At 35.3% G+C, this 72089-nt stretch overlaps 1 protein-coding gene across 1 annotated transcript; it reads right to left on the reverse strand.

The window, feature by feature from the left end:
• Positions 1 to 7587: 7587 nt before the first annotated feature.
• On the reverse strand, positions 7588 to 40788 carry ZSWIM2 (zinc finger SWIM-type containing 2). Its single transcript, XM_036073831.2, has 9 exons — positions 40123 to 40788; positions 38849 to 38925; positions 36853 to 36893; positions 31086 to 31296; positions 24538 to 24789; positions 21842 to 21926; positions 21015 to 21127; positions 9908 to 10061; positions 7588 to 8995 (listed from the first exon to the last, which is right to left on the reverse strand). Exons 1-9 carry the CDS (start codon positions 40285 to 40287, stop codon positions 8183 to 8185), a joined length of 1911 nt encoding a protein of 636 aa, XP_035929724.2. The 5' UTR covers positions 40288 to 40788; the 3' UTR covers positions 7588 to 8182.
• Positions 40789 to 72089: the final 31301 nt, after the last annotated feature.

The raw sequence follows: 72089 nt of genomic DNA on the forward strand, positions 1-72089 counted from the left end.
ACACTAATAATGAAATGCAGTTATTTTGGTACAACTGTACCAAAAAGAATAAAATACCTAGGAATAAACTTAGCAAAGATGAGACCTGTCCTCTGAAAACTCTAAAACACCAGTGAAAGAAATTAAAGATGACACAAACAAATGGAAAGACATTCCATGCTCTAGGATTGAAAGAATTAATATCAAAATGTCCATACTGGGGCCCCTGGGTGGCTCAGTCAGTTAAGTGTCTGACTCTTGATTTCAGCTCAGGTCATGATCTCAGAATTGGAAGATCAAGCATGCATTGGGATCCATGCTCAGCAGGGAGTTTGCTTCTCTCCTTCTCTCTCCCTCTGCCCTTCCCCCTAGTCATGTGCAAGCTCTCTCTCTCTAAAATAATAAATAAATAAATAAATCTTTAAAAAAATGTCCATACTACCCAAAGCAATCTAAAGAGTCAATGCAATTTCTATCAAATTACCAACACTTTTCACGGAACTAGAACAAATAATCTTACAATTTGCATGAAATCACAAAAGACTCCAAATAGCCAAAGCAATCTTGAGACAGAAAAACAAAGCTGGAGGTATCATAATTAGAGATTTGAAGATATATACAAAGTTGTAGTAATCAAAACAGTAAAATACTGGCACAAAAATAGACATAGATCTGTGGAATAGAATAGAGAGCCCAGAAATAAACCTAAATTTACATGGTCAATCTATGACAAAGAAGGCAAGAAAATGCAATAGGGAAAAGACAGTCTCTTCAACAAACAGGTGTTGGGAAAACTGGATATCTACACGCTAAAGAATAAAACTGGACCACTTTCTTATGCCATATACAAAAATAAATTCAAAATGGATTCAAGACTTAAATGTGAGATGTGAAACCATAAAAACCCCAGGAGAAAATATAGGCAGTAATTTCTTTGACTTTGACCTTAGCAACATTTTTCTAGATATCTCCTCTCTGGCAATGGAAACAAAAGCAAAAATAAAATATTGGGACTACACCAAAATTAAAAGCTTTTGCACAGTGAAGAAAACCATCAACAAAACCAAAAGGCAACCTACCAAATGGGAGAAGATATTTGCAAATAATATAACCAATGAGGGGTTAACATCCAAGATATATAAAGTACTTATCTAACTCAACACCAAAACAAAAACAAAACACCAACAACCCAAAAAACCAACAACGAAATAATTGGAATAATTAAAAAACGGGCAGAAGACCTGAACAGACATTTCTTCAAAGACATACAGACGGTTGACGCACATGAAAAGAGGCTCAACATCGCTAATCATCAGGGAAATGCAAATCAAAACCACAATGAGATATCACTTCACACCTGTCAGAATGGCTAAAATCAAGAAGACAAAAAACAAGTGTTGGTGAAGATGTGGAGGAAAAGGAACCCTCAGGCACTTTTGGTGGGAATGTAAATTGCTATAACCACTGTGGAAAATAATGATCCAATAATTCCACTATTGGGTATTTACCCAAGGAAAATGAAAATACTAACTCGAAAGGATATATGCACCCTTATGTTTACTGCAGCATTATTTGCAATAGCCAAAACATGGAAGCAAATTTAGTGTCCACCAACAGATGAATGGATAAGGAAATGTGGTATATATATACAATGGAACATACACAACCATAAAAAGGGATGAGATCATACCATTTGAGACAACATGGATGGACCTAGAGGGTATTATGATCAATGAAATAAGTCAGATTGAGAAAGACAAATACCATGTGATTCCGCTCATAAATGGAAATCTAAAAAAATGAATAAACAAAAAGCAGAATTAGAACTGTAAATACAGAGAACAAACTGATAGTTGCCAGAAGGAAGATTGGTGGGGGTTGGGTGAAATGGATGAAGAGAAAAGGGAGATATGGGCCTCTAGGTATGGAATGAGTAAGTCACGGGAATAAAAAGCAGAGCATAAGGAATACAGTCCATGATACTGTAATAGCGATGTAATGGGACAGATGGTAGCTATACTTGTGGTGAATGTAGCATCATGTATAAACTTGTCAAATCACTAAGTTGTATACCTGAAACTAACGTAACATTGTGTGTCAACTATGCTAAAAAAAAGAAAAGAAAAAAAAGACAAGAAATAACAAGCATTGGTGAGGATATATAGAAAAGGGAACACTTGTAAACTGTTGGTAGAATTGTAAATTGGTGTAGCCAGTATGGAAGACAGTATGGAGGTTCCTCAAGAATAACATATAGTGACTATACTTGATAACACTGTCTTATATAATTTAAATTTGCTGAAAGAGTAGAACCTAAATATATGTATATCTATATTTTAGGTGGAATCCTTTCACAATGTATACATATATAAAATCATCATGATGAACATATTAAATTACAATTTTATTTAATTATGCCTCAATAAAAGTGAAAAAAGTTCATCTTTAGTACATTGTGTGAAGAACCACTAGGAATTGTGATAGCTAAATTCTCATATAGAACATTAAAGATATATTCTTTCATATTCTTTTGGTCATTTTTTTCTCTAGAAAATATTCTTTTTCATTAAATTATGTAATAGTCTCTCATTAAATTCTGTGACTCTCTGGTTTCTAGGAAATAGGGTACTGTCATTTTGATATCATCCTTTGAAATAATGAAGGCATTTGGGAAGCTAGGGAATACATGTAGATATGATGTATTTCAGATTTAATTTTAAAATACTTTTAACATCATATAAAATACTAATTATTCAGAAGGAATTTGGGTGAATTTTATCCTGGTAACAATATAAAGTAACATATTTTAAAGCTTCCTATTGTCAAAACAATCAATTGAAAGTTAAAAATATTACATTTGAGAATTATCATTATCATATTCTTGTTTTATATTTTTGTACACAATTTCTTAGCCCTCTACAGTCTACAGTAAAATTAGGAACTGGAATTTTTAAAATTATATCTCTGAGAGAAAATTTTTATTTTATTTATTTTTTTTAAAGATTTTATTTATTTATTTGACAGAGAGAGACACAGTAAGAGAGGGAACACAAGCAGGGAGAGTGGGAGAGGGAGAAGCAGTCTTCCCACGGAGCAGGGAGCCGGTTACGGGGCTTGATCCGAGGACCCTGGGATCATGACCTGAGCCAAAGGCAGACGCTTAATGACTGAGCCACCCAGGCGCCCCTGAGAGAAGATTTTTATAAACAAAATAATGTAAATCAGTGCTGGTACCATATTTTAATTTCAAAATCTATGCCATATTTAACATGGTTTCATTATTTTATTTTATTTAGACTTACTTATTTGAGAGAGAGCAAGCTAGCATGCGGAGGGGGTGGGGCAGAAGGAGAGGGAGAGAGAGTTTCAAGCAGACTCCATGCTGAGCTTGGAGCCCCACCTGGGGCTTGACCCCACCACCCTGAGATCATGACCCTAAGATCACCATCTGAGCCAAAACCAGGAATTGGCGCTCAACCTACTGTGCCAGCCAGGTGTCCCTCATATGTTATTTTAAACTATATAATTAGTACTTCAAAATTTATTGAAATAATCAGGATCAAAGTATTTTAATAATTTTGATTTTTCTTCAAAATAACTTATTTTTAAAAATTTTACAACTGAAAACCATGACCATTAGATTCTTATTCTTTCTTCTGTAATGAACATCTAGAATTTTAGCATTTAATATATGTGCTGCTGAAGCAAACACTAGAATTTTAGCATTTCAGAGTCATTAATTATCCATAATAATGAAAAACTAGTAAGGAGGAAACTGCTATTTTTATTTTAAGTAATCAGTGACATAGGTGTGTGAAACTTTGGAAAATTAACTTTAGCATATTTTAGTGGTTTTATAAAGTGTAAAAGGGATCTATTTAATTATTTCTAGCTTGCACATATTTCTTCTAAAGTTTTAGCTTATATAATGTTTTTTTTTTTTTTTTTAAGTAATTTCTACACCCAACGTGGGGCTTGAACTCACAACCCCAAGATCAAGAGTTGCACGCTCTGCTGACTGAGCCAGGCAGGTGCCCTGATGGCATTTTTTGAAAGAGGAATTTTTGTCACTATACCTTAATAGTCTTATCCAGATACTATTGAAATATCACTGAAATATACTTCTGGTCCATTGTTGACATTTTTAAAATAAAAGCAACTACTTAAAATATTGCTACCTTACTCCTTTGTACTGTAAGAATAATATACCAGCATATTACTACTAAATTAAAGTTGCATCTGAAGCACAATTTGATCTTTAGTGTTATATCTTCTAGTCCTTTCTCTCAGGATTTCAAATATTTGAACAAGTATACATGTGACAAATGTGTTTCAGTATGGAACAGATGGTCACAAAACAGTACAATTTATTCACATGCTGAAATCCAACTTTCAAACACTAGAGCCTCTCCAGTGATTTAAGCTTCTATGATATGCCAAATTGTCTTATACAAATCAATGTTTCCTATTCAGACTTGAAAAATGCTCCCTCTGCTCCAAAGAGATCATTCACTCATTCAACCATAATGACATTTTAACTTAAAGAAAATTGGTCATCCTCTTCAAAGAACATGTTAAAAGTAGAACTTGTTTCACAGTAGACATCACTTAGAAAACAGTTCCATCAATTTTTAATCTTCTAATTGCTTTTGGAAATGTTCCTGCAAATGTGTACCTTTGAATATTTCATTATAATGGCTTCTTTGAATAAAAATATTTATTACCATATACACAAGAAACACATTATATATGTAGTAATTAATCATGATAATATTCATGAAGGTGTTTGCTCAGTACAATACTAATTCTACAACTATACTTCACTGTTAAGAAAGATATTCTGCCTTTACAAGCTCCAGAAAACATTCTCTAGCCAGAATCAGAAAAAGATTTATTTAAAATGGGATAATATTCCCTCAATTAAAAGCTGAGAGAGACTCAGAGAAAGAGGCTGAGAAAGAATATCACTGTGTTCTAGTGTCAGACTAGGAGCAAGAAAATGTGAATTTTTGTTTTTGCTTTGGCTTCTCACCTTGGGTGAGACATTAAAACCCTTTAAACTTTATTTTCCTCATTAAAATAAACCCTAGGGGGATACCTGGGTGGCTCAGTAAGTTGAACGCCTGCCTTCGGTTTGGGTCATGATCCTAGGATCCTGGGATTGAGTCCCACATCGGGCTCCTTGCTCAGCAAGGAGCCTGCTTCTCTCTCTGCCTGCCGCTCCCCCTGCTTGTGCACGTGCGCCCTCTCTCTCTGACCAACCAACCAACTAACCAACCAACCAACCCACCCCAGGATCTCCAAAAATTCATTCAGCTCTTCCACTCTGTGATTGTACTGCAGGGCTAGGGGAGATTAAGAGATACAGAAAAGGGTTTGAGCCAACTGCCAGCCTCCTTTCACCCAAGTCTCCCACCATGTCCCCCAACCCTCACCTGGCCCTGGGTTCTGGGTTACTTTTCCCACCAGTGCACAGCCCCACTGCCCAACAGCCTTCTGTTGATTTAGACTCCTGCTGCCTCCTTATATGCCTTTGTTGCCATGACACCTGGCAACACGATTGGGCATCATATATTTGCCACTGAGAAATTGAGTGTAAGGAGCATCCTGTGCTGAAGGTCACATCCACCTGTGAGTCTCTCCACCCGGGGCCACAACCAAGCAGCAACTAAAACTTTGAAATAACTTGTTCACTCTGCCTTAAATTTCCATTTGTTGGTCACTTCTCAAGTGAAGTCCCATCTTCTTTATTCTCACCTTTATCGCTATAATACTTTGTGTTTCCTTTCTTCCCTAATAGCTCACTCCCCTTCCCATCCAAACTCCTGAATTTTTTTTTCTCTGGACTTCTGATTCCACTACCATGAGCTCCCTACACCTGTGATCTTTCCATAAAATGTTTCAGTCCTTCCCACCTTTCCTCCCCTCTTGCCTTAGCCTGTATTCCTTCTAAGGACTTTACTGCAGCCCTGTCAGAAAAGCATATTTATTTTTTCATACTGTCCTTGCATCAGGATCAGGGGGTGGGGTCAATTTCTCTGTACTCCTTGACGTTTTCAGATCATAGCTCCAGACTTTCTTATAAAAATGTCAGTTCCCTTCAGGGTTTACCATTTCTTGATTCCTCTCCTTTTCTACCCCCTCCTCTGTAGACCTTCTAGACACATTCAGCCGAGGATTTTTGGCAATAGATTTACAAACTTTCTTCCTTCCCTAACTTCTCTTATGAGGAAGGATATTAATGTCTATGAGGCTGATTCAGTTATTGCCATTGGTTCTCATTTTCCTTCATGTTTTCATTCTTGCAGGCTTCTCTCTGCCACATCTACCAACCTATGGCCATACTTGGAACCTGCTCCCTTCTGAAATCTCTTCTTCAGGCATTACTTTCTCAGACCCAAACTTCCTATTTTTTTGCAGCATGCCTGCCTAGTACTCCTGTTTGACCAATCTTAGTCTTCCAATTCATTTACTCATTTATCTTGCCTTAGAGTCAGCCTTTTCCTATAATCTCTTCTAATTTGTTCAGATTTTGAGTCTATCTCTTCTTCGATCTCTCCCTTGTTGAGGCCCCAAACTTGCTTGCTTATTTTCCTTTAATTATAACTACCTACCAAAGCTGCAACCATGATGAATTCAAGGCTCCATCTTCTCTACAGTGGCACATAGATTGTGTTGTGCAGCTAAACATCATCCAAATGAGTCAGATTGGTAACATTATATAAATTCATAGCTAGCAAACTTAAAAGGACCTTAAAATTGCCTGAAATGCTATTATGCTTCACCAGTCAGTTCACTTTCCATTTCTCTCAAGAAAATAGTTTCTTTAATCCTTTTCCAATGACCTCAAACATATTTCTTCTTTACTCATTCTTTGCTGATTTAGACTACAATTTCATTACCTCTTGCATCTAAATCTATAATATATACCCCCCTTCTGTTATAGTGGATAAGTCCCTGCATCCTACTATAGGGTATCCTGACACTTATGCTCTAGATCCTTCTGTTATTAACAATTATCACACATACCAGCTGTATCTGTCTGATATCACTTATCATACACACCAGCTATATTTTTAATGACATTTAAATAGGTTCAAGTCTCAGCTTAAAAAAAAAAAACCAAAACAGTGAACAAACATCTTCCAGTTACTTTTGTCTCTTCTTTCATTTATAATCTCTTGTCCTGAGTTATATATATATACTGTTTCCTTGTCCTCACCTGTCATTTTCTCTTCAACCCAATCCAACCTAGACTTGGCTCCCACCACTCCACTAAATTCTCCTAGCTAAAGTCACTAATATTCTCCTTATTGCTAAAGCAAAATTGCATTCTTCAGTCTTGATCTTACCTGACCAACTGCTACTAATTTACTACATTTTCTTGCTTTGTTTTTCTAACACCACATATTTTTTTTTGTTTTGCCTCCCTCCTATGTGGCCACTTGTCTTCATAATTCAGTAGTTCAACCAATATTACAGAACAACCATGTTTGTCAAGCACTGTATGTTATGTGTACAACAGTGAATAAGACAACAAGGTCCTTGCCCCCAAATATATTATATTTTAATGGGGGGGATTAAGTAATTTTATATAGTCTTCAAAAATAGTAGAAATAGTAGAAATTTGTAGTACTTATAAGTTTCTTGAAATCAGTGAAATTATTCTAAATGTGGCATAACTTACAGCATTATAAGTATATTTAATTTATATTTCATGTATAAGAAATACCTTTAAGGAAGTAAAGTAAAAAAGACAACTACCATCTGGATTTTCCTATAGGTTTGTGGTGAATATTAATGCAAGAAAACGCAAAAAATATTCAAGGTCCTGGAAAGAATCCTTCCATGTTACATGTTATCAAGTGGAATGTTTAAAAACAGTGGCTCAAGACAAGGAAAATCTATTTCCTTAATTTAAGTAAAAACAAATAATTTAGTCAGTATGAAATAAAATTTCTAAAAATTATTCATAATTAACAACATCCTGAACATACTCATCAAAACACCTAATGCTTTAAGTCTTATAGAGAATGGGGTCATTTCTTTTAAGAGTAGTTAATCATTCACAGACAAGTAGACAAAATGACAACAAAGAATTCTATATACATTTGTCAGGAGTATACAGTGTTTATGTTCTACAAATAAAACATTTTTATGTTCAATATTCAAATATTTTCTGATGTTAATAAAAAATACATCTTCATAACTGAACTCCTTCCAATATTAAAGATAGCTCAGGATTTTTTGTATTTAAAGGATGAGATTCAGGCTTTCTTGACAGATTACTACATTTTTGTCTAATTTTTCCCATACAATTATTATATCTTTTAGACAAACTAATTTTAGTTGTACCCCAATTGACAATAAGATTTAAATCTTCTGGAAGTAAAGTATTTGATCTCTTCTTGTTTTCTCTTATTCTAGTACCAGAAGTCTTCTTTTGATTGTGGTTAATATGTTTACAGTCTTTGGCCATCTTCTGACTTTGACCAGTGTGGTATTTTTCACTGATACATGGGCTTTCCATTCCAGTGAGACATATAATATTCTTGTGAGCAATAGAAGGAAGAAATGTTTGAGATGACATTTTTCCAAAGGATCCAGTTGGTAAATCTTGAAGATACCTGGGGAAATGTTGGCTAATTTTATATTCATAGATTAATTTTCTTGAGTTTGAATCATCTAACTTGATAGAGAATAGATCATCTATTGTTATATTCTGATAGGTATCTGTTGGACTTTCAGGTGTATTCAACTTTTCAGAATTATGTTGAGGTATGCTAGGTAAAATTCCAACTCTATTTTGTTTTAAGACTAATCCAGTACCAGGAATAAAAAGTTCTGGTTCTTCCTGTTTTGACAGATGAGTGATGTTTGTGTTTGAAATGGATTGATGTGTGTGTCCATTTACTGCCGTATCTTTCCAGATTAAAGGGTTATATATAACTTGTCCATCAATAGGGCATGAATTGCACTTGTAGAATAACCAACTGTCAATACATTTCCTATGAAACTTAAAAAAAAGGTTATAAATTAATCAGAGATATAATTATCTTGTTTATAATGTATACATCTATATAAATTTTTCCCAGTTGCATTATTGTGTTACTATTAAAACTATTTAGCAAGAATGGAAGATAATTATAATTTATCAAGTTTTATGGAAATATTTTGAAGATGAAAATGGAATGGGTTATGGACTGATCTCCATTTTCAACATTAAAATGGAAAGGCTTCTATGGATATCATTTTTGTAATCTTGTTAAATCCCACTACTTATTCAAGCTATTAATTTTACTGTTGCTTTCTAATGAATGAAATTTATTAAATAATAAAAACAGTCATAACCAACTAGAGTTGGAAACGGATCTGATGATGGTAAGGTATAAAATAACAAATCACGTTCTTGGGAAGAAAACAAACAGACTTTTTAAGTAAAGGTGACTCTAAAGCTAAATATTTATTTAAAGTAACTTTATTTCAGAAAAAAACTGGTTACCAACTATATAGTGATTGAACATTAGACTTTAATTCCAGTGAATTCATTTGAAATAATAATTAACTACGTCAAATTAAACATTTCTGTTTCATCCAAAGAATCACAAAAACACATTATTCTATAAGCTTTTTCTTTGTATGGGTAATGAAAGTAGATAAGATAGATAAAATAATCTAACTTGAAGAGCCATTTTATCTTTCCTGGATAGCATATACAGAAATGAGTCCTAATCAATAGAAATCCATCCATAGGGGACAGAGCTGCCTTCGCAATAGTCTCTGCTGCAGCTCTTCTACACATACTGTTCAATATGAACATCTCTGCACATAATACAACTAAAAAGTGAAAGTAGAGACTTAAATTGACGATTCATTTGTAAAAACTGGCCCTATAAAGAAAGTTAAACTAACATGATATGACTTCTACCTTGTGAGTACATGGTAGCAATCTTGTATGTTGACCCAGACGAAATGCCTTCAAACAAAGTCGACACTGATAGCCTGGAGCAAGCAGCTTACTATTCTTTGTAATCAGTGAAAGAGGCAGTGACTTCACCACTTGTTTTGGTGTGTAAACTTGGCTGAATGAGAATGAGCAGAAAGACATTAATGTTTATACGTGATTATAGATCAGGTAGTAATCAGTAGCACAGGTAAATAACCTCCATATAAATAATGTAAATGAATCCAATATTTTTTGAACTGAAGGTAAGAAATCTCATACATTATAAAGTCAAATAAATCAATTATATTGATGCTGAACAAGATGAACCCAATTTCAACATCAACTTCATAAATAACAAAATTTAGTCATTTCAAATAAAAACACTAAACTAAAATTTTTTGATTTGCACTTTTTAATGTCTATGAAATAAGAACAAAATTTTAATGAGAACCATATACTCAAATTATTTCAGTTTAAGCCAACACTTATTCCTTGTGTTTAGAAAAATACAACCTGAATCATGATGCCATCTGGTAGGGTGTAAGGTGCGTGGTAAGCCACATTAAATATTCTAGGCTACTGTGATAAATTGGTAGATGAGAATCTAAGAGGAAACTCATTCTCCCTTGGGGTACATGCTTACTACTTTAGTATTGTTAGACTATGTTAATGTGATTGTAAAAGTACCAACCCCATTTTTGTACCAAAAGTACCAACCAACAAAACTAAGATTAATGTAAATTAACTGCTATGTGATGCCATTAATAACTGAAAAAACAGATAAAACAAATATTAAAAACAAAACTTGGTAAAAGGTTAGACACATTCCTATTATTCAAAAGTCATTCAGAACAAAATTCAAATACAGGACTACCTCGGAGATATTGTGGGCTTGGTTCCAGACCACCACAATAAAGTATCACAATAAAGCAAGTCAAGTGAATTTTTTGGTTTCCTAGTGCAAATAAAAGTTATGTTTACATTATACTGTAGTCTATTAAGTGTGCAATAACATTATGTCTGAAAAAGCAATGTACATACTTTATTTTTTTTTAAAGATTTTATTTATTTGACAGAGAGAGAATACAAGCAGGGGTAGCAGCAGGCAGAGGGAGAGGGAGAAGCAGACTCCCCATGGAGCAGGGAGCCCGATGTGGGGCTCGATCCCAGGACTCTGGGATCATGACCTGAGGCCAAGGCAGTCACTTAACTGACTGAGCCACCCAGGTGCCCCGTAATGTACATACTTTAACTAAAGATGCCTTACTGTTAAAAAATGCTAACATTATTTGAGCTTTCAGTGAGTTGTAATATTTTGCTGGTCTTGCCTCAATGTTAATGACTGCTGACTGATCAGGGTACTGGTTGTTGAAGGCTGGGATGGCTGTAGCAATTTCTTAAAATAAGATAACAATGAAGTTTACCTCATCAGGTAACATTTCCTTTCTGTAGCATGTGATGCTGTTTGATTACATTTTACCCACAGATGAACTTCCTTCAAAATTTGTCAATAGTCTTTTTTTTTTTTAAGATTTATTTACTTATTCCAGAGAGAGAGAGGGAAAGAGAGAGAGTTAGTAAGGTGAGGAGCAGAGGGAGAGAGAGAGAGGGAGAGAGAGAATCTCAAGCAGACTCCCTACTGAGCACAGAGCCCAACACAGGGCTCCATCTCAGGAACCTGAGATCATGACCTGAGCCAAAATCAAGAGTTGAATGCTCCAGCAACTGAGCCACCCACGGATCCCAAAATTTGTCAATACTCTTAAACCCTACAGCTACTTTATCAACTAAGTTTATGTAATATTCTAAATCTTTTGTTGTCATTCCAACAATTTTCACAGCATCTTCACCAGGAGTAGATTCTATCTCAAGATTCTATCACCACTTTCTTTGCTCATTCATAAGAAGCAACTCCTCATCCATTAAAGTTTTATCATGAGATTACAGCAATTCAGTCACATCTTCAGGCTCCACTTCTAATTTTATTTCTCTTGTTATTTCCACCACACCTGCAGTTACTTCCTTCACTGAAATCTTGAACCCCTTAAAGTCATCTGTGAGGATTGGAATCAACTTCTTCACAACTCTAGTTAATGTTAATATTATGACCTCTTCCCATGAATAATGTTCTTAATAGCATCTAGAATGGTGAATTTTTCCCAGAAGGTTTTCAATTTACTTTGCCCAGATCCATCAGAGGAATCACTGTGACAGCTATAGCCTTACAAAATGTATTTCTTTACTTCTGGGGAAGATGGCAGAGTAGGAGTATCCTAGGCTGATCTTATCCCATGTGTACATTTAGATAACACTTACATCAGGTTAAATAACCCAGAAAATGACCTAAAGACTGGCAGAACAGACTTCCAACATCTAAATGAGAGAACAGTCTATACTAAAGAGGGTAAGGAGGGAAGAGATGCAAGTGGGGAGCCAAACGACCTATGAGATTATCTGCAGGAGGAGGGATGCCAACAGTGTGGAGATGGGCGAGGACCAGACCCCAAACTAGGCACTGCAGGCATGGGGGATCTGCACTAGGAAGACAAATCCCCATAACATCTGGCTTTGAAAACAAAAGGGACCTAACTACATGAGTCCTTATAATCAGTAGGGCTTAACAACTGGAACTTTAAAAATCAGTAGGCTTAGTTCTGGGAGAGGCAGAGGGGATAAGAAACTGAGTCTCCACCCTAAAAGGGAGAGCAAAACAAACAGTCGCACTGAGATCAGCATAGAAACAGCAGTTTAAAAAACTGGATATACAGGAAGAAGATGCATTTACTAATCTCTGAGCATGTGCTGGAAAGGCAGGGATCTTTGGGAGACTATTCCAAGAACCAAATAGCTGGTGGACATCATTTCCCTCCCCTACCTCCCAGCTAAATACATAGACATGTGTTGAAACTGGTACAGCATCAACACTCTTCACCTACCTTGCTAACAGCAGCACCCTGCCCCTGTGTTCTCTGGGGATTCACCTCCTCCAACAAGCCCTTGGCAAGAGTTCATCCAAAGAGGGACCACAAGCCTGGCAGGGTATAAGCAGCCCTGATAGGGGATGGCACCACTCCAAAGTGACTCCTGCCCCAGGGAGAGGAGAAAGTAACCATACACACCAGTTTTACTGGGCCCCAGCAGTGGGCTGGGGCAGACCTGTGGTCTGACTGCAGGCCATGCCCAACAACAAAAGCCTCCCAGGAGATAAAAACGGGGAAAATACCGTGCAGTTCAGTGCTATGCAATTCTGGCAAAAGCCTGGTCTCACTCAACTCAAGCCCAAGGAAGCCCCAGACTAGCCCACTAATAATATAGGAACAAACCCTACCCACAACAGACAGACCACTGGACTGAAAACAAGTGCAACTCAGCCACAACATAGGGTACATGCAATCACATAGGAGATAGCCCTGAAGTGCCAGGTTGTGGTGAACATGGGACATCGCACTACAGGGAACCACAGGACCTCTTTTTCATAAGGCCACTACTTTCAATATAGGAGATGTAACTGACTTTCTTAACACTTAGAAACAGACACATAGAGTTAGACAAAATGAGGAGATAAAAGAATATGCCCCAAATGAAAGAACAGAAAATCATAGCAAGAGAGCTAAATGAAATGGAGATTAGTAATATGCCTGATAGATAATTTAAAGTAATGGTCATAAAGATACCACTGGACTTGAGAAAAGAGTGAAGGACTTCAGTGAGAACTGTCAACAAAGAGATAGAAAGCATAAAAAAGAACCAATAGAGATGAAGAGTTCAATAACTGAAATTAAAAATACACTGGAGCGAATAAATTGACTAGAGAAAGCAGAAGAATAGGTCAGTGATCCAGAGGACAGAGTAATAGAAAGCAATCAAGCTGAACAGGAGAAAGAAAAATAATAATAAAAAATGAAAATAGACAAAGGGAACTCAGTGACACCATCAATTGTAATAACATTCACCTTATAGGGATCTCAAAAGGAGAAGAGAGAGAACAAAAGGCAGAAAATTTATTTGAAGAAATAATAGCTGAAAACTTCCTGAATCTGGGGGAGGAAACAGAAAACTAGATCCAGGAGGCACAGAGAATCCCCAACAAAATCAACCGAAGGAGGTCCACATCAAGACACATAGTAATTAAAGTAGCAAAAAGTAGTGATAAAGAGAAATAATTTTAAAAGCAGCAAGAGAAAAGAAAGAATATAAAGGAATCCCCATAAGGCTATGAGCTAATTTTTCAGCAGAAACTTTGCAGGCCAGAGTAAGTGGCATAATATATTCAAAGTGGTAAAAGAAAAAAATCTGCAGCCAAGAATACTCTATCCAGCAAGGTATCATCCAGAATAGGAGAGATAAAGAATTTTCCAGATAAACAAAAGTTAAAAGAATTCATCACCACTAAACTAGACCTATATGAAATGTTAAAGGGGACTCCTTGAGTAGAAAGGAAAGGCCATAAGCAGGAGTAAGAAAAGTAGGAAGCACAAATGCAGTAAATTTAAGTATATCTATAAATATCAGCCAAGGAATTCACAAAATAAAAGGATGCAAATTATGACACTATACCCCTAAAATGTGGAAGGGAGAGAAGTAAAAATTTAGTGCATTGAGAATGGGTTGAAACTTAAGTGACCACCAACTTAATATAGACTGCTATATGCATAAGATGTTATATATAAATTTAATGGTAACCACAAATCAAAAATTGGTAATAGATATGCAAACCATAAAGAGAATCGAATCCAAGTATATCACTAAAAAAAGCCAGCAAACCGTGAGAGGAGAGAGCAAGATTACAAACGAACAGAGAAGAACTACAAAAACAAACATAAAACAAGTTAAAAAATGGCAATACATACCTTCAATAATTACTTTGGACACAATGCTCCAATCAAAAGACATAGGGTGATGGAATGGATAATAAAGCAAGAACTATATGCTGCCTACAAGAGATTCATTTCAGACCTAAAGACACATGCAGATTGAAAGTGAAGGGATGGAAAAGTATTTATCATGCAAATGTAAGTGAAAATAAAGCCAGAATAGTAACACTTATATCAGACAAAATAGACTTTAAAACAAAGACTGTGATAAGAGACAAAGGACACTATATAATCATAAAGGGAAAAATCCAACAAGAATATATAACAATTATAAATATTTATGCACCCAACATGGGAGCAACCAAATGCATAGGGCAGCTAATAACAAACATAAAGGAAATAATTGGTAGTAATACAATAATATTAGGGGACTTTAACACCTCACTTACATCAATGGATAGATCATCCAAACAGAAAATCAACAAGGAAACAGTAGCTTTGAATAACACATTGGGTCAGATGGATCTAACAGATATATTCAGAACATTTCATTCTAAAACAGCAGAACACACATTCTTTCCAAGCACATATGGAACATTCTTCAGAACAGATCACAAATTAGGCCACAAAACAGATCTCAACAAATTAAAAAAGATTGAAGTCTACCGTGCATCTTTTCTGACCACAACACTATGAAACTAGAAATCAACCACAGAAAAAATCTGGAAAAAACACAAATACATGGAGGTTAAATAATATGCTATTAAACAAGGAATCAGTTACCCAAGAAGTCAAAGAGGAAATTAAAAAAATACATGGAGAAAAATGAAAACACAATGGTCCAAAATCTTTGGGATGCAGCAAAAGCTGTTCCAAAAGGGAAGGTTGTAGCAATACAGGCCTACCTCAAGAAACAAGAAACATCTCAAATAAACAACCTAACATTATATCTAAAGAAGCTAGAAAAAGAAGAACAGATAAAATCCCAAACCTGGAGAAGGAAATAAATAATAAAGATCAGAACAGACATGAGCAAAATAGAAGCTAAAGAAACAACAGAACAGATCAATAAACTAGGAGCTCGTTCTTTGAAAAGATCAACAAAATCAATAAACTTAGCTGGACTCATAAAAAAAAAAGACTCTAAATCAGAAATGATAGAGGAGAAATAACAACCAACACCACAGAAATACAAAAAATTATAAGAGAATATTATGAAAAATTGTATGCCAACAAATTGGACAACCTAAGAAGTGGATAAATTTGTAGAAACATATAACATCCCATAACTAAATCAGGAAGAAATAGAAAATTTGAACAGACCAATTGCTAGCAATGAAATTGAATTAGTAATAAAAAAAAAAAACTACACAAAAACAAAAGTCCAGGACAGCATGGCTTCACAGGTGAATTTTACCAAACATTTAAAGAAGAGTTAACATCTATTCTTCTCAAAATATTCCAAAAGATAGAAGAGGAAGGAAAGCTCCCAGATTCATTCTACAAGGCCAGCATTACCATGATACCAAAACCGGACAGTGTCACTACAAAAAAACACTACAGGCCAATATCCCTGATGAATATAGATGCAAAAGTTCTCAACAAAATATTAGCAAACCACATGCAACAATACATTACAAAGATTATTCACCATGCTCAGGTAGGATTTATTCCTGGGATGCAAGAATGGTTTAATATTTGCAAGTCAATCAACATCATATACCACATCAACAAAATGAAGGATAAAAATCATATGATCATTTCAATATATACAGAAAAAGCATTTGACAAAGTATAACATCCATTTATAATAAAAGCTCTCAACAAAGTAGGTTTAGAGGAAACGTATCTCAACATAATAAAGGTCATATATGAAAAACTCACACCTAACATCAAACTCACTGGTGAAAAACTGTGACCTTTTCCCCAGGAACAAGACAAGGATGTTCCCTCTTGGGGCGCCTGGGTTGCTCAGATGGTTACGTGTCTGCCTTTGGCTCAGGTCATGATCTCCGGGTCCTGGGATCGAGCCATGTCAGGCTCCCTGTTCAGCAGGGGAGTCTGCTTCTCCCTCTCCCTCTGCCTCTCTCCCCACTCATGTTCTCTCTCTCTCTTAAATGAAAAATAATAAAAAAGTATGTTCACTCTCATTACTTTTATTCAACAAAGTACTGACAGTCCTAGCTACAGCAATCAAATAAGAAAAACAAATAAAAGGCATCCAAACAGGTAAGGAAGAAATAAAACTTTTGCTATTTGCAGATGACAAGATACTATATGTAGAAAACCCTAGAGTCTCCACCAAAAAACTATTAGAACCAATAAATGAATTCAGTAAGGTCACAGGATACAAAATCATGTAGAAATCTGTTGCATTTCTATACACTAATAATGAAGCAGCAGAAAGAAAATTTAAGAAAAATCCCATTTAAAATTGCACCAAAAATAACAAAATACCTAGGAATAAACTTAATCAGGAGGTGAAAACTATAAAACATTGATGAAAGAAATTGAAGATGACACAACAAATGGAAAGACATTCCATGCTCATGGAAGAACAAATATTGTTAAAATGTCCATACTACCCAAAGCAATCTATAGACTTAATGTATTTTTCTAGATTTTTATAGATATATAAAAATATCAACATCAGTTTTCACAGAATTAGAACAAACAATCCTAAAATTTGAATGGAACCACAAAAGGCCCTGAATAGCCAAAGCAATCTTGAAAAAGAAGCTAGAGGTATCACAATTCCAGATTTCAAGTTGTATTACAAAGCTGTAGTAATCAACACAGTACGGTACTGGCAGAAAATTAGACAATGGAACAGAATAGAAAATCTGGAAATAAACCCACAATTATATGGCCAATTAATCTTCAACAAAGAAGGCAAGAATATGCACTGGAAAAAAGTCTCTTTGATAAATGGTGTCTGGATAACTGGACAGCTATATATATGCAAAAGAATGAAACTGGACCAAACTTTTACACCATATACAAAAGTCAACTCAAAGTGGATTAAAGGCCTAAATGTGAGACCTGAAACCATAAAAATCACAGAAAAGAGCACAGACAGTAATTTCTCAGACATTGGCAGTAACAACATCTTTCTAGATATGTCTCCTCTCTTTTTGAAAAAAAATATTTATTTATTTTAGAGAGAGAGAGAGTGCACAAGTGGGGGGAGGGGGCAGAGGGAGAGAGAGAATCTATAGTGGACTTAGTGCTGAGCATGGAGCCCGATGTGGGGCTCAATTCCATGACTCTGAGATCATGACCTGAGCCAAAATCAAGAGTCCGATGCTTGACCGACTGAGCCACCCAGGTGCCCCTCTAGATATGTGTCTTTGAGGCAAGAGACAAAAAAGCAAAAATAAACTATTAGGATTACATCAAAATAAAAAGCTTCTGCACAGCAAAGTAAACAACCAACAAAACTAAAGACAACCTACTGAATGGAGGAAGAAATTTGCAAATGACATATCTTATAGTTAGTATCGAAAATATGTACAGAACTTTTACAATTCAACATGAATAAAATAATCTAACTAAAAAATGGGCAGGGGGCACCTGGGTGGCTTAGTCGGTTAAGCTTCCAGCTCTTGGTTTTCTGCTCAGGTCATGATCTCAGGGTCATGAGATCCAACTCCGCATCAGGCTCCATGCTCAGTGTGGAGTCCGCTTGGGATTCTTTCCCTCTCCTTTTGCTCCTCCCCCCCTTTCTAAGTAAATAAAATCTTAAAAAAAAAAATTAAAAAAATTAAAAATGGGCAGAAGAAGACATGAATGGACATTTCTCTGAAGAAGACTTACACATGGCCAACAGGCACATGAAAAGATGCTCAACATCACTCATCATCAGAGTAATGCAAATCAAAATCACAATGGGATATCACCTCACACCTGTCAGAATGGCTAAAATGAAAAACACAAGAAATAAGTGTTGGAGAGGATGTGGAGTAAAAGGAACTATCTTGTACTGTTTGTGGGAATGCAAACTGGTGCAGCCCCATTATGGAAGACAGTATGGAGGTTCCTCAAAAAATTAAAAATAGAAATACCCTATGATCCAGTAATCACACTATTAGTTACAGACCCAAAGAATATGAAAGCACTAATTTGAGAGAATATATGCACCCCCATGTTTACTGCAGCATTATTTAAAACAGCCAAATTCTGGAAACAACCCAGTGTCCACTGATAGATGAATGGACAAAGAAAAAGTATACACACACACACACACGCACGTGCACACACACACGCACACACACACACACGCATACTGGAATATTACTCAGCCATAAGAAAGAATGAAATCTTTGTCATTTGCAACAACATGGGATGTAGAGGTTATAATGTTAAGTGAAATAAGCCAGAGAAAAACAAATACCATATGATTTCACTCTTATGTGGAATTTAAGAAACAAAACAAAGAAAAGCAAAGGACAAAGAAAAAAAGGGACAAACCAAAAAACTCTTAACTCTAAAGAACAAAATGGTGGTTACCAGAGGGGAGGTAGGTTGTGGGATGGGTGAAGTAGGTGAAGGGGATTAAGAGTACACTTATCATAATGAGCACTGAATAATGTATAGACTTGTTGAATCACTATATTGTATATCTGACACTAACACAACACTGTATTTAACAGTTAAACTGCATTTAAGTCTTGGAATTAAAATTTTAAAAATTTATTTCTTAAATAATAAGACTTGAAAGTCAAAATTACTCATTAATTCATGGGTTGCCGAATGGATGTTGTGTTAGCAGGCATGAAAACAACATTACAATAGCAATGTCAAAGATCACAGATCACCATAACAAATATAATAACAATCTGAAAAAGTTTGAAATATTGCAAGAATTACCAAAATATGATACAGAGACATGAAGTGAGCAAACGCTGTTGGAAAAATGACACCGAGATACTTGCTTGATATGGGTTATCGCAAACCTCCAGTTTGTAAAAAAAATGCAATATCTGCAAAGTATAATAATGTCAAGTGCAATAAAACAAGGCATGCCTATATTTTGCAGAAAAGTTTATATTTCTTATCACTCTACAGATATACTTCCATCATACTACAACAATTGCTTTTACCTAGGTCATCTAATTGTCGACTAAAAAAACAACTGTGTATTTTTATTACTTAAGGTTGTAACCATACTTTATCTTGAAATTATCTCCTTTTATTTATTCCACTTTCTCTACCTAGAATGCCTTTCTACCCTAATGTTCTTTTGCTTCTACCTATAATATCTTCAAAACCTTTAGTTACACAATTTGTCACTCTAATGGGTTGGTGTGATACCTAGCCAGAACCAGAGGAAATGGAGATGGAGCGCCTTTGCATAGGCTTATTACACACCTGCAAGGTATTTTATGCTCTGCAAGAGCTGTGGTCTACAAAGTGTGTGAAGTGCCCATCGGACATGGGTAAACATCCATTGGGTTGGACAGAAACATGTGTGTGTTTGTGTTAATGAGAACAAGCACAATTTTTATTTGGATAATTCACTGAAATTATTTTTTAAAAATGAATTTTATCTCATCCTTTCAAAATGACCTCTTTTGTATATGTTTTATAGTGTACCCAATATGTTAATAATACACAGCTTATTTAATTTTCTTTAATGAAGAATATGACAAAAAATCTGGAGGTTTACCCACTAATAAACAACCAATCAGTGTTATGACATACAACCAATCTGCTCAGCATTCTTCCTCCATGAGGGTGAAATAGTGGGGGAATGAGGAAGAAAAGACTTCCTTCCCCTGGAGCTCAATCACTTCAAAGCAAATATCAAATCCCCCTGCATTTTTTTAAATAACTTATATCAGTTTTAATTTTACATTTATTTAGACAATCATTTATTTACTGAGGGAACTACGATATCCCTAATAGCTAGTAGAATCTCTGGCGGGATTAATAATAATAGACAACATTATTTGAATATTTGCTGTGTGTATTAACTCATTTTATAGTCACAAAATTCCTATGAGGTTGGCTTTTATAATTATTCACATTTTAAAGATGAAAAAAACATGGCAGAGAGAAGTGAAGTAATTAGCGCAAAAGTCACATGGCCAACTTGTAGTTGTACAAGGATTGGATTCAGGCAGTCTGACTCTAGAGTCTTTCTCTTTGCTTGCATAATAATGTTAACATATGGTTCATATTTACTGAATAAAGGAACTTATAAAACTTAAACTGAAAAATTATTTAAATGTTCCAAGTCATAAAAGAAATGTAAGCTTCACTGAGAATCTCACCCTTGCTTTCCTTGAAAATGTGGCATCTTCTCTTCTATCTCATTTTTAATGTCTACATATTTTGCAATTGCATCTGATCCTTTTTCTAGTGATCTCCATCTTTGATTTCTCTTCTGTAATAGGTAAAAATAGGTGTTACTTTGCAAATCATGGAAATTTTAATTTTGTGGATTAAAATCAGTTGTGTATTAACATGATGTGAATAACAAAGACTCATTTAAAAATACACCTTTTTTAACATTAAAAAATTACAAATTATTAGTGAGTCTAACATACTGTTGCACAGCTACTATAATAACATTACTTTTTAAGGTAAAAACATTAATCAATAATGGTAATTGTGGATGTTTTATCTTATTTTGTGGATGTTTTATCTTGCATAATAAGTAGAAGGTAGCATTATTATTTAGCAACAGGAGACACTTCTAAGTGTACAGTTCAAATGATTGCAACATTTTATTATTGTTGATGTAAGAAATTTTAAAACCATAAGTGGTTGTCAATAAGTTAGATCAATTTGAAACACTGAGTTTTTTTAAGAAATGAATATTCAAGTTTAGTGGCTGTAATTCCTGTACTTAAGATTTATGTATGTTATCACCAGATGTTTGTTATTGTGTTAGTTTTGTAAACTACCAATGTGATAACTGGTTACCTTGTACATTCCTGTGAGAGTTCTCATAAAAATTTGGCCTTAGGTTTTTATTAAAAAACAATCAGCTCTATTACCAAGTGTTATCTATTCTTATTATTCTTAGATTTACTTTACTTAGATTTACAATAGGACAAATACAAACACCATATAAAATTCAAGATGGATATGGTACCTCACGAAATGTAAATGGGTGAGAAAGATGGCAGCAGCTATCAAAACATTCCTGGCATAAGTGGTATTCTATACATTTGGTACACCTAAAAATACAAAAGGCCAAGACATACAAGAAAAAGATTCAATTATTTTGATGGTTTTGGTGAACAATTCCTGCCAAGATTTCCTGGGAACTAGGCAAATAGGACAAAGACCCATATTATCTGATCCGTATTAGCTTCCTACTGCAACTGTAACAAATTATAATAAATTTAGCAGCTTAAACAACACAACTTTATTATTTTATAGTTTTGTAGGATAGAAGTCTGACATGGGTCTCAAGGAACTAAAATCGGTGTCGGCAGGATTGCATTTGTTTCCGGAGGTTCTAGAGGGGATCTGTTGCCATAGTCACATTTCCCTCTGACTCTCTTTTTGCATCCCCTGTCCACTTTTAAGAACCTTTGTGATTACAATGGGTCCAGACAATCAAGAATAATCTCCTTATTTCAAGGTAAAGCATTTAACAATCTTAATTACATCTGCAACCTTAATTTCTCTATGACATGTAACCTAATATATAGGTTCTGAGCATAAGAATGCAGACATATTTGGGAGGACATTATTTTGTCTACCACACATCCCTTTCATGATTTGTTCCCACAATATCTTAGCTTTCATTTATTTCTTTCTCTAAATTCCTATAGGATTTATAGCCTATTAGATATCTATCATTTGATTATCCAGTGTTTTCCAGTTGCTTCATAAAGAATTGTACTTAAGAGAATACTTCTTGAAAACAGGAATTATATTCCCTCTCTTCCCTCACAACATAAATTATTCTCAAAGGACAGTGTAGAGCAGTGGGCAGGGAGCAAAACAGTGGAGAATGCCTGTATTTGGAATAATTCTCCCCAGTGCCAATTTGGCATGCAGATTATTTTGAGCTGAAGTCAATCAAGGCCTAAAGGACTCAGGAAGAGCTTTTTATCTCCCCCTCAACTGCCTAAAGGAATTTAGATAGAGGCCTGGTCCAGAAAGAGAGCTATCACCAAAGATAACTACAAAGAGTATGGGCTAGGTCTGGTAAGCTGGAGGGAGCTCAGCGGGGCCTGTTTGTTCAAATTCCTCTTTGTGTTCCATTGTTTCTTCATGGCATGACAAACATTTGCTCTTCCCATCTTCCCATAGATTGTCTTCTTTCCCTTTGAAGCCCCAGGCCCCTACCCTCTTCTTCTTAGCTGAGGATGGCTTATAAGCCTCAACTGCTAGTCTTTAAACCTCTCATGTCAATGTGAGGCTCCCACATGAACAAATTAAAATTTTTTTTCCTGCTATTAATCTGTCTTATGTCAGTTAAATTAATAGACCAAATAAAAGAACCTAGAAAGGGATAGAAAAATTTTTCCTCCTGTGCAAGAGGTAGTAGGAAGAATCATCCTCAAAGACAGAAAGAGCAGTCAGAAAGCTCAGAGTAATAGAGGAGTGCACTATCATTAACAAAATGCTTAAAAGAAAGATTTGAAATAGTCTACTAAGGCCACACACTAATCATTTGAGGAATAGGCAACAATGAGGACTGAGAATTTTACACCATAGCCAATTCACGTCCTCATCCCCCATAGCTGTTCCTCCCAATCCTCTCTTTCACACGTTATCTTCACTCTTTACTGTTTGGATCCATACCTCTTGAAAACAATGGCTGCTAAAACCAAAGATCAAGTCCTTCCTTTTTCTAGAACTCTATTTAACCAACATTCCTGACACTAGCTGAACACCTGCTAAAACTCTACAAAAATTTTCCCCTTCTTCAATTTACTGGAGACTTCTCAGGCCAGTTATTTTCCAATAAAGACTTTTACTTATAGTGATCCAGTTGATTTTATTCTATGTGACACATAGAGAAAACAGAACTAAAACACTTCAAAGCAGAAAAGTTACCATTTGTTGATGGGAGTGATAAAAAAAGTTTTATGGTTTTATAAGAGGGTTCTAAAAATATATTAATTGGGCTCATCATAATGTATTTCTAGGAAGACTGAAAAAAAGAATCTATTTTCTTAACATACAGTTAAGCTAAAATTTTAGTTAAAACACAAATTTCCCAAGCACAGCAATTAATTGATGTTTTAGTGTGGCAATTCTGGGAAAGTTGGGGATTATTTACAAAAGTAACAAAAACTGTTTTCTCTAACATTTATCTTATTGTTGTTGAGGTATAGGATTAAATAAAAAAAAATATGTACTCATTGCAATTTCGAGTTTGGGAAACTCGATTACATATTCAGTCAATCTAGTCAATATCCCTCTAGCTCAATCCTAGGAGTGTTTGGCAATGATTTCACTGATGGTCCAAAGGAAGTTATAGAAGTTGGGAGGTCTAGAAGTTGAGGGTTCTGAGTTTGGAAACTCATTTAGGCCTGTGTCCTGAGCTCCCAGGATAGGATGCTCCTTCAGACTCTCAATCTAGACTGGAGTACAAAGCCAATATCCTTGTGTAAGTGAAGAAAATAAAACAATCGAATTTTTGAGGTACTGGGCTGACATAAATCACCAGTCTGGAAATCCTAAATAAGCAACCATCACCTAAGGCAAACACACTATATAGAGAAGGAAGAAGTCAGTCTAACTGACCAGTACCCCAATGCTCCAAGTTTCCTAAAGTTAAAAAAAAAAGTTATAATACATGTTTATAATTTTACTGATGACACTTACTTATAACATTTCCCCTCAATTGGAAATTGTTTACAGTTATTACAGGGAATTCCAAGGTGTTTGTCCAGTCGCTCTTTTTCAGCTGCAGTCACAAGTTTGCTAGAGTTTTTGAATTCTTCTAAAATAAGTTTTAATGGTGCAAACTCTTTCCTGCACAGAGGACATTTCAACATGGAAGTGTTTGAAATCATATCCTGATAATTAGCTAGGATCTTCATGCATTTTATATGAATGCTATTGCCACAGCCAAACCTGTTAGAAATAAAATATGAGTTTACCACTTGTATATATCAAAGTTACATATATTTATATAAATAAAACTTCCTGTGCTATCATCTTTATTTCCCATAAAAATAGATTCTGAACTGACTTTCCAGATATAGCTTGATTATACACATAAACACTATCTTATCTACCTGTCTAATCTATCATCTTTAATTTAATACATTAGAATTCTTAACAAATTCTCCCTCATTCCAATGAAATGGTGGTTTAAACAATTTTGCATCATTAGAATATTTTTCTTTTTTTTAAGATTTTATTTTTAAGTAATCTCTACCCAGTGTGGGGCTTAAAACCACAACCCTGAGATCAAGAGTCGCATGTTCCATTGACTGAGCCAGCCAGGTGCCCCAATATTTTTCATTTTAAAAGCGAGAATAAATATAATCTTAACAAAAGGAAAATTATAACAATAATTATTGTTTTTTAAATAAAAAGCATGAGAGCAGGGGTATCACCTCATTTTTCTAGAAATCACACAATATGTGGTTGTACCTGACAAATATCTACTGAGAGAAATAATATTTTGGGAAATAGTAAATAATTTAAAAATATGCAATAGAAGCAGCCATATGAAAAACTACATGGATTAAAATTTTGGCCAATAATCAGGAGTAAGAAAATGAAAAATTCAATAACAAATGGTTGCCCAAATATTCAAGTCCAACTTTACAGGGCCTCAAAGAATAGTATGAATATGACACTCTTAACAAATGTTTGCATATAGGTAAACATTTCAATTACTTAGGTTTAAAGATAGAATTTTGAGACACTGAAAAGAATTTTTATAATATTAAAGTACTACCTTTACTCTCAGAAAATTCTTTGTAACTGGTCTAAGCCATGGCATTTATTCACGTGTATAAAAGAGAAATGTGAAAATTATCCTACTCTAATAACTTAAAGTGGAGAGGGGAAATAAAATGGAGTTAAGTTTTAATTTTCACCCTTTATAATGTAGCCTAGAAATATTTAGAGTAAGAACAGGACCTCTCACAGCAGATATGTTAGGAAACAAAAGGCCAATTAAATATAAACTAAGTAATAGGTAAAGCTTTTTGTTGTTTCTCTATCAACATGTCTCATAACAATCAATTACAAACATATTAAATTACAATTTTTTCATAAGCTTTAAATATCCAAAGAAAAAAACATGTAGAAGCCTGGGAAGATGGCAAAATAGGAGAATCCTGAGCTCACCTTGTCCTGACACAATACTGACATACACACTGACATAATAGCCACATCAGTGCAATTAACTCAGAAACAACCAGAAGACTGACTGGAAGAACAGACTTTTCACAGTTAATCACAGAGCGAGTGCAACATTGAAAAGTGTGAGAGGAGCAGAGATATGGCCAGGAACTACACCCACCGGGAGACTAACCGCAAATGAGAGGGACACCACAAGCATGGAGAAGTGGAAGGATCAGACCCCACACCAGGCACCCAAGGCCCAGGGAACTTGCATTGGGAAGAGGAGTCTCCATAACATTTGGCTTTGAAAACCAAGCCAAGTTAAGTAGGGCTTAACATCACCAGTTTTTATAGTCAGTGGGGCTTAGCTCCAGGAAAGCCAGAGGTTGGAAGGAAACTGAGTCCCCTCCCCACCCTTAAAGAGCCAGCATAACATAACTGAGATGAGATACAGCAAAAAAAGCAGTAGTTTGAAAAACACCTGGGGTATCATGAAGGAGATTTATTTACTAATTTCAGAACATGCCCCAGAGGGGCAAGGATCATTAGGAAACTTCTCCAAGAACTAAAGAGCTAATGGGCACCATTTCTATCCTCCCCCATCCCAGAGGCTAGATAGCTGGATGCTTGCAGGAACCAGCACAAACACTCTCCAACTATTTTGCTCTCACAGTGCTTCCTGCCTCCACATTATGCTGTGGAGCCATGCCAACCAAGTTGTCCCACTTAGCAGGTGTCCCTAGAAAGTAGCTGCTGGCCTAACACACTCTGTAAGCAGTCCTGGCAGGGACCAGCACCACTCCAAAGTGACTCCTACCCTGAGGAGAGGGGAAGATAACTACACACACCAGTGCACCCACAGTCCCTGCAGCCAAACCTTATAGCTGGCAGCTCAGAGATTGCCCTGCCAATCAGTGCAACTGCAGCACTGGCACACAGACTGGGGGCAGGCATGAGGTCTGACTTATGGCCCCATCCACCCATGAAAGCCTCTCAGGGGACAAGGCAGGGAGAGTAGGCTACAGATCAGTGTGATGACAGCCCCAACAGGGATTGGCGGTAGGCATGTGGTCTGGCTTCTGGCTCCATGTACCAATGAAAGCCTCTCAGGTGACAGTACAAGACAGTGCCCTGCAGTTCAGTGTGACTGCAGCTCCAACAGACAGGACGAGGGCAAGCATCCAGTGTGACTATTAATACTGCCCAACTAAAAGCCTAGTGCTTTTAGATGGGTTCAAACCTAAGTGATCAACTTATATATACTTTTAAGAGACTTTTATATGCATAAGATATTATATGTGAACCTAATGGCAAACATACATTAAAAAAACTATAAATGATATAGAAAAAATAAAGAGAAAGGAATCTAAGCATAATATAAAAGGAAGGCATCAAACCACAACAGAAGAGAGCAAGAGAAGAAGAAAGGAATGGAGAAGAACTACAAAAACAACCATAAAACAAGTAACAAAATGCCAATAAGTACATACATATCAATAATTACTTTAAATGCAAATGAAATAAATGTTCCAATCAAAAGATGGTGAGTAAATGGATTAAAAAAAAAAGACTCATCTATATGACACCTTCAAGAGACTCACTTCAGACTTAAAAACACATGCAGACTGAAAACGAAGAGATGGAAAACCACTTACCATGCAAATGAAAGTGAAAAAAAGCCAGGGTACCAATACTTATATTGGACAAAATAGACTTTAAAACAAAGACTGTAGCAAGAAAAAAGAAGGACATTACATAATGATAAAGGGAACAATCCAACAAGAGGATTTAACAACTGTAAATGTTTATGCATTCAACATGGGAGCACTAAATACATAAAGGAACTATTAACAGACTTAAAGGAAGAAATTGACAGTGATACAATAATAGTAAGGGACATTAACACCTCACTTACATCAATGGATAAATCAGCCAGATGGAAAAATCAAAAAGGAAATAGTGGCTTTCAATGACACAATGGGCCAGATGGACCTAACAGATACTCAGAACATTCCATCCAAAAACAATAGAATACAGTTTTTTCAAGTGCACATGGAATAATCTCTAGAATAGGTTGCATATTAGGCCACAAACAAGTCTGAATAAATTAAAAAAGATTGAAATCATATCATGCACGTTTTCTGACCGTAACAATATGAAATTAGAAATCAAACAGAAGAAAAAATCTGGAAAGAACAAAAATAAATGGAGGCTAAATAACATGCTACTAAACAATGAGTGGGTTAATCAAAATATAAAAGAGGAAATAAAAAATGCATGGAGACAAATGAAAATGAAAACACAATGATCCAAAATCTTTGCGACGCAGCAAAAGCTGATCAAAGAGGGAAATTTATAACAATACAGACATACCTCAAGAAGCAAGAAAGATCTCTAACAAACAACCTAACCTTATAGCTAAAGGAGCTAGAAAAAGAACAAATCCCAAAGACAGTAGAAGGAAGGAAATAAGAAAGTTTAAAGCAGAAATAAATGAAATAGAGACAAAAAAACACAAAAAACAAAACAACAACAACAAAAAAACAAAACCTCCTCAAACAATAGATCAATGAAACCAGGAGCCGGTTCTTTGAAAAGATCAATAAAATTGATAAACTTTTCATCAGACTCATCAAGAAAAAGTGAGAGAGGACTCAAATAAATAACATCAGAAATAAAGGGGAAAAAAACCACAACCAATGCCACAGAAATACAAAGAAATATAAGACAATATTATGAAAAATTGTATGCCAAAAGATTGGGCAATGTAGAAGAAATGGATAAACTCCTAGAAACATAACACCTTCCCAAACTGAATCTACTTCCAATAAGAAATAGAAAATTTAGACCAATTACTAGCAAGGAAATTGAATCAGTAATCAAAAAATTCCCAGCAAACATTTAAAGAAGAGTTAATACCTATTGTTCTCAAACTTTTCCAAAAAATAGAAGAGGAAAGAAAGATTCCAAATTAATTCTACAAGGCCAGCATTACTCTGACACCAAAACCAGATAAAGATACTATAAAAAAAGAGAAGTACAGGCCAATCTCTCTGATAAACAGAGATGCAAAAATCCCCATCAAAATATTAGCAAACCAAATCAAACAATACATTAAAAAATGATTCATCACGATCAAGTGAGGTTAATTCCAGGGATAAAAGTGTGGTTCAATATTCATAAATCAATTAACATGATATATCATATTAACAAGAGTTAGGACAAAAAAATCATCTCAATAGATGCAGAAAAAGATTTGACAAAGTACAACATCCATTCATGATAAAAACTCTCAACAAAATAGGTTTAGAGGGAACATTTTTCAACATAATAAAGGCCATATGTGAAAAACCCACCCTAAAATCATACTCAATAGTGAAAAACTAAGAGCTTTTCCTCTAAGATCAAGAACAAGACAAGGATATCCACTCTCACCATTTTTATTCAGCATGGTACTGAAAGTCCTAGCCATAGCAATCAGGCTAAAAATAAATAAATGACATCCAAATTGGTAAGGAAGAAGTAAAACATTCAGTATTTGCAGATGACATAATACTATATAGAGAGAACCTTACAGACTCCATCAAAAAATACTAGAACTAATAAATAAATTCAGTAAGGTCACAGGATACAAAATCAATATATAGAAATCTGTTGCATTTCTCTATACTAATAATGAAGTAGCAGAAAGAGAAATTAAGAAAACAATCCCATTTACAATTGCATCAAAAAGAACAAAATACTTAGGAATAAATTTAACCAAGGAGGTGAAAGACCTGTACTCTGAAAACTATAAAACTTTGATGAAAAATATTGAAGATGACACAACAAATGGAAAGAGTCCACATTCTAGAATTGAAAGAATACTATTAAAATGTCCATACTACACAAAGCAATCTACAGAATCAATGTAATTTCTATCAGAATACAAACATTTTTCACAGAACTGGAACAAATCATCCTAAAATTTGTATGGAACCACAAAAGACCACAAACTGCCAAAGCAAACTTGAGTGAGTAAAACGAAGCTGGAGGTATTACAATTCCAAATTTGAATATATAAACAGACGTGTAGTAATCAAAACAGTATAATACTGGCACAAAAATAGACACACAGATCAATAGAACAGAATAGAGAGCCCCAAAATAAACCCACACATATATGGTTAATTAACCTACAACAAAGGAGGCAAGAATATACAATGAGGAAAAGACAGGTTTTTCAACAAATGGTGCTGGGAAAACTAGACAGCTATAGGCAAAAGAATGAAACTGGACCCCTTTCTACACCATATGCAAAAATCAACTCAAAATGGATTAAAGACCTAGATGTGAAATCTGAAACCATAAAAATCCCCAAAGAAAACATAGATAGTAATTTCTTTGACATCAGCCACAGAACACACACACATACACACACACACAGAGAATGGAATATTACTCAACCATAGAAAAGAACGAGACCTTGCCATTTTCAACAACATAGATTAACCTAAAAGGTATATTCTTAAGTGAAATAAATCAGCAGAGAAAGACAAATACCATATGATTTCATTCATATGTGGAATTTAAGAAACAAAAGAAATGAACAAAGAAAAAAGACAAGCAAAATACCAGACTCTTTTTTCTTTTTTTTAAAAGATATTTATTTATTTATTTATTTATTTATTTATTTTTGAGGGGGAGAGAGAGAGGAGAACAAGTGGGGAGGAGGGGCAGAAGGAGAGGGAGAAACAGATTCTCTGCTGAGCAGGGGACGCCCCAGCCCAACATGGGACTCCATCCAAGGACCCTAGGATCATGACCTGAGCCGAAGGCAGATGCTCAACTGACTGAGCCACCCAGGTGCCCAAAATACCAGACTCAAATACAGAGAAGAAACTGGATGTTGTCAGAGGGTAGATGAGTAGTGGAATGGGTGAAACAGATAAACGGGATTAAGAGTACACTTACCTTGAATACTAAGTATTGTATAGAATTGTTGAATCATTATATTGTACACCTGAAACTAATATAATGCTATATTTTAATTATACTTCAATAAAAAAGAGAAAGAAAAAACATGTCACCTGCAAAACGTGACAGGAAGCTTTTTCTCTAAAAGTACTTCTTGACAAATTGAGCAGATATCATCTGAACCAATTTCCTTCTGTTTAATGTACCCATCTTCTTCTACATGCACAGTTTCATTATTTGTTCCTTGTTGGGGAGTTTGAACTCGATGTATCCCTCGAAGTAAGTCACTGATTTCTCCTTCCACAAGACCTAACTGCAAAGCAGCTAGTGAAAAATCCCAAAGTATTAAAATTCAGTGGCAAAATTGGAGATACAGAAATGTAATAACTTATGCTGAAAGTTATCAGATAAAATATCAGAAAGACAGTTTTGATTCAATTACTACACCTACATTTGCCACTTTTTGTACTTTCTCAGAACCAAAAGGTCAGGAAAGAGTCATTTATAAAAAGAATGGAAGTTACCTTTTTTTCTTGTAACTGAAAAGAGTCAGTGAAAATATTGCATTTTATAAAGATTTTGGATTAATTATATGATAGTGCTCATCCTTGGATTGGTGTTATAATCATGTCTTACATATTGATCTGTTCAACTTGCCCATAAACAAATATTTTATCAACATAGGATCAGAAGAAATGGGCAAAACATAAAGGGGAAACAGGGATATTTGAGTAGTTAGTAAAATTAATATTTGTTAAATGAATAATGAATGAATGGATAAGAGGAGAGCAAGACTCAATTAATTGTGCCTATTCTCCTGTCTTGGTTTTATGTTTGTACAAGAGTGTCTTGGTAGCCACATCCTTCACAGATTTGGTTAGTATTCCTCAGGACAATCTATTACAAACTATGTTGTTTATAACCTTGGGATGTGCATTCTTTGAATTATGAATTTTCTACATCCTGCTGTCTTTATAAGAAATTATTTTCTAATACATATAGTTTTGATCAGGACATCCTAGATTATTTGTTCCCTGGCCCATCCCAGGCTCTTTTCCTTTTCTCTCTCCTTAACATGCCATAATTTAAATGTCATCGGTTATTGGTACCCCTGAATTCTATTCATTTTATACATCCTTTAATACATTTAGTACATTCTTTAATAAATTTAAAAAATATTTGCAAGATAATGAAAAGCTTCATTTTTCTGGAAAGTCTCCCAATTAAACACTAAAAATACTGAAAACATCACTGATACATTTCAATACAGAAAACTCTGTTCCTTGTATGAGGTGGGTGGCAGGTGGAATGTAAGAGGGTAACATACTTTAATTAACCATTACTTTGGAGGATGAGGGGCTATTTGTCACAGAGACAGAGCAACATCTGCTCTCTAAAAAAATGGGGAGGAAAACGAAGAACAAAAATTGTGCTTTTGGGAATAAAGATTTTCTAGGGCAGCGGAATTACTGAAACATAAACGTTCATAAGAGGAACTGGCCATAAACTGTCCTATGTGGTAAAATATGAATTGGAAAATGCAAGGGAGAAACAAACTCTTCTGAGATAATTTGGAAAAATTAATGTATGAGACTATGAAAGAATATTCTTTTATAAAGAAGGCAAGACAGCTAACCTATCAGAAGGCAATGGAAGATGTTCAATTTCATTAACATCAAAGAAAAGTGAGTTGAAATACGATTGAGGCACAGACACAGAATAAATATTGCTATTGAATAAGCAGTGATAAATAAATGAAATGTTGTTTCCCTTATGCTATTTCTTTTTGTATTTATTTAAGTTATATGAAGGCATTTTAGATCTTCTAAGGGTATGTTAGATGTATGGGAGAATGGAAACTATTTTCTTATTTAAGTTTACTAGGAATGAATAGATTATAATGACCCTTGTATCTGGTATTGTTTCATGTTTTGTATGATAGCCTTTTTTCTAAAACTATAGAAATATTATTAATATTTCCAAGTATTTCGGGCGCCTGGGTGGCTCAGTTGGTTAGGCGACTGCCTTCGGCTCAGGTCATGATCCTGGAGTCCCTGGATCGAGTCCCGAATCGGGCTCCCTGCTCAGCAGGGAGCCTGCTTCTCCCTCTGACCCTCCCCCCTCTCATGTGCTCTCTCTCTCTCATTCTCTCTGTCTCAAATAAATAAATAAAAATCTTTAAAAAAAAAAAATTTCAAAGTATTTCTATGTATTTTTAAATTATTTTCTTTGGGGACTTAAGTATTTTGTTCATGTCTTTCATTATATGATTAAGTAATAATATGACCTAATATGAATCCCAAAGCAAAACTAGCAGAAAATTGATACAGTGCTGAAGTTGCAAATCAGCAAAAGTATTTTAAAGACCAATTTGGTAATACATATGGGTGGTAGACATAAAAATATTAATACTTTTACTCTAAAATCCAATTACTGAGACTTTATGCTAAAGAAATAATTGAAAGAAGAGAAAGCTTCATGTACAAAGAATATAACAAGTAGTTTGAAATAAGTTACATGACTAACAATAGAAGAATGTTAACTAAATTATGATATACCGTATCCAGTGGAATAATGTTAGCCATCGATGACTTTAATTACAGAGATTACGCAGCATTGAAAATGCTTATAAAGTAACAGTGTGTGATAAAAGCAGAAGACAGAATTCCCATGGAGTATTAGGCATACATAAATATAAACTCAAAAAGGAAGTAAGAATGCATAAAAGTTTATTTTATCTTTATAGTGGGAATTATAAAAAATTTCCTTAAATGTAGTTCTTATTTGATCTGTAAATATTTAACTAAAAAAGGAACAGACGGCATTAACTAGACAAAAAGAAAAAGAGGAAAGGGAGGAGAAGAGAAGAGCTCAAAAAGTCTACTTTATACTTTGCGTTCTGTCTGCTGTTAGCATTGGAACTTTTAGAATCTCCCTTATAAAAGAAGAGAGGGGAGTTGGATGAACTAAAAGTTTCTCTAATGTCAACATTTATAAAATGAAGAGAGGGATAAGTTTCAACTCTTAGTTATTTGTCCCTCAGCTCTCTATTAAAAAGTAAACTATCAAAAAAAAAAATAGACATTGTAGTTAGAAGGAACTATTAGGTGATAAATGCAGGTTTTGCTGTAAAACATTTGGTGGGTAATAAGAAAAAGAATGTTCGGTGTTCAAAACTGATATCTTTATTATAAAATTCCTGTGTAATCATCTTTGTAAGTCCTCAAAAATAAGTCTCATGTTTTTGATATGCAGCATTAGAGTGTAAATATTTGTTTTCTGATGTGTTTTGGAAGAATCTAGGAATGATATTCAAAATACTCTTCCCTCATTACTAGTAACCATCTCCTCCATTACGTACATACTTTACATAATCTTAATGAATAACTGTTTATAGCTTTCTTTAAATTACTTTAATTTTCATATATGTTTGTTCTAGCTTTCATTTAAATGATAAATTTTAAGATGTGCAAATAGGATTTTCTCAGTGTTGACTAAAACTTCTTTTAAATATAGGAGAGATGCAAGATCTTTTATTTTAGTAGGAAGTATACATTTTTCAAAATTAATGTATAGGATTAAACATTTAAAAATTTCCCTATTGTAGACTGATATTTATAAAAAGAACAAAACATGGTTTCTGTCTTCAAGAAGTACAAATCATAACACAATATTAAGTATTACATTGGTCCATATGAAATTGCTATTTTTGTAAATGAAGAATTCCACAAATGTTAGTATTCACATGTTTTGATTTATAAAAAATACCTAGCAGAGGCTCCTGGCTAATACGCAGTACAATAAATATTTGTTGAGTTCAGTTGTGTAGAGCTGCACTGTCTAATAGAGTAGCCAGCCATTAGCCACATGTGGCCACTGATCACTTGAAATGTGGCTCATGTGACTGAAAACCTAAATTTTTAATTTTGTTTCATTTAAATTTAAGTTGAAAGCTGATAATTGATAGTTACCGAAAAATTTATGAGTATGTTTATAACAATTCGGGTATTACATGAATCTTTTTTCCAACTGATTACTTTTTGAAATCTAAATGCAGAAAAAATATTTCCAATGAAAATATAGTATCTGAGATGAGATGCTCTGTAAGTAGAAAATACACACTAGACTTTGAGGACAGTATAAAAAAATCGCATTATTTTTATATTGATAACATGTTGATGTGAGAATATTTTGATGCATTGGATTAAATTAACATATTAAAATTAATTTTCCCTGTTCCTTTTTACTTTTTGTAATACAGCTACTAGAAAATTACGTATGTGGCTTACGTTATATTTCTATTGGACAACACTAGTATACAAGCTTGTGAAAATGATATGTAGTGAGGAGATCAAATAAGACTTGGAGAGGATGTGAACATTTAACTTTAGGCGGATAAAATGAAGAAATAGAGAAGAAAACAATACGTATAATATCATAGAACCTAATCATTGTGTATGAAGGGATTGGGAGAGAAGATGAAGTAGAGAATTAAGTAACATTTCAGAAAGAACATTTTGTCTACAATGTGAAGGAGGAAGCAACAAAGTGCAGGCACTGAAAAGAAGGAGGCTACAAAGAATACTATTAAGGGCTTGTGAAGGTGGACAAAGGTGAGAATGAGGATGGAGAGATGAGAACACTGTTGAGAAGAAGGCAGGATGTAACGTAAACAGGATTTATAGAATGACTAGAGATATGAGGGAAGAAATTGGAAGAAGAAAAATCAGGGTTTCTAGTTTTGGAGACTAAAGAAGAAGGAAAGCCAATATATGAGGAAAGGAATACAAGATGGGAGCACAAATGGGGAGAAATTTGGTATTTAAAATGCCCGTGGGTCCTCCAAAACTGAGCTGTCCTGAAGGCAGCAGGAATACTGCTCTGTTGATGATGTTGAAATCACTGGTATAGAGGTAACAGCAGACATAGAAAATGCGAGACATTTCTAAGAGAATGTGTAAAATGGGAGAAGAGTACAAAAGAAAAATGCCTGTGAAACAGTAATATTAATTTATTACCTAGTACAACTTTTAAATGTTTATTATAATTGTACTTATATGATAGTTGGGGGGAATTGAACTTGGCTGAGTAAAACCAATACTCTTAGAAGTAAAAAAAAAAAAATTGAAAACTGATTATTACTTTCTTTATGAACATTATAAACATCTACTAATAAATTTTAAAATGTCATTGCAATTCTTAGATGGGTCTATTGCAGGCCAAATAACCACATGACTACAGGAACAATTCCATAATGACAATATCTTTTTTATAAGATCTACAAATCTAAATGACGTATAACAAAATTATTTTTCTTTCTCTTTTAATTTTGAGTACTCCAGAGCTTAAAGTTACACAACTATATGCTTGACTCCAAACACAATTTAAGTACTGAGATAAAAACTATTTTATTCTTAAAAAAATATATTTATAGATTTTAAAATATATTTATGTATATATTGGCATACAAATAAGTCAGTCAGTAGACATTTTTGAATGAAATTATGTGCTATGTCAACTGCCTACTGATGGGATCTAAACAATTACATTTCTTATTTTTCCTGTAATTAAAATAATTTTGAATATAGAAACCACTGTGAATCTTTGCTTAGAGCACATGAGGAAAATTTTGTCTTCAGAATAACTGGCCATTGTTTCATCCCTTTTTAAATTAAATGCCACTGAGTTTGAAATGACATATAAAGTTACATTTTTTTTATTAAGGAAGAAAAATGTTCCAACTGTCTTAAATGAACAAACTGAGCCATAGCTAGTTGTCAGATTGTCTAGGAAAATAATTTTTTAAATTTAGAATATGTCCAAACAAAAAATTACTAAAATTGTTAACTTCAAAATAATAAAAGAAAAAACACAACTTACATTCATGATTCCTTGGAAGCTTGAATTTTTTCAACAAGACCCTAATATTCACAGGCAGAAAACCAAAATAAAACATTTATTTTTGACATAACCTAAAAAGATATATTTTGTTTTAATTTTAAGGTAGGAAGAGCATTATAGAATTTATATTGCTGACAGTGTTATAAATAAACAACACTCTTACCAGTTTTCTGTTACAATAGTAGTTAAATGTTAACTATATTGAAATTATAATAAAAAACTCATACAAAAAACAGTAGTTAAATATATGTTTTAAAGTAAGCACATGTGAAAAAAGTGTGATAAATGAAAATAAAAGACATTTATAATAAAGAGATTTGCTAGAGAGAGTCCATGAATTTCTTCAGGATATACATTTGTTCACAGAGATAGGTTAGTGAAGGAACTGAGGTATTCATAGTACTTCCTTTAAACTTACCTAGAAGTTTCTTACTCCTGAAAATGGAGTAATTTTCTGGAGAGTACTAAATGACTTTTCCTCCATATACCACTTTAATGTATGACAATAAAAATACTTCAAATATAACCAATGAAACTGGAATATGGCTTTTTTAAAAAGTGAGAAATATATACAAAATTCTTGCATAAATATATTAAATATACTTTAGTATATTAAATACTTGAATCATATTTCCATTTAGTTTGGTATATATATATTTTAAAATGAGTTATATTATATAAAAATGAGAATAGAAGGCCTTTGCCCTGGGGAAGCTAGCACTAAAAAAATGAAAAAACCTATTTTAATAAATGTAATTTATTATTTTTAATAATAAAACCAAACTGCAAGTTTTGAAAGGACCATATTTTATATCTTCTATGCTAACTACAGCAAATTTTATTAGCAATGCTGAATAAAAACTGATCAAAACAAAACAACAAAAACTTAGTAAATAAAAGCTTTGGAAATGACAGATATACATTGTTTTTGTTTTGTTTTTTTAACCTATAAAGAAAAGCATTCAAAATGTAAGATACAAACTCTTCTCTCAATTTTTTGTTTGATTTGTTTTACTCTCAAATATCAAACTTTCTATAATAGTATAATTCATGATTTGTTTGTATAAATATAGATGAGTAAAACAAAATGAATTGAAAGAATGAAAAAAATGGAAAGAATTCCAGACTATTTCCAAACACTAAATGGAAAGAGTTTTTTTAATTTCAATTTCTGGGATTCCCCTACAAATAGGTTCTGACATTAGAGGTAAAATTTCAGATTTGTCGGAAGTAATCTTCAGTGGAGTCCTACTACTATCTTGAAAGATTCACAGTAAAACACTTATTGAAAACAAAAATAACACATAGAGGGGAGGGCTGTGGGGGGATGGGTTAGCCTGGTGATGAGTATTAAAGAGGGCACATATTGAATGGAGCACTGGGTGTTATATGCAAACAATGAATCATGGAACACTACATCAAAAACTAATGATGTAATGTATGATGATTAACATAACATAATAAAATAAAAAGAATATATATCATAATAAAAAATTATAATGATTTATTTTGTTATTAAATAATTTGTTGTACTGCATTTACAAAGAAAACAATTCATCCATTAGAAAGCATAAAAATAAAAATGTATTTGGAGATTTATTTTTAACTAACAGCAAATAGAAATCCTGTAGTGAGAACATAATTATCATTAGTGATGTGAATCAGGGAGGTTTTTCTTTTTCTTTAGAGTTAGATTTCACATTTGTATATAATGAGAGCCTAGGAAGTCATTTTTTTCTTATTAAAAACATTAACATTCAAAACTTGTAGAGGTGGTAGTATGTTTCTCAAGTTAAATCTTACTTAATTTTCAGAATGAAATAAAATATCCCAAAATATACTGAAAAACTACAACCATTTTACTTTTATATTCTCCCAACACCAAATTTCTTTAATCTTGTAGTACTCAAATCATGAAAAAGGCAATATACCAAGATGCTCCTTTGTGGCAGATCTTTATTAGAGAGTTACTTACCAGCATATATGCTTACAAAGTTCTCCTCCTTTCAGAAATGTGGAACAGTTACAAACATGAGGATTTCCTAAAAAAACCTTTAAAAGAAAAATGCATACTTAAAAAAAAAACCCTCCAGCTAATTTTTAGAGTTAGAATAAAATTAATTTAATAGATAATAGGATTAAAAGAGATTTCAAGAAGTAATTTAGTTTAGGTGACTCCAAAGGTTGAATATAATCTATTGAGACATCTTAACTCTTGACACCAGTCGCCTCATATTCTTTGTGTTGGTCAACAATTTGCATTATCAGTTAAGACTCTTTTTAGATGACCTACACTCAGGCAGCTGAAAAGAAATCTAATTTTAAAAGCTAAAAGAAAAAATTCTATACATTTCTTACCGAAAATTCATTCTGCCTTGCAGTGGAGCTAAAGATCTTTTGTAAACTAGCTTACCTTGGATTTTCGTTTGTTTTGTACATTTAAATTGGCATATAATTTTACTTGAGAAGACTAATTTTATTCACCACATCTATATTGAATGAAACAATTTATTAACTACAGTAAGTGTTATAAGGGAGAAAGTAAAAAAAAAAAAGAATGTCTTAAATAAGCACAGGCTAGTAGTTTGTATTCAGTACTTAAAATGCAGGACACTAAATTAAAATTTTCCAAATCAACACCTGGGAGGGGGGATGGATGGTGGCTGACTTTTGAGTGGCGAGAGTGGGATATCAAATATAAAGTATCTGTTGTCTTTCAGCAAAATTAGAATTTTTATTAAGACCTTTCCAAGGCATCATCATCTAAACAGTACTTTAAAAGGATCTTCTTGGAGTTTTAGAGTAACTGAAGAGTAAAGAAAAACCGATTTTATTTATTTAGTAAATATTTACGGTATGTAAGTAGGTCATAGGATTTTCATTTCATTTGAGTTACAGGGCTAGTGACTGCTAACACCGGATCTAAGGATGCACGCAATGTAAACCCTAGATTTAAATAAAACGTCTCACATTTTCAAGCCTAAAGATCAAGAAAGGGCCATTATATTACAAGAGTTGGATGCAATTCGGAGTCCTGACTTTCAAAAACGAAACTTTTCTAACAAATACTATTTCCCTCTGCAATCTGCCCATCTTTAGAGTCTGGAACTCGTGCAGGTGGGGTGGGTGTGGCAGAGAGAATCCGCAGGGATTGTGAGGGTGGCTAGACACCAGGCAGGCCCAGGAGGACCAGGCGGGGGGGCGGGGGGGGGCAGGCTGGAGCAGAAGGGAGCTGGGGGCGGTAATTACTCGGAAATCCCTGTTTTCCGGCTCCTCCTCCCTCAGCAGGAAGCCAGTGGGGCCCATCTCTCGTAGGAGGTAGATGCTGCTGCTCATCGCCTGGTCTTGTTGCCAGCTGAGGTGGTCGCTCAAGTGTCTTCGCCTTTCAGAGGCTTTATAGCCTCGGCGAAGCATCCTGCCTGGGTGCGGGCGAAGGCAGCCCCTCTGCGAGACTCTCCCAGGTGCCCGCCGGTCTCCATGACAACCGCGTGCCGGCGGGTTGCCTTGGTGATGGTGGTTGAGCTCCCTGGTGTCCCAGCGTGCCTTGCGCCAAGCTAGAGCTAGCGACGAAAGTGCGAGGGGAGAAGGGTGTCGATTCCACAGCTCTCAGCCGCCTCCACTCCTTCCTGAAGTGACGTTCCTGGCTGAGAAGAGCTAATTTAAAAGCTGGCGGCCAAAGGCATAGCTGTCAGATCTCTCACGTTCCTTTTGCTGGTTCCTCGCAGGCAGGGCTGGTGAATGAATTCGTGTATTAGGACAGTCGCACAACCTGGTTACTGTTTGGGCTCTGCATGCTAAAATTATCCTGTGACGATTCATCATCTTTATCAGAAAGCCCAGAGTGATTGTTTTTGTTCAAAAATATTCCACCAACATTTCCCAAGTGCTCACTATGTACATAATCTGAGCGAGTCGCTGGGGGAAGATCAAAAATGCGAAAGACAGGAATCTAATCCCTAGGAAGCTAGATCCTTAAATCCGGATGTGTGTGTGTGTGGAGGGGTGTGGTTTTAAAGCAAGAGGAGCATCGCTAAATTGCATATTTGGGTAGGGATGGGTGTTGGGGCATAGGGCAGAATCCATTGACTCTGTCCTCTAAATCCACAACGTCTGTTCTAAGGAATAAGATTTTTGAGGTATGCAACATTGATTATAATTCAAATTGTCTATGAGCTTTGTTACCACATGTTAGTGGGAGAGCTGTAATAAAGTTGAGTCAAGTAAAGAAGCATGTTACTAGAATGTTTCTAAGAAATTGAAATCAGGAAATGGATACTTGGTGGCCCAGAAACATAAGCAAAGATGGAGGATACTTGTCCCATTTTATCATTGGTGGAAGCCACAACTAGATTATGTCAAGAGCAGAAAGGAGAAAATGGCAAAGGCCATGCTATGAGAGAAGATGGTGGAAATGGCAGCTTGCACATGTGAGACAGGCAGATAAACATCATTCAATCCTAGGTCTAAGGTTTTAACTTACTAAATTTTATTACTACCTTCCTATTCTGACAAATAACAACTAACATACATACAACCATAATCCCAACTTTGCTGTCAATTTAATGGTATTAGATGCTAAAGTAAAACATTATACATTAGGGAAAAACTTCATATTGAAACCAAAAGAAATTATAAATTGAATTCACTTAGTTTATTTGTTGATACTTATAATTAAAAAAATTCAAAATAAATTACTGACAATCTACACTTTCTATATAACAAGATGAGTTGGGTTCAGAGTGAAGGCATTTTATTCAACTGTCACTCTCTCTCTCTCTCCCTATATATGTATATGTATAATATACACAAAATATATATGTCTCCATATAACATATCTCGCTATATTATGTGAATATGAAGTAATACAGTTATTTAAGAATTGCCTTGAAGAGAACTTTAAGAAATGAACAATAGCAAGTAATTATTAAAAATGTTATGTTTTACTTATTATAATTAGATGATGCTTGCTCCATGTGTAAGTGATAAACATCATTTTCAGAAAGGTTACATGTTTAAGACACAATAGTCTTTATGTAAACTAAATGTAGGTTCATAAATTCCATTTTGGGGAGTGATAAAAGTAGGAATATTCATGCTTTCATGGAAGTTAAAAAGAGACAGCACAGATTGTTAGACAGAACTTCAGTCTAGATGTAAGACATTTGTTTTTATATCTGTCAGTTAAGACTTTAAAATGTTTTTATAGGCAGGTGACTATCCCATATGTTTGCTTCATCTCTTAAGAGTATATGACATGAGTAATATTTGCAAATATTAAATAAAGGAATTAAATTTCTCCCTTAAGTTTGTTGTGTTCCCTTCCAAGTTACATTTTGAAGCATATTGCCCCAGAGATGAGGGAAGTGGTTAGTACTAGAAGTGAGTCATTGATAAGCTTTGAGTTTCATGAATTAAGTTTTAGTCTCTTTAGCAATTCAATTTAGCCATAAAAGACAGGAATTAATAAATTTTATCAATCAATCTTAACTATATAGGTTAAGATAGAAAAAGTTGGGCCTGTAGTATTAGACCTTGGGATTGTGGAAGAGAATGCCCCTGGGGGGGTGGGAAGAAGACTAACAGAAGTCAGTGGAGGAAGTCAGCTGCTAATCTCAACATGGGTATATTCGTGTTGGGGTGAGAGTGGAAGTATGTGGAGGGATGGATTGAAACATTGAGATGGGTTTGGGAAGACTGAGAACACATCTAGGGTAGGTGTGTGGTATCATGATGTTTAGTTCTGGAATAGTGTCAGAAAGGTGCAGGTTGCTGGGAAACTTTAGCTTTTGGCCTAGTGTCCCCTAACACGGAGTGAGCAATATGTGGAGGTGCCAGTTGAAGACAGATAGGTAAATCAACTGCTTGTAATGTCCTGGTTCTGAAGAATTAAAGACATACAATGAATATAGGAGTTTGTGTTTACATCTAAAAGTGGGCACAAAAGGCCGAATACTAGTGTCTAAGGTGATGCAGAACTCAACAATTTCAAGACAATAGAAGCAAATAGAACCAAGGACTCCAGTGGGGAGCTTCAAGATGAGACCTCCTTTAAAAAAAAAAATTAAAGTCAAATAGAGTGAGTCACAACTCAGTGATCACCAACAGGGAATAGTTCAGACTGACCACTGCAGAAGTGACCAGGAAGAATCCAGTGGACATTGTGCAGATTCAAGATCATCTTTTGTCATCAGACATATGGTTATATAAGCTTCGCTTTCCTCATATGCTCATATACCTTTTTGGAGAGAAATAGGGGATGGGTGGAAATCTGAAATGCTAGGCATTTTATCTTTACTAGTGATTAAGGCAGACTTAACATTCCCCTCAACTTGACTAAACTTTAGATGGGTTTCTTCCTGACTATAGGTCCCTGACCTCCATTTTCTTAGAGCATTTATTCTAGAAAACTTTAAATTGTATTTTTTTCTCTGTCCCTTTGAGATGTAAATCATCTTTCTCCCAGGCTCTTGCTAGTTTTACACCGTAGTGTATTTCTGAAGGACCTGGAAACAGCTCTTTGAAGTGGAATCATCAAGAAAGACAGTGCCCCTATCTCCTAGTCTTTGTGGCAGTGTGGAACCTAACTTTGGTGACCACCAATAAGCAGTCACTTTAACAAACCTCCTTCCTAATGTCCTCCAGTACTTTTCCACTAGCTTACTGCGGGCTTCAAAACGCTCCTTTTGTTTCAATGTAGTTGAAGTCAATCTCTCTCTTCCCTACTGCAATCATCCTGAGTAAAGTCTTCCTTGATGGTTTAACCCTGTCCAGGGCAATTTTTCTTTGGTAATAGATACCATTCATCTAAAAAAATATTATCAAATCAGACTAAACTTACAGTTTACTAAAGTTTTTTTCTTCTTCTTGTTATCAAGGGGAGTAGTAGGTAGCAAAGGTGATTGGACCATTTATAGAGAAAACATACTTCAGGTTTTTGCACATCCAAGTGTAATATAAATAAATTTGCAACCTACTGTGAGTGTGATCGGGACTTTTAGTTTAAGATGTCAGACTGAGTAAGATAATGTCAGTTCTCTTCCATCTGAAGAGTCTATGAAAATAATAATAAAAAAAAAGTAAAAAGTTGCAATCTCTGATACTGAAAAGAACTAGAGAGGACAGAGGTAGGTAGACTTCTAAGAATGACCCCAATGACTTTTGCCCTTGTATAATTCCCTCTCCTGTGATTATGTCATGTCACATGACAAAAGAGATTTTGATGATATAATTAAGGTTGCTGTCAGTTGACTCTGAGTTAATTAAATGGGAGATAATTTGGGTCATCCTGATCTAAACATACAACTCCTTTAAAAGCACAGAGTTTTCTCTGGCTGGTGGCAGAAGGAGAGGTCTGAAACGAAGCATAGTTTTCTTGCTGGCATTGAAGATGGAGGAGGCCAGGAATGCTGGGGACCCCTGGAAGAAAAAAGTAGACTCTGGTGGAGAGCCAGAAAGGGAATGGGGGACTTAGACCTATAGCAGTAAGGAACTGGATGTTGCCAGCAACCTGAATAAAGTTGAAATCAGATTCTTCCTTAGAGCTTTCAGATAAGAGTACATCCTGGCTGACACCAGGACTTCAGTCTTGTAATACTCTGACCAGAAAACGCAGCTGGGTCTGCCTCAACTTCTGACCTACTGATCTGTGACCTAATAATGGGTGTTAAGTCACTGTTTGTGGTAATTTTTAAAATATCAATAGAAAATGAGTATATGGGGCCATTGGCAAATGGATACAGGGCCGGTGGCAAATTTCAACAAACTGCTAGAGGAACAAATATGAATGAAAAGTGCTGACTGTCTCAGGGGGAATAAGTGAAGGTATGAACATGAAACAGTTTACTCCTCATTATCTGCCAGCATTGGGTTGGACAAGAGAATCGCTCTGGCTCGTTCTAAGTAATGGAGTAATTTATTATAGGATATAAGTTAGCTTGCAGAATGTTTACTAAGGCCACAGAAATCAAACTTTGATCATATACTAAAGTGAGGCACTCAGGAAAATTGTTCATTCATACCCTGAGATTTTTTTGCAATGGAAATACCTCTAAGTCACTCAAGAAGCCAGGGACCAGACATTAGCACCTCTACTACCGTTGCAGAAAACTTCATAACTGGAATTGCTAGTTGGGCTTCATGCTCTCAAGAGCTTCACTTCTGCCTTTCAGGTCTGGGCAGAAGCTAGTAATGTATTATAATCTAGAGGCCAAAAGAAAAAAAATCTGGGAAATATAGAAAGGTGGTTTTAAAAAAAAACTGGACAGGTAAAAAAATGGCCAAGAGAGGAAGGTAAAAGTAGTTTGGCCAGCCAAAAGGAGGAATCAGGGAATCAGAAAGAGCTTTTTGGTTTTAAAAAAATGATTGTCCAAAAAAAAAAAAAAATTCCCACCACTGAGGGAATTTACCTTCAAGTGGAAAGAGCTTATCAAGTGGTAAATAGGATGAATGAACTATAATTATTACCATACTTAGTTATGTGGTTAATAAATTTCAGAACATTAAAGAATGAGAAAGCCCATTTACAGAATAAAAAAATAGGTACAAAGAGGCAAAAATTAGATAAGCATCAACTTTTTTGTTTGCATTTATATTTAGCTAAGTAGGACTCAGAAGCTTATCTCCCATGCATGATTAATGAGTACGGAACTAGAAGATATATACCAGAAAAATCAGGGTCATTTTAATTTTATGTTTATTATTATTTTTTGTTTAATTTTATGTTTAAATGGTTCTTATTTATCAACACCTGTCCTTTTATGACATAGCTTTTCTGTTTTCTTTATTTAGTTGGTTCATTCCTTGATTGGTTTGAATAATTTCTTGAATACTTTTTGCAGGAAGAGAATGTGAGTTACATGCTTGATGTAATCTTGAATAACCTAAATTGTCTTAAAACTGCGTTCACAGGTGAATGACAATTTGGCTGGCTATAAAATACTTGGATAAAAATCTTTCTCATTTAACCCTAAAAATATTGCTATGTATTTTGCAGGTGATCCATGATATAGAGGGTATAACTCTGAGACCAGTCTAATTTTTTATTCTTTATGTATTTAAACAAATCTTTATAATTAAGACTTCAACCAGGATCATTTCATGAGTTTTCCATTTCCATCTGTCCATGAATTTTCCAGTTATCCTCTTCTTATTGATTTCTAGTTTCATGCCATTGTGTTCAGAGAAGATACTTGTATGATTTCAATCTTTTTGAATTTTCTGAGACTTGTTTTGTGGCCAAACATATCCTAGAAACATGGCTTAATATCATAGAAAACAGGCCTAACATCCTAGAAAATCTTTCATGTGTGCTTGAGAAGAATATGTATTATGCTGTTGTTGGATAGAATGTTCTGTATATGTCAGTTAGGTCCGTTTGGTCTATGGTGTTGTTCAAATCCACTATTTCCTTATTGATTCTCTGAATGAGCTATCCATTGTTGAGTGTGGGGTATTAAAGTCCCCAACTATTATTGTATTATTATTTATTTCTCCTTTTAGTTCTGTTAATTTTTGATTTATATATTCAGGTGTTCTGATGTTGGGTGCATAAATATTTAAAATTGTTATACCTTTTTGATGTATTCACCCATTTATCATTATATAATGACTTTTTTTTTACCACTTTTATTTTTTTTTTTGTTTGTTTTGTTTTTTTTTTTATTTATTTGACAGAGAGAGATACACAGCGAGAGAGAGAACACAAGCAGGGGGAGTGGGAGAGGGAGAAGCAGGCCTCCCGCAGAGCAGGGAGCCCGATGCGGGGCTCGATCCCAGGACTCCGGGATCACGACCTGAGCCGAAGGCAGACGCTTAACGACTGAGCCACCCAGGCGCCACCTTTTTACCACTTTTAAATTGAAGTCTATTTTATCTGGTATAAACATAGCTACCCCTGCTTTTTTTTTTTTTTAATTACCATTTGCCTGAAGTATCTTTTTCCATCCTTCACTCTCAGTCTATATGTCTTTAAGGCTAAAGTGTGTTTATTTTTATTTTTATTTTTATTTTTATTTTTATTAGTAAACACGGGGCTTGATCTCATGACCCTGAGATCAAGACCTGAGCTGAGATCAAGAGTTAGATGCTTAACTGAATGAGCCACCCACCCCTAAAATGAGTTTCGTAAAGGCAGCATATTGTTGGATTTTCTTTTTATCCATTCAGCCATTCTATATCTTCTAATTGAAGAATTTAATTTGCTTTAGAGTATTTATTGATAGGTAAGAACTTACTATTGCCATTTTGTTAATTGTTTTCTGGTTGTTTTGTAGATCTGTTTTTCCCTGTTTCTTATCCTGCTGTCTTTTTTGTGTGTGTTTTGGTTTCTTTTGTTATTAAGTATGTTTGACTTCTTTATCATGTTCTTTTATGTAATTACTACAGGATTTTTTTTCTTGTGGTTGATAGGCTTACAGAACATATCTTAAACTTATAACATCCTATCTTAAAACTGATAACTTCAATAGAATTTGTAAACTTTATACTTTTACTTCTCCTCCCCCTCACATTTTAGGTTATTGCTGTTATAATTTACACGTTTTTATTGTGTAACTAATAACAGATTATTATAGTTATGGTTTGTTTTCTTTTTAAACTAGAGTTGTAAATGAATGATGCATCACTATTATCATATTGTAGAATCTAACTATGATTATATATTTACTATTAGATTATAGATTAATGCTACCTTTTTGAGCTTTTATGATGTTAATTAGAATTCTTTTACTTACCACTTCATGATGTTAATTAGAGTTCTTTTACTTACCACTCAAAGAACTGTCTTCAGCATTTCTTGTAAGGGAGAACCCTCTTTAGCATTTCTTATAAGGCAGTCTGGTGGTAATGAACTCCCTCAGTATTTGTTTGTTTAGGCAAGTATTTATCTCTCAGTTTCTGAAGGACAGCTTTACTAGGTTTAGAATTCTTGGTTCACAGTTATCGTCTTCCAGTATTTTGAATATCTCATCCCATTCTCTCCTGCCCTGAAAAATTTTCTGTTGAGAAATGCACTAGTCTTATGAGGGTTTTTCTTGTATATAGCTTTTCTCTTTTCTCTTGCTGCTCTTAAAATTCTTTCTTTGACTTTTGACAATTTAATTATAATGTGTCTCAGGTTAGCCCTATCTGATTCAACCTATTTGAGGTTTTTTGGGCCTCAGGGATGTGGACGTCCATTTCTCTCTCTAGGTTCAAAAAGTTTTCAGCCATTATTGCTTTAAATATAATTGCTGTCCCTTTCCCACTTCTCCTTCTGGAATTCCAATAATGCAAATATTATTTTTTCATTGTGTCCCATAATTTCCACAGGCTTTCTTCACTTTTTATTCCTTTTTTGCATCTCTGACCATGTAATTTCCAATGTCCTGTCCTCCAGACAGTTCATTCTTTCTTCTTTCTTCTTTCTACTTTTTAAACTCTCTATTGAATTTTTCAGTTCAATTCTTTTTTCAACTATTTTTCAACTATAGGATTTGTTTGATTTTTTTTTTTATGGTTTCTATTTCCTTGTATTTCTCTTTTTGTTCATGCATTGTTTTCCTAAATTCATTTAGTTGTCTGTCTATATTTTTTTGTACACTAAACTTCTTTAGGAGCATTATTCTGAATTTTTCATCTGACAGTTCGTAGATCTCCATTTCTTTCGGGTCAGTTGTTGGAGTTTTATTAGTTTCCTTTGGTGGTGCCACATTTACCTGATTTATTTGTGATCCTTGATTCCTTATGTTAGTATCTCCCTTTGAGTAATCAGGCTCTTCTTCCAAACTTTACAGGTTTTGACAGAGATAGTTCTTCACCAGTCAGCTCAGTTTGGGTTTCTGGGTGTGTTTATTGATAACATCCTTGAGCAGGTGGGGCCTGCTATTATGGTCTGTTTTTGGGTGAGGCAACCGTTTGAGTTCTGAGAAGATGGATGGGATAGGTGTGCCACTGGGTTCAAAGGAGTTGGAAAGGACTGCTGGCTTTGTTCCCTTCCTAAGTGAGGTTGAAGGATGGGCTCTGTGGTTGCCTGGATTCTCTGGTCAGGCTTACTAGATGATCAGGACTGGGTACTATATTCAGTGGTAGACCGGGCTATGAATTATCTTCCCTGCCTGGCAGGGCAGCAGGACAGGACCCAAGGCCTATATAGATCATTGTTTGTGGGTCTGACTTAGGCCAGAGTATGCACTGAATTCCCTGGTTAGGTGAGGCCACTAGTTCTGTTCTGCAGACAGGGGAAACCAGGGGCTGTACATTCTGTTCAAGTGCCACTGTATCTAGTGCTGTTGGATGGACATTGCAGCTTCCTGTGTGCTGGGTGCTCTGGTCAAACAGGCTGAAGGCTGTGTTCAGTATGAGTGTGGCTATAAATTAGATTCCCTGCCCAGGTGCTGTGGGAGAAGCAGCTCTATAGTTAGTAAGGCTCTTTGTTTGTTGTCTTAACTCAAGCTAACCTACACCACAAATTCCCTGACTGAACAGAGCCAATGACATGTTTTGTAAACTATTGGCTCTGCCTACATGCCTCTCAGCTCCAGGAGTTGTCTCCAGCCTTTCTAGTCAGATGGGGCCAGAGACACTTTCCACAGCAGGTAGGGCTATGTCTCAGTTCCTTTGGGAGGAAGGGGGAGGGCTGCTCCAGGCTACTTAATTTCTCAAACAGGCTCTCCAGGTCGGGGGCCCAAGAACTACCCTCAGCCTAGGCCATGAGTTAATCCCCCCACCCCGCCTATGCATAGGATGGAAATGCTCCACACTCAGTACTGGCTTTCCTTGTAGGGGTGATGAGCTCTGCTTGCCTGCCTGCCTCTTGGCTCAAGCATTGCTGGGCTGCACTGCTTCCAGGAATTTTCACCAGCCTTTCTGGGCAGGTGGGGCTGGAAGACACTCTCCACTGAGGGTGGGGCTGTGATTCTGCTTCTTGCGTGGGTGTGGGCAAACTGGGCTCTAGGGCTAGCAAAACTGCCTCTGAATCAGGCAGATCAGTGTGCCCCTAGCTTGGTTCTGCAGATGAGCAATACCTCTGATTGGGATCAGTACTCGGGCAATGCAGATATGAACTCAGTCTGCCAAGATTACAGACTGGTTGTTCCAAGTCCCTCCTCCTTTTTCTGTCACAGTCATATTCCCGTTGGTTGAACAGATTCCCCTGCAATCCCCATGGTGTGAAATCAGAGTAGAAGCTCCCACAGTGCAACCCACAATGCTGGGGGTTGCTGGGTTCTCTTTTCCCACCAGGGGAATGGAGGCTTAGTGGAGACCTCTCTGTGTGGTGCTATGCTGGCCTAAGGGAGGAGCAGTGTGATCAACCGGTAGCTGCTTTTCTAATCCCTCTAATGCAATCTGTCTTTGTCTCTGTGGTGCAGGGGCTGCTTCAGCTTCATCCCCATGTTCCAGGATTCTCTCAATGGTTTCTTGTTCTTGAAGAGTTGTGAGCTTTATTTCTTGTGAGGGGAAATGAAGTCAGGAACAACCTGTCTTGTCATCTTGGTCTGTGAGAGCTTTTCATATTTTCCCTCTTCATCCTAATGCATTTAAAAATTACGTCATTGAATGTTTATTTCACAATGTTTAGAAAATTCTAGTTCATTTGTTATTTCTGCCAATTTTTCATACAGTTTTTCTTTTGTCTCAGCCACTTCTCCTTTGATTGCAGACATCTTATCACCCTTTTTTTAATTTCTTTTTTTTTTATAAAACATGAGAACATGTTTTAGTGAATTTTACCAAGCATTAAAACAGACACTGCTATTTACACTTTCCTTTTTAAAAGCATGTCTTTTGAAAGGTGTGCCTTTTTTATTGTTCTTACAGAATCTTTTCTAAGTTGCCCTCTTCTTTTTATTCATCCTTGATAGAGGTAATTTCTTATAGTCTTAGTATTTGCCTCTAGCAGGGGACACATGGAGTCTTCTTGTTTTGCCTCAATATCTACTTGGATTTGTTAAAATCCTTCTGTTAACATTTTAGGCCAGTTGGGTGGTTTATGGTTCATTGATCCAGGAATAACTAAGGAAGAAGCTAAGACTGTGGTCAATATCACTTGGGCACTTCTCTCTGTGAGGTTTTTTTTCCCTCATGTTTTGTGAAACAATTTGTAGGGGCTTTACCCATTATGGTCTAAGCTCCTTTCTAAGTTTATTCCCCATGGCATCAAAGAACCTTGATATTAAAGAAAGAAACTCCATGTTAATGCAACTAATAATTTATTTTGTGTGTTTTCTTTGTTTCTGGTCTCCTGAAACAGCTGTTCTTGAAATCATTTTGTTCTCCTTACTGTTGCTACAGCTCATGTAGTCAGGGTGAGAGCCATTGATTTTTATAGACTAGTTCTTTGGTTAGCAATGTAGTCTACATGTGTATCTCCCTGGTTCCTCTGGTATAATTCTCTGCAAATAGTGCAGATCAGTGTTCCAGATTTTCTTTTACTGTTTTGCATTTATTTAATCTTTATGCTATAAAGGAGTCAAAAAGTGTCAGATGCCTTTGTTTTAGTTACTAACTGCATCTGGAAGTCTTAAGGCACTACATCTAATGAGAGGTTCTTAGAACACTAAGAAGAAACACTTTTTAAAGGCACACATATGAAAGGTATCACTTTGATCTATGTCATTCTAGAGCGCTTGATGTTTTAGAGACGCAGACTGGCTCCTTATGAGAAGGAACATTTGGATAATTTTAGCTGTCCAAAAATGAAATGGATCTTTTATGTTTGAAGATTCCCATCACAGAAAACAATTAAAGGCATACTGAATTGGCATATTCTAGGAATACCGCAGAAGGTTTTCTTGCAGAAGTGAAAGATTATTCTAAGGATCCTTTAGGGGACATTTTTGCTTTCTTAGAGTCTGTAATTATTAGATTAATGTTGTTTTAAAGCTTATTTGAGCTAGTTGCCTCTCACTGTTCACTTGCTTATAGAAACCATGTCTAATTTAAGATTTATTATACAATTTTCAGTAGCATGCATGAATCTTTCCTATAAATATGAGAATGGAAATATTACCTTAGTTATCATACTAAAAGAAAGTCAACATGAAAATATTTTGAGAATTCTCTAAACATATACCCAACTTTGAATATTTGATGTATAAATATAAGTATCTTATTCATTGGCAAATATTTCTTGTGGACCTCATGGGCTGTATATTACCAGGTTAAATATTTGACATTAGGGTCTATGTAAATAAAAAAATTAAACTAACATTTTTAAAGTGTCTTTTTTTGTCTTAATTGTTTCATTGTTGACTTGGAAAATACATTCAGTCTGTCTCTTCTCTTTACCCTCCAGATGGTAATTTTTCTGATGTCATTTTGGCACTATTCTTAACTGCATAACAGGAACTGAATTCAGCTGATCTATAATTTGAATATATTATTGGAAATTGCCTTTGTAACAAATGACAACACCTGACATTCTCAGAGTAAAGCCATAAGAATTTTATAAATAGAAAAATATTACATTTCTAAGCAAAATGAATGAAATGTGGGGTGTGTGTGTGTGTGTGTTTTCATAGTCAGAAAAAAAAAATGATACTTTGATCTAAACCATGTGGAAAATCTTAATGTAAGACGATGCCCTGGAGGAAATAGTCATGTGAATATTTTCCCATCTTTTGATTCCCAAAAGTTGTTTCCTGAACTCCACTGTGTAGTTCTAGATAACTCTAGGCAATATTAGCATGAATAAGGCAAAAAGAAAAAAAAGGGAAGGCTTTACTGTACATTCACGTCTACCCCCCAGTGATTCTCCTGTCTACAGTATCCAATGAATGGGGGTAGCATGCATCACTGTACCCCTATTTACAGCTATTTGGACAGGAGTGGACACTGCATTCAGCAAGGGTTCATAGACAAGTCTGACTTAGTGGCCTGGTTCATGAAGATGATCTAGGCTTCCCTCTTTGGAAACTGAGCTACTACTCAAAGGGAAGTTTCTGGAGAAGATCGTAATAAGCAGATCTGTAGGGTGCTGCATAGTTACACTAATGGCAGAATACTAGAGTAAAGCTTTGTGGACTCCCGTTGCCAAAGTCTTCAGAGCTATTATGAATCTAAATTACTCTCTAGCCCTAATCTCACCAAGGACCATCCCTGTTATAGTCCCTCCTTCCAGATTATTGTCATTCCCCACTCACTAATGTCAAAGTAGTTAAACAAGGAGGCCATTATACAAACCAAAACCTAAGGCAGAGTCAATCCACTCAAATCTGAGAAAATGAAACTTAAGAACAACCAATCACAGTTAACGAAGCTTTCCCAAATAAAGTAACTACTTAAGCTATAGCCAATCAAATAATTTCCTTGCTTTGCTTCTATGTCTTCTCTATAAAATCTTTTCTCCTAGCTCCCACAGGCAGAGCACTCCTAAGCACCTTTGGTTTCGTGCTGCCTGATTCAAATCAATGTATGCTCAAATAAACTCTTGAAAATTTTGGTGTGCTTCAGTTTATCTTTTAACACTCACTATAATAAATCCTCTTGTTTGAATTAGCTTCAGTGAGTCTCTGCTTTTTTTGTGACCAGATGAGTAACTAAAATCAGGTTCTGCATTAACCTAATGGTTGAGGAGATATAAAAGAAATGATGAGTCTCAGGTATAGAATCAAAATGTCTTAGAAACCAATAGGATTTGGATAATAGAGGGAAGACTTAAAGATGAATCTCAACCCACTGGGATAGGCAACACAGTTGGACTTTTAATAGAGATACATACTAAACAGTTGGATATATCAGTTTGGACGTGTCTTAATGCAATGCCTCCCCCCCATAGCCTTATTTGCTATTAAATTTCTTTTATATTGAATTATTTATAATTAAGAATTTTGACAATGGTTTAACTGGCAAATTGACATAGTAAGAGTACATCAATATAGCATCATACCATTAATAATGTTTAATTCTTTTTTTTTTAGATTTTTATTGATTTATTTGACAGAGAGAGACACAGCGAGAGAGGGAACACAAGCAGGGGGAGTGGGAGAGGGAGAAGCAGGCTTCCCGCGGAGCAGGGAGCCCGATGCGGGGCTCAATCCCAGGACCCTGGGATCATGACCTGAGCCGAAGGCAGACGCTTAACGACTGAGCCACCCAGGCACCACTTAATGTTTAATTCTTTTAAAATAACCTCATTATTGTTATTTTGGCCTTCTGCACTTTGATCATAGAATTGCAATTCATAAAATTTGAATATTTCATTCAATTGATAGTATGTTTCTTATTTTAAGTTAATAAATTATGATGCTTTTTAATGCAGTAGTCCTTTGTCATTTTTTAATTAGTATGAGCTAGTTGCTATAGGACTGAGAAATTATGAGCTAGCAATAAAATTGTGTTTCTGGAGGCACAAACTTGAGGAATCAATCATGAACTTATAATGTCTCCCAGATAATTTGGTTGTGGAGGTGGACAGCGGGACTCTAGATATAATATTTTGGTTCTGTGCATTAAAACAGTTATAAACCCGTATCTGTATTATATTTGGGCTTTTCTTCTTAGTGACCTAAGTGGTAAAAAAAAAAAATCTATTAACTGTACAGATATATAAGTTTGCTGTTTGGTGAATTAAAGATACAAATCTAATTACCTTCCAAAACTCCAGTGGGCTATAGGAAGTGAATATTTTAAAAGACACGAACTCACAAATACAAAAGATGAAAGTGGAGACAACAGCAACATAATTTTGGAAAATGAAATGACCAATGAGTGGCAGACATTGTAGCAAACTGATAAAAGCTGTATACCGAGCTTGTGTTGTAAAAGGTGAGAATTAGTCCAGTTTACTTTGAAGAATTGCAAGAGACTAAGGATTTAGGCTCAACTACCTCTGGCAGTTGGAAGGTGCAGTGGGATGATACTCTAAAATTATAAACAAAAATTTGATTGAAACCTGCTTAGGAGGGAGTTATAGACCCAGTTCTACTTCCTCTTTATGAACACTTAGATAACTCCACCCAGGTAATCAGCAGAGATTTAGTCTCTGGAGGAGGTTACATGAAGGGCTCTACATTGGGGAACCCTGAGCATAATCAAGGATGTTTGCATCATACTGAAAACAGGTATTAAGTAAACATATGAACATTAGAGGCTGAATCCCAGTGCCTTACTCTATCCACAACTAGATCACTGGTTGTCAGGCATTTACTTTTGAAGAAGAAAAAAGGATGAATCTTTTCTAGGGAATCTGCTCAGCCCTAGATAAAAGACCTAAACACAATACAATACAATACAATACAATACAATACAATACAATACGGGCTTCCCGATGACAATGACATGGCCTGGTTAGATCACTTGTAGTGATAGAGTCAACAAGCCCCACTTACATACTCAGAGTTTTGAACTAAGGTTTTCCATCACCCACTCAATAATGAATTGGTAAATATGAACATAAAATAGGAAACCTAAGGGAGGTCTTTAACATAAAAATAGAAATCAAACAGCCAAAAGCAAAAAAACTTTGAGGAAGAAACAGAGACTCTGCAGGGGGAAGAAAACATAAAACATTTCACATAAACTTTTTAGAGAGTTAAGTCTATTGAAATAATAAAAAAGAACAAAAAGCTACAATACAGAAATAGTAAGAAGACAAAAAAGAGCTTTTAGTTATTCAAAATAAGACAGAAGAAAACTCAAGAGGACTATAAGAGCAGAAGAAATCTCTCCCCAAATAAAACAAACACAGTAAAAACACAACAAAACCTAAGTCACAACCACCACCACCACCAAGAAACAGATTGTGTTTAAGTGAGACGATAACCTTAAGACATAGTACAAGAGGTCTAATATCTAATTAAAAGAAGTTCCAGAAATAGATCAAAGAAAGGAGAAGAAAACATTAAAGAAATAATTCCAAAAAATTTTTCTGGAACTGAAAGGCATGAATTAACCAACTGGAAAGGGCTCATCAAATGTAACCAATCTGCTAAGGTAGGTGTAATGGTTGGGCATTGAACCACTCCAAGGGGGCACCCTGTATACATAGGTGGAGTTGTGCAAAGCACATCTGTATGCTTTTATGTGGTGTCCCTGAGTGCCTAGCACTAAGGCTCAGAATTGTGAAATTTCATCATCATTGGGACAGAAGAATTTTCTATATTGTATGTTTGGATAGGCGTGGGGAGAGATAGAGACACTAAAGGATCTGGAATCAGAATTGCTTTTTACTTCTCACCAACACTGAAGCTCTAAGGCATGGAGCAATGTGTTAAAAATTCTAGGAAAAGTGATACCAAACCTAGAGTTCCATCCCTAGCCAAAGTTAGTATGCAGATAGGATAAAAACATTTTCAGACACACAAGGTTTTAAAATACTTACTTTCCATCAAATCTGTCCCTCCTCAGGAAGCTACTGGAGTATGTGCTCTACCAAAATACAGAAGTAAACAAAGAGACACGAGCTACACTACACAGGAAATCTAACAGAAGATATAGGTGAAAGGAATCTTCAGGATAAAAAGAAGAAGAAAAATAGTCCAGACTGGAGCAGTTCAGACAACTCCAGCAGATTTGTTTCTTCAAGAAAATGAAATTGATAGAATGAATATGTGATGTGCCTAAAAGTTTTAAGATATTTTTGGCATGATATTCAGAGTTTCTAGGTGAATGAATCCTAAGGGACAGAAAATTAAGAAATAATCTGTCACAGACCTTTAATATAACCATCTCAGGTTATCTTGGTCACAACTCTTTTTGGTGGCCATTGGGCATTTTTTCCTAACGTGGGTCCAACCTGCCAGCACCTCAGCCAAAGCCTTCCATTCCTCAGGCTGATCTGTTGCTGTTAGGTGTGAGTCCTTTGGGTGACCAACCATCCTGGCTCCCCCAGAACTGAGGCAGGATTTCTGGCAGGTGGGATTTTCAATATTAAACCCGGTAAAACCACAGGCAAACCATTACAACTAGGGCTTGGAAATGCTGGGACTTTAACATCCCTGGGAAGACTAATGGGAGGCCAGAACTGGTGGATAAGTTGCCTCCCTGCCCCCACTCTAGTCCTTCTGAAATACAGACTCTGAAGATGGTCCCGCAAGATGGAGCAATCAGCCGCACCTGGTATCAGATGGAGACTGATTCAGTTATTCACTCCCTCATATACGCTTGCACTATTTTCCTGCCCCTCATATTTTCCTGCCCCTCTCTCCTTCCCTTTATTCCTGTGTCTCTAAGGTTTTCACCCCCCAGTAAAAGACTGGCATGCAAGTTTTACCTTAGGTACTCTTTTCTAGGGAACCCAGGCTTAGGGGCAAACAAATACTTCCTCAACAATTATCAGTTCTAGGAATAAAAATACTGTACAGAAATTTGAAATTTAATCATAGCATTACTCTGATTGGTGTTTACCTACTGATGACATTTTAACACACCGAATAGTGACCTAACTGAAAGCATGATGGAACTGGTTTGGGAAAATGAGAGAATGGGAAGGGTGACCGTGTGTGGTGAGGTAGAGGTGAGAAAAAGTTAAATCCTTAGCTTCCATTGTGGGAAGTAAATGAAAAATTAAGAAGTTGTTTGAAGATAAAAAAAAAAATAGACACAAAAAATCAACCAAAATACTTTAAATTATTTGCTGCGGGGGAAGGAGAATGGGTGTAGAGGGTCCACGGGCCACTTTCGTCTTAACAAGCATCGATTCTTTAAACTATGTTCGTTTAAAGCTCTTATAAAGACTTGCAGCCTCTACTATGCAGACGAGACTTCGCTTCCTCTGCAACCATGTCTGATGAACACGATATGGCTGAGACTGAGAAATTCAATAAATCGTAATTGAGGAAGACAGAAACGCCTTCAAAAGAAACGGCTGAACCAGAGAAGCAAGCAGGCGAATCGTAATGAGGCCGCCAATATGTGCTGTACCTTCCACAAACATCGCCTTCTTACTTTACTTCTGTGAGCTGTTTAACTGTGTGAGATGAGAAGAGCGTAGATCAAGTTAAACGGCTATTGCCCCTTTTCTCATCAAAGAATCTGAACTACTGACCGTAAACACGGAGTCTCCTCTCCCGTCTGCCTGTCTGGGTGGCGGGGAAGGAATAGAATCTGGTGAAGGAAGAAGCTGGGTGGGGATGACCAGTAAAAACTAAATTGGTCCAAGGTGTCAGGCAGGCTCTACAATGTGGTTTAATCAGAGTGCCATTTTTTTTCTTCAGATGATTTTAATTGTTGGAATGCACAGTTTTTAAAATATGCAAATAAAAGTTTAAAATGTGGTTGGTGTGTAAAAAAACGTGGGTCAAAATAAAATATACTCCATGGCTACTTTTAAACAATTTAATTCTCATAGAATTTGGTGAAGTTTTATTACTTGAGATCTAATAGCATCTGATTGCTTTTAAGTAACTTCTTACCAAATTGGCCCCAAAGCTATATTGTCTTTTGTCATATATTTAGAATATGTGTATCGTGTGTATTTGTATTATTTATTCTATAGGTTAAGTTAAGTGTAAAAATCAGAGTGAAGAGCTCAGCAGCACTTGGATCTTGTTTTCATTCCACTAGATGTCAGCATAACACTGTGAATTTGAACGTTGTTGGGTGACCAAGGATTAAATCCTTGCTTGTTCAAACCTATTTTTATTTATCTTTCCAAGGATGATGATGTGACATTTAGATTTAATAATCTCTTGTGTATTATAAGAATTACTGTCTACCCAAATGTTCATTTTTATTGTACCTATTCAAATTAATGTCAGCTGATTAAATTAGTTAAGCTTTGGTGCTAATCTACATCAAGAGAATAGAAAAAGAAAACAATCACACACAGGAATGATAGCAATGAGTATATTTCCTGCATTGTATTTTGGGTTTTCAGTCAGTAAGTTATGAAAGACATTCAGCCAATAGAAAGATCAAAAGTATAACATTTCCCCCTTGTGTTATCTAGTTTATAAATATGCTTTAAAGGATATGAGCAGTAATTGACTAGCTTAGTACCATGTTGACTGATAAGCTTTCTTATTAAGAGAACGTGTTGGGTAATTCATAAGTTAGATATTTTTAACTTATTTTTCCCTCTCTGACTACCCAATGTAGCATCAGAGGCTTTGGCTTTGTGTTGGCATGACCCTGATTTGTTAGAACATAAGCTTCATCTTATATTAAATAGTAAAAACATGAATATTCATGAAAGTTATTTCATATGAGTTCTATTTTCCTTAGTATGCAAAAATTTTTTGCTTAATAGAACTGTTAACATTTTACAATTTTTTTTTTTTTTTTTAAGTACGTTCCACGCCGAGATCAAGAGTCTCATGCTCTACTGACTGAGCCAGCCAGGTGTCCCACAACTGTTAACATTTTAAAAAAAGATTTATTTATTTTAGAGAGAGTGAGCACATGTGAGAGAGCACGAGAGAGATTGAGAGAGAGAGAGAGAGAGCGCATGGGGGGCAGGGGCAGCAGGAGAGAGAATCCCAAGCCGATTCCTCACTGAGTGCAGAGCCCAACCCCAATGGGGGGCTCCATCTCATGACCCTGAGATCACTACTTGAGCTGAAACCAAGAGTCCCATGCTTAACTGACTGCACCACCCAGGCACCCCACAAAAGTTAACATTTTAAAGGAAAAAATGACATGTTGAAGTATTTTTCAAATTACAGTACATAAAAATGTTTTAAGTGTGCCATTTTGAGTAGTTTGTAACGTGGTCAATATTTTAATAAGTTTTTAGCCACAAGCAATAGGGAGATACTCATTGGCAATGTATTTTGACTTTAATGAAGTATTATGAGTCTCTCACTAAGTAATTTTCAGTTATAATCTGAAATTTTTCTTTGAAAATTTTCCTCAAAATTCACAGGAAATTCCACTTGTTCATGCTATTTCTTCATAATAAAAGACTTACTTTCAGTGTCAATTTACTCATGATATTAATTAATCACATAATAAAAAGTCAATACCCAACAATACAAACTATAGAAATTTAGGGATATTAAATTGTTCCATACTGTACAGAAAGAGACCAGAGACATTTTAGGTGAATTGATAATATTAAAGCCCTCCTATTTTTGGCAAAATAATCTCTTTTTTCCAAGTTTTTATTTAAATTCCAGTTAGTTACCATACAATGTAACATTGGTTTCAGGTATAGAATTTAGTGATTCATTACATACATAAAAAACCCAGGGCTCATCACAAGTGCCCTCCTTAATACCTATCACCTATTTAACCCATCCCCCACCCACCTCCTCTCCAGCAACCCTCAGTTTGTTCTCTATAGTTAAGAGTCTGTTTTACGGTTTGCCTCTCTCTTTTTTCCCCCACTATGATCATCTGTTTCAGTTTTTAAATTCCACATATTAATAAAATCTTATGGTATTTGTCTTTCTCTGACTTATTTCACTTAGCATAATACCCTATGGCTCCATCCACGTTGTTGCAAATGGCAAGATTTCATTCTTTTGATGGCTGAGTAACATTTCATTATATACCGCTTCTTCTTTATCCTTTCATTAGTTGATGGACATTTGGGCTCTTTCCATAATTTGGCTATTGTTAATAATGCTGCTATAAACATTGGGGTGCCTGTATCCCTTCAAATCAGTAAATACTTAGTAGTACAATTGCTGGATTGCAGGGTAGCTCTATTTTTAACTTTTTGAGGAAAGGCCATACTGTTTTCCAGAATGGCTGCATCAGTTTGCATTCAAAAAACAGTGTAAGACAGTTCCCTTTTCTCTGCATCCATGACAACACCTGTTGCTTCCTGTGTTGTTAATTTTAGCCACTCTGACAGGTGTGAGGTGATATCTCGTAGTTTGATTTGCATTTCCCTAATGATGAGCGATGCTGAGCACCTTTTCATATGTTTGTTAGCTATTTGGATGTCTTCTTTGGGAACATGTCAATTCATATCTTCTGCCCATTTTTTAACTGGGTTGCTTTTTTGGTGTTGAGTTTTATAAGTTCTTTTTATATTTTGGATACTAATCCTTTATCAGATATGTCATTTGCAAATATCTTCTCCCATTCCATAGGTTGCCTTTTAGTTTTGTTGATTGTTTCCATCACTGTGCAGAAGCTTTTTATCTTGATGAAATCCCGAGAATTTATTTTTGCTTTTGTTTCCCTGCCTCAGGAGACATATCTAGTAAGAAGTTGCTACAGCTGATGTCAAAGAGGTTACTGCCTGGGTTTTCCTATAGGATTTGGATGTTTTCCTATCTCACATTTAGGTCTTTCATCCATTTTGAATTTATTTTTGTGCATTGTGCAAGAAAGTGGTCTAGTTTCATTCTTATGCATGTTGCTCTCCAGTTTTCCCAATATCATTTGTTGAAGACACTATCTTTTTCCATTGGATATTCTTTCCTGCTTTGTCTAAGATTAATTGCTCATATAGTTGTAGGTTCATTTCTGGGTTTTCTATTCTGTTCCATTGATCTAGGTGTCTGTTTTTGTGTCAGTACCATACTGTTTTGATCACTACACCTTTGTAATATGGCTTGAAGTCTGGAATCGTGATGCCTCCAGCTTTGCTTTTCTTTTCCAAGATTGTCTTGGCTATTCGGGGTCTTTTGTGGTTCTATACAAATTTTAAGATTGTTCTAGTTCTGTGAAAAATGCTGGTGGTATTTTGATAGGATTACATTCAATGTGTAGATTGTTTTGGGTAATATAGACATTTTAACAATATTTGTTCTTCCAATCTATGAGCATGGAATATCTTTCCATTTCCTTGTGTCATCTTCAATTTCTTTCATGTTTTATTGTTTTCAGAGTACAGAACTTTTACCTCTTTGGTTAGGTTTATTCATAGGTATCTTATGGTTTGGGTGCAATTGTAAATGGGATTGATTCCTTGAATTCTCTTTCTGCTGCTTCATTATTGGTGCATAGAAACGCAACAGATTTCTGTACATTGGTTTTACATCCTGTGATTTTACTAAATTTGTGTATCAGTTCTAACAATTTTTTGGTGGAGTCTTCCAGGTTTTCAATATAGAGTATCATGTCATCTGTAAATAGTGAAAGTTTGACTTCTTCCTTGCCAATTTCAATGCTTTATTTTTGTTGTCTGATTGTTGTGGCTAGGACTTCCAGTACTATGTTGAGTAAAAGTGGTGAGAGTGGACATTTTGTCTTGTTCCCGACTTTGGGGAAAAGGCTCTCTTTTTTTCCCAATTGAGGATGATGGTTTCTGTGGGTTTTTCACATATAACCTTTATTATGTTGAGGTATGTTCCCTCTAAACCTACTTTGTTGAGGGTTTTTATCATGAATGGATGTTGTATTTTGTCAAATGCTTTTTCTGCATCTATTGAAAGGATCATATGGTTCTTAGCCTTTCTTTTATTAGTGTGGTGTATCATGTTGATTGATTTGCCAATATTGAGCCACCCTTGCCATCTAGGAATAAATCCCACTTGATTGTGTTGAATGATTCTTTTAATGTATTGTTGGATTTGATTTGCTAGTATTTGAGAATTTTTGTGTTCATGTTTATCAGGGATATTGGCCTGTAGTTCTCTTTTTAGTGGAGTCTTTGTCTGGTTTTGGTATCATAGTGATGCTGGCCTCATCAAATGAATTTGGAAGTTTTCCTTCCATTTCTACTTTTTTGGAATAGTTTGAGAAGAATAGGTATTAACTCTTCTTTAAATGTTTAGTAGAGGGGCGCGTGGGTGGCTCAGTTGTTAAGCGTCTGCCTTCCACTCAGGTCGTGATCCAGGGTCCTGGGATTGAGCCCCACGTCTGGCTCCCTGTTCGGCAGGAAGCCTGCTTCTCCTTCTCCCATTCCCCTTGCTTGTGTTCCTGCTCTCACTACTCTCTGTCAAATAAATAAATAAAATCTTTAAAAAAAACACACTATGAATGTAGTAGAATTCTCCTATGAAATCATATGGTCCTGGACTTTTGTTTATTGGGAGATTTTTGATTACTGATTCAATTTCTTTGCTGGTTATTAATCTATTTAAGTTTTCTATTTCTTCCTGTTTCACTTTTGGTAGTTTGTATGGTTCTAGGAATTTATCCATTTCTTCCAAGTTGTACAATTTGTTGGCATATAATTTTTCATAATACTCTCTTATATAATTTTTTGTATTTCTGTGGTATTGATTGTGATTTATCCTCTCTCATTTGTGATTTTATTTATTTGGGTCCTTTTTCTTTTCTTTTTGATAAGTCTGGCTAGGGGTTTATCAATTTTATTAATTTTTTTTCAAAGAATCAGCTCCTGGTTTCATTGATCTGTTTTATTTTTTATTTTTTTGGCAAAATAATCTTAAAAATTTAGATTAAAGAAATTTTATATGTTACAAATCTAAAGTGGAGGATATGTATACATATATACATATGTATATGTATGTGTATATATACACACACACATCTAAAAATACAAGGAACATTCTGTACATTACAGAATGAATGTACATTACATTCTGCTCATTATGTTTAAAATAGTACCTAGAACATAATAGGTGTGTAATAAATGCTTGTTAAAAGGACAAATTAATAGATGTGAATAGAGAAGATACATGTGTAAGAGATTTGATTAATAAGACTTGGTCACTCATGGAAGTAAAGTGTGAAGAATTGAGAAGAACTCTTGGAGTTTTCTAAGGCTTTAGAAGGCTTGGTGGTGGCATTCATTAAAGTTTGAGACTCCAGGAAGAGGCACAAATTTGGCAGGAAGGATAATGAATTCAGATTTTACCATTTTGAGGCAGTGTAGCAGACAGCAAAGTGAAGCTGTCAGACAAGCACTGGCTGTAAAACAGATGCATTTGGTGGAAAAGTTTGAGCTGGAGATACAGAAGTTATGGTGTAGGAGGGGCCAGAGAGGTAAACTAGGTCATCCAGGTGGAGCTGTTCAATGAAAGAAAAAGCAGAAACCTTGCAGAACAATATTTTAGGACCAACAGTATAACAGGGTCTTGGAAAACAGGCTGGAAAAGCAGGAAGAAAGGAGCAGGCCCAGAGAGTAGTGAATTTCAAGAAAAATGGAGTGGTCATTAAGGTCAAATACTGCAAGTAAGTCCAGCCATTTGAGCAATAAAAGAAGTAGATGGATTTGTAAATTAGGAAATTGTCTGTGACTCTTACATGAGCTAGTTCAGTGGAGCTATGTGAATGAATTACTGTCTATACTTACTGTAGGCTGAGAAATAAGTAGGAGGTAAGAAAGTGAAGATAGTGAATACAGACTGTGGACTACATTCTGATGCACTATGGATATTAAAAAAAGGGGAGCAAGAGAACATGTTACTCAGTGTTTGCTAAAGCCAGCTGACTTAAACGTGGGACTTATGGGGCAGTGGATCAGCAATCTTCAAACTGATGTATGCACTCTTGAAGTCCACAAAAACTTTACAAAGTTCATGGGCATAGAATTTTAAGAGATTCAATGTCCACATACTCAACTCCCATACTTACTGTTTCCTAATATTAATCGGCCTGAGAACTTCAGTTAAAACATCATGCATGTCTTTTTTTCCCACTTTCCTTTTGTAATCAAACTTCTCTCATTTTATTTATTTTTTATTTTTTTATTTTTATTTTTTAAAGATTTTATTTATTTATTTGAGAGAGAGAGTGAGAGAGAGAGAGAGCACAAGAGGGGGGAGTGGGAGAGGGAGAAGCAGACTCCCTGCTGAGCAGGTAGCCCAATGCGGGACTCGATCCCGGGACTCCAGGATCATGACCTGAGCCGAAGGCAGTCGCTTAACCAACTGAGCCACCCAGGCGCCCCAAACTTCTCTCATTTTAGAAAACAAAATCATACCTTATATCCAATCTGGTATTCATCATCCCGGGGTGTGAAAGTTCCTGGAACACCAAACAAAAAGAAAATTTGTATTGATGATAAGAAAGAGAATGTCTCTAATGGCTCAAAAACAAATGCTTTTGAAAGTCAAGGCATTTCTAATTCTTTGCTTTCAAAACAATTGAAGAAGTTAATAGATCATTAAAATATACTTTTTGATAATAGATCACCATGTGATTTTTGGCATAAACTTGAAAGAAGTGCAAATAGTTGAGTTATATTGCTAATATCAAAACTTCCATTCCCATCTGTCCTATACCACATTGTTATGCAACCAGTTTTGCTCAGTAAAACAACAAAGACTTAAATCCATGCTTAACACTGCCTTCTGCCATAAATAATATTCATTGTTACATAAACAAAACAAAACAAAACAAAACAATAAAAAAGAATTCCAGCGTGTATAAAGGAAAGCATTGGGAAAGACAAAAGCATTGGCAGTTAAATTGAAGAAGTGTTGAGGTAGGTATCAGATGAAAGGAAAGGTCAGTAAAGGGTGTGAATGTTATGCTAGACTGGATAAACAGTGACAATGGGATTAATGTCCCCAGGTTTGAAGGTTCTAAGTAGAGACTGGCAGAGGCCTCAGGTGGTATGAGTGGTCCAACGAGGCCAACTATCTGTAACTCTAGTTCTTCCTCAGTATCATTCCAATTTTAGTATATGTGTCCAAGCAAGCACTAGTTCTTTCTCAGGATTCATGATATAGAAAGGCATTCAAGTCAATGTTGACTGTGATTGGATGAATCCTGAAGAGAACCCTCTCATCAGATGGTGTAAGGAGATTCAATACATGTAAGAAAACTCAATTCACCACTTAAGAAGTAAGAACTTGACTGTTTTCTTCAGTGCAGTATTCTGAATGCTTGGAACGCTGCCTGGAGTAGTGCTCAAATACTTTCTCTTGAATGAATTGTCAGTGATTAGAGGTAGCCAAGACTTCCAAATCTTAACTTAGTGGAACGAATTTGTGTTGCCAATTTGTAATAAAGCCTATTTGAATTTATATATTATTTGTTCACTCCATATAGACTGGGACAAAAATAGGTTCCAATTATGTATTTATGTTTATATAATTTAGTTTGAAAATTCTCTTCCAAATATATCTCATATCTCTTTCATTACCTAAAATGAGGGATAGAAGTACTACATATTACCAAAAGAAGTATAATTCAAATGATAATATTATTAAATTATATTCTATCTACTATAATTATTTGTTTATGGCATTATGTGTTAGAGAGTATTTGTATGTCTGGATGACAGCAGAGAATAGGCTGAAACTGCAAATCAGAGTTGGTGTCATCAGGTTGAAAATGTCACAGATTTAGCTTTTAATAAGCCAGAATGATTGTGTAAAATAAGACGACTAGCAACAATCTCCTACTGATATTCTTGGGAACATGGGGATGACTTTGAAGTTAAGAACTATTTTTAGATGAAAAGACTTGATATTTTCTGTCAATTAAAATGACTATAATTAACAGCTATGACTAGAGTTATTTAATTGCAAATTATAAAAAATCCAACTTAATTAGTTTTAATGATAAGGGGGAATTTATTGGCCCAGAAAAGTAGGAAGCCCAGAATGCATGTAGCTTTAGCACAGCTGGATGCAGGAGCTTAAATAATATCAAGATCCCCCTGTTTCTTCCTCTCTTGGCTTTCTTAGTGTTGCATTTATTTCTAAGCACATTTTCCCCACTTGGGTGGCCAAGAGAGCATCAATAATCCAAACTTGCTTAGTACTTAGTGCTTTTAAACTCTGAAGGAGAAGATGGATCTTTTTGCTGATAGTTTAAAAAAAAAAAGCTGGGAGAGATTTTGTGGGCCTGATGCAGGCCACGTATCCAGCCATGAAACATTCATGACGGTCAGCACGATGCAATACCCTGAGTGATCAGAGCTGGATTTTTGGTATCCCTGTAGGAAAGGTTGGTGATGAGGTATTCCCTACCTGAACCACACGGATTGAAAATAACGAACAGACTGTTACCAGACAAAATAATATGACATCTAAAATCTTTTTTGCATATTACATTGTACTAATTAACCACATCATAAAAAATGATGCATCAAATAGACTAAACAGCTACAACAAAGAATTAAATATACAGTGGCCTCTAAGATCAATCAGAATTTGAGGTTCCTTATATTTTGTTGTTTCTTGTTTCCTACTGCCAAAGTTAGCTCATCGGCAGCAGTCCCCAGGAAGGAGGAAAGGGGATATAGAAGAAGAAAAAAAAGAGAAAGCAACTTCTGTTTAAGGAAATGATCCAGAAGTAGCACACATCACTTCTGATCATATCCCACTGGTCAGAACATGGTCATATGACCATTGGTGGTGGCAAGGGAAGCTAGTAAATATGACATCAAGCTGTGTAACAGTGTGTTCAGCGGGATTCTTATTACTAAAAGGAAGAAGGTATAAATGTATAATGGGAAAAGTAGTTGTTTCTGCGATGGTTCTTCTTTCAACCTTTACAAACTTGAATAGGGGAAAATTTTAAAATTACTTTTACTATGGAAAGCATTGCTAAAACATGTATTTATATGGGAAAAGAGTAAAGGGAATTTTCACTTTCATAATAAAAGAAAAAGTTTCAGTATAAGTGTTTAGTACATTTTAAAGTCCCTTACAGATGGTGGTACTGCTGAAGGATGCTTTAATTTTTGACATTACTATGGATATTTTAGACATAATATTAACACATATTTTTCATTTATGAAAGAATGGATATTGATGCTCTTAAAATTATAAATATTTTGGTTTTGAACTTTTTTATGTCATTGACTAGTATATCTACATTTTTAGAAAACATGGAATTTACTATCTTGCATTTGTAAGGAATCAAATTGCTGTAATATGTACTATAAAAGAGTAGATTAAAAATTCAAGTCAAATGGAATTGCAAGATTGTATCTCTTTCTAATGCTAAAAGCTTACTGAGCTGGAAAAAGTATAATTTAACATATCACCCACTTGCCAAAAAAAAAAAGAAAAAGATGCCTGGCTTGGATTTCATCCAGGAAGACATCTGTTTGCCTAGAACTAATAATAGTACAACCCTAATGATATGCCAAACAAGTTATTTTAATAGAAATGTTTTGTTTTGAGAGGTTAAGTTTGGTTACTCAGCAGAACTGCTGTGTTTATGAGGGTATTATGTTTGATTCTGCAACTAGGGAACACATATCCCACTGAAGGTAAGCTTGGGAAATTTGGTGGAAGTTGCTATACATTTTACAGCTAACCTAACAGAGTACTCTTGATCTCTAAATGACCTCTCAAGATTAACCACATTAGAAGATTGGAGGCAAGGTGGTAGGAAATCACTATTCAAATTTTAGAATAGATATTGGAGATTGTCCATTGCTTTTAAAAAGCACAAATATTCATTTACATGCCTATTAGCTGTTTCTCAAAATCTACTCAAAATAAAAATCCTGCTTGGTTCATTTTAGTCCCATTCTTTCTTTCTTTTTTTTTTTTAAGGTTTTATTTATTTATTTTGACAGAGAGAGAGACAGTCAGAGAGGGAACACAAGCAGGGTGAGTGGGAGAGGAAGAAGCAGGCTTCCCGCTGAGCAGAGAGCCTGATGTGGGGCTTGATCCCAGGACCCTGGGATCATGACCTGAGCCGAAGGCAGACGCTCAGCGACTGAGCAACCCAGGTGCCCTAGTCCCATTATTTCTTACTCCTAATTTTCCTGCTCTAAAATGTCAAAACATTTAGATAAAATGAAGGGATAGTCAAATGTTTAAATGTTTGGTCTATGTGATTTTAAACATCTAGATTTTTAAAATCATAGAAAAGATTGAATTTCTCAGATTTTATTCATAATTGCTATTGTGTATATTTACTATGTTATAACTTTTTAAAGAACCACTGCCATATGAACCAGGCCAAAAGGGGTAATGTCGTAGGGAAGGTCATTTATAAGCTTTTTAGCCCTGTTGCCTAGTTTTAGTGACTGTTCTGTTCAATTTTAATTGTGCCAATACTGTTTCATTTAAGCACTAGATCAATGGCTAATACACATTTAGAAATATGTTCATCCAATACAATTTTGGTTTTTAATTCAGAGGCATCATCTAAACCAAAAATGGGAAGCTAAAGTGTCTCTTTTAACAACATTAAGAAACAGGCTTAACTACTGTAAAAAAATATTTAGGGGGCACCTGGGTGGTGCAGTTGGTTAAGCACCAACTCTTGGTTTCCACTCAGGTTGTGATCTCAGGGTGGTGAGAGGGAGCCCTGCACTGGGCTCTGCGCTCAGCACGGAGTCTGCTTAAGACTCTCTCTTTCTCTCTCTCTCTGCCCCTCCCCCCCAATAAATAAAGAAATCTTTAAAAAAAGAAAATATTTAATGTTTTATATTTTACTTTCTTGAATAAATTATTGATATACTTGAAGAAGTATAAACAGGCTAAACTAAGGTTTTCTATGTAAGAAATTTCTTTTTTGTAAGATTAACATTTTCTAAAAGTTTTTGTACTGAAATGTAACTGCTAGTATGTGTAATTAATCACATTTTTACATTAACTAGCCATCCTCAAATGTCACACAAAGTTCTGAATGCTGTGCAGAGAGAAAGCAGCCGGAGGAGTATTTTCTGGCAAAGTCCAGCTCCACATGTTGTTGCTGACCATGGGAAACAGATGTGGGCCAAAACAAATGCTAAGATTATTCCAGGAACTTTCTGGCATACCTGGAACTTTTTTCTTAATTAACTAGTCTCTCACTGAAATGATTTTCCAGGTCTAGGCTACTTTTGGGTATGGTTTTAAAATGAATTGATTTAATTCTAGATCTCTATGAAGAGTTTCAGAATATGCCAAGGGTCTCAGGGAGAAATAGTAATGGAGTTGTAATATAGACTGCTAATTGTCTTTGCATGAGAAATCCCTTTTTTGTTGTTTATTCAAATATAATTTATACTTAACAAAAAGCAACCCATTTTGGGTATACAGTTCTATGAATTTTGACAAATTTATATAGTAGTTTAACACCACATTCAGGATAGAAAAGATTTCCATTATTTGAAAAAAATCTCTTTCATGCGTTTTTGTAGGCAATCCCCTTTCCAGCGTCTGGAAATCACTGATCTGATTTCTGTCCCTATAGTATTATCTTTTTCAGAATGTGATAAATCAAATCATACAGTGTGTGGCCTTTTGATTCCGGCATAATGCTTTCATTTAGCATAACATTTTTGAGATACATACATGTTAGTGCATGTATCAGTTTATTCCTCCCCACCCCCCACCCCCAAGATTAGCCTCCTTTTAATGCTAACGGAATCACAAATCTATTTGTGCAGACTCGAAAGTGGCCTGAACCAATCATTTGTGGTCTGGCATTCACATTTTCCTTAGCCAAGTGGTCCCTTTCCCATAATCCTGTGCACCCAAGGATGGTCATATGACACTGTTTAGACAATTAAGAAGAAAGGAGAAATTTGTTGGAGAACATTTGGGAAAGATTTAACCCTCATTTATAAAAATAAATTTATCATACTCTAGTACCACTGCTTGCTTCACCCCCTTCCAGAGTCCTGCCTTTAGACATATGATGTCTGGAACTATGGAACCCATTTTGCAAGCCTGAAGGAAAGGCCAAAAGAACTGCAGAGATAAAATCCCAGAACTCTGTCATTTTTAGTTTATCAACAAACATTTAAACTGCCCACCTTCAGATTTCTCAGTGTGTATGATGGCTGAATGTGCTTGTTATTTTGCTATTTTATTATGTTATTTGCAGTCAATGACATTCCTTGCTGAGAAACTGTCATCCAGTCTAGAAGCCATTTCGGGTTGGAACTGTGGCTCCATTTTAGAATTGTGTAATCCTAACTAATTTGGTCAGAAAGTCTCCACTACTAATTACTATAGTAACTCCCTGTTGTACATGAAATGGGTTTTGGCACCTAAACATCTTCCTGGAGAATTCCAACCTATCAGTTCACTTAAACAATGATAGTTCTACACCATTATGATTTGCCTTGGAATCCACTTACTAGGCTTGCTCCAATATTTTCTGGACTGGTTGCAGAACTGTGAAAACTATATTGTTCACTGATTACGATATTGCATTTCTCTTCTTGACTAAAATTTAAGTATGATTTTCAGATTATTCTCTAGAAAAGAGGAGAGAATTAACCAGAAAATTTAATGAGTCTTGATAGGAATGTATTGCTCATGCTACCCATTATTGCAGTCTCATAATGGTTGATATAGAGTTGCTCAACTGGTATATTTTATTATGTTAGGTTAATCTTAAAAAATAGAACGTATCATTTACTTTTGGGAATTAAAGGAACACAAGTTGATGTCTTTAAAACAAAATAGAAAATGAATGAAAATTATTTCTGTAGGTAGGCCCACATTTTAATCTGGGTCTGTCAAATATATGCTATTATTACTTACTATTAAGTACTTAGATCAAAGTTATTCCAAACTAACATCCTTGCAATTTTACAGTCACTGAACAGGAAATCCTGTCCTAAAAGAATTGTTCTCTCTGCCATTAATGAAGGGACGTGCCCACTGGGAATAGCCCGAGAGGGCAATTGGCCCTGCAGAAATATTGGAATAAGGTAATATAAAACTTGGAAATATTTTTGTTAATAAAACATTTTTAACCTAATAATTTAGAAGATAATTTCAGACTTAACCCTATTTTATGTCAAATACTTTTTGCAAAGATGGCCAAAGTTTTTGACTGAAGGAAGTGCTCATATTTATGCCCCGAAAATAAACTTGAATGATATTAGAATTATTTGTTTTATATATTTCATGAATTATTTCTTGAATTAGTGTTAAGAATAAGAAAGTAGGCTATGTTTGGAACTGAATAATAAACTCCATATGTCTTCATCAATATTTCATAAAATAATTCTGCAAATGTTAATAGATAAGGAATGATTCTGTAATTTTATTAGCTCTTCAACCAGTCTAAGGTACAATCACTTTGCTTTTTCCCCCAATGCGTATGAAACATACTTTCTTGAGAATACTTACCCAAATCTTTGTTCATTTAATATAAGGCCACAGAATTACTCGAGAAATGTAGCACATTTATGTTACTTTAGATTATCTAAAAGATCTTCTTTGAATATGTCTTGAGATTGCTTAGAGTTGCAAATTTCAGGACTGAAAAGGTTTTAGAGATCATCTATTTATGTTGTTTCAAGTGCCCTGATTTACTCACTGATAGATACATATGTTCTTTAAGTTGGAGGAAAAGGAGTGAAGTTACAAAGAAATTTCTAGGCGTTTCTCATTCTCTATTGTCCATCTCATTTGTGCTACGGTCCGTAGAAGAGTGTTGTGCCTGTGAGCAGCAGTCTGCCATGGCTGCATGGGGATAGAGTTTGAGAAACATTGTTCTATACAGGTTACATTATACAGTTGAGAAAACCAGTGATCAGAGAGGTGAAATAAATTGCTTAGCTTAAAACAGCT

Source organism: Halichoerus grypus, chromosome 4, assembly GCF_964656455.1.
Source record: "Halichoerus grypus chromosome 4, mHalGry1.hap1.1, whole genome shotgun sequence".
Classification (NCBI taxonomy): Eukaryota; Metazoa; Chordata; class Mammalia; order Carnivora; family Phocidae; genus Halichoerus; species Halichoerus grypus.

Excerpts from the sequence above, each read along its gene's own strand:
- ZSWIM2 (XM_036073831.2), bottom strand. The coding sequence starts at position 40,287 with ATGCTTCGCCGAGGCTATAAAGCCTCTGAAAGGCGAAGACACTTGAGC. Across the intron at positions 38,926-40,122 it reads CGGAAAACAGGGATTTCCGA|GTTTTTTTAGGAAATCCTCA; the intron begins GTAATTACCGCC and ends TTTCTTTTAAAG. Across the intron at positions 10,062-21,014 it reads CATTTTCAAGGAAAGCAAGG|CCAAGTTTACACACCAAAAC; the intron begins GTGAGATTCTCA and ends ATTCTCATTCAG.